Below are 72089 nucleotides of genomic sequence, written 5' to 3'. Positions count from 1 at the left end.
GACTATCTGCCTTATTACCAGGGACCACAATGAGTAACTGAAGCAAGTACCGGAGCAGCATTCTCACCAACCGGGGATGGTGAAGAATCAAGAAACTTCATTGGGTATCAAGCCAGGGACCCAGCCAGCAGAGTTGACGCTTGCAGAGCAGCCTTGTGTGCCAGGAGTGAAGCTTGAGAGGTATCTTGAGTGCCAAGCTAGGGACCCAGCAGAGAAGCGTGGGTGACGCTTGAGGAAGATATTACCGTGAAGAATGGAGGAGCTCAAGGGATTCAGTGGCAGTGAATCAGCAGGTCTAGTGAAAGACCGGGAGCTCAGTGGGCTGAAGAACTACAAGGAGTGATTGTAGTGGAAGTGAAGGAACTGTTATGTTTGTGTTAGGAATGGTTAAAGACTGTTGCCATAGGAGAAAGCATCCCTGCACATGCAGATATGGTCTTGCTGGATGCCTTTCCCTGCATGGCAGTCCTTCTGTTGATGGCTCGTAGTCTGCCAATAATCTTGCAACTACCTAAGGATGTCCTGGCCTTAACCCCCCCCCAAAAAAAAGTTTGTTAAGAGAAATAACGTTCTTTTGTATTCAATAAGTGTCTGGCGCCCACTAACTTTAAGTATTCTGCACCCACCATGCCTCACAACCCACTACATACAGAAGGATGTCAGCTCTCCCTGGCCCTGGAGGTTATAATCATTGGATCAAAGGAGGCCTGAGACCTTGCTACCTACATACACATGTGAAATACATAATGAACACATGTCATTATTACTGTCCAAAAATATTCCTTCATCAGTTGTCAGTCACCATCAGTATGCTTCACTGGAGTGTCATGATGAGTGCATATGATATTCTGTCAAAATATGGGAAATTTATTCTAAATGCTTGTTTTCAGAGCTGCTTGCCTTTGCACATTCTGGATTGTGAAATCCCATTTCTATTAGAAGTTTTAATGTTGAAATGTTGAAAAGTGATTCACCACTAGATGCCGCTCAAACATCACTAATAGCTCCAAGCAATTGAATTTTGTGTTTTAATAGTTATGGAAGGGAATAGCCAGCTGAAAAAATGTCAGACTAATTCAGACTATATAATAAGACACCAGCACGAACTGTCTGTTAATTTTGAAGAAGAGTTTTTATTCCTAAATGAGAAAGCAACATTGTTCCAGGCATGCTACATTCAGACTACCCGAATATTGCACATACAAAGGTTCTTGCAAGGAGTTTGCAAGACCCAGAATTGAGCACTTTTGTTGGACCTGCCAAACCATTCATCATACACCTCCATTATTACCACTGTCCAATAAGCTAAATTATTATTTTTTTATAATATTTATAAATTTTTTTAACAATTTCATACAACAGAAAGCACTGTATAAAACATATTAAATCTTCCAACTTTTGGCAATTACCCCAACCTCCTCAACATGCCTTCTTGAGCTTACATTTGTTCCTTCTTACTTGTTCAATTGGGCCCTAATCCTCCAACAACCAACATCTCTGTATACTACTTCTTCCTTTTAAACTCTGTCAAGCATTCCCACTCTCATCCCAATCACTAATTCAAAGCTGTTCCATTTTACATCTATATTCAACTTTCTTCAGCCATTCTCCTATTGTTGGATTCTCTATTTCCTGCCAATGTGTGGAGTGGAATTAAGCTTTTAGCAGTGTTTATTTTATCAAGTGCGGAATTAGACAATTTTTGTCACATTTTATTGCCATCTCCATTTCATGAAACAAACATACCCATGGGTCTTTGGGTAATTCTCAAGAGATATATACACCACTGCTCAAAGGCAGGTCCTGGGAACTCAGAGATAATTGCTCCAAGGTGAAGGGATCGGGGTGTGAGCCACAACATGCAGATAATGTGGATAATGACAGAACTCTGGATGGCCGCACTCCAATGCTAAAACAATGCTTTATTCAAATAATATTTAGGAAACAGCAAATGACATTGCAGCAAAAGATTCAACCAGCTATGAGTAAGCACTAGCCTTAGTGCAAAACCCGTCAGCTGTTAGCATCTTTTACTGTGATGTCATTTGCTGTGTCCTAAATATTATTTGAGTAAAGCATCGTTTTAGCTTTGGAGTGCGGCCATCCAGAGTTCTGTCATTATCCACATTATCTTTGGGTAGTTCTATCTTTGTAATCTCCTTGATCAGGGAAAGCACCTCCTTTCAAATTTTTTTTTATGTTAGGACAATCCCACCATATATGTGCTACATTCCCAGTTGAGTCACATCCCGCCAGCAGTTGGGAATTTTTTCTATATGGAATTCATGAGCTATATCTGGGGTTATATAACATCTAGATATACATTTATAGTTCATTTCTATAGTATTTGTGTATACGACTGAACAAAAGACTAATTTTATAATTCTTTTAATTTGCACGTCACTCACCCGTGTTCTCAATTGCTCTTGCAACAAAAATGGCACTAAAGTCAGATACTTCCAGTACACATCGTTCCTTATATACCAGACTATGGCCTAGGTCAGATGGAGAAAAAACAAAATCAGCGCCAAAGCACTGAAAACATTCCATTGGCAGGCAGGGATGTCTGTCTCCCCTGACATGCTGGGTGGGGAGGGGTGGTACCCGTGATGCGATCCACATCTGCTGTCCACGTTATGATCATATAGGAGCTTGGCTCCCCTGAATATTGTGTGTGGACTATCCCATCTACTCAGAAGGTGGTAGCAGCCAACTATGTGAAGACTATATATGACTCTTGATTTGACTTATATGTGTTTGCATAAACCTTAAGGTATGTGGGTTATTGAGCCACTATACTGAGTGACAAAATGTGTCTGTAACTGATATATATATATATATTGTTAATTTTAGTGTATGTATCACTGTGTGATACTTTCCTGAAGAAGCGGGCTATGTCCTGTGAAACGCAATCTGCATTGAGAAGCCACAGTGAGTCTCTCATCCCCCACTGCAGCGAGGTTGGTGAGAATCAACACTAAGAAGAACATATTTTTTTGCTTTCTTCTATGCCCTGGTTGTAGCACATGTGCAAATAATTTCATGCTTGTTCAATAATTTTACTCTGTATAATAAACATTTTTGATACCTTTTTACCCAATGATACCTTTATAGACCTTCAAGCTTAGTAGTTAGGGTTTTTTGTGTGAAGAAAAGAAGTGTTTGCTAATTTACTAAAGCGAAGTGGTGGAGATACCATATTGGACATCATGTGAGATGTGCAAGCACGATCCTTATCACAATGTCTTGGCCATAGTCAGGGATTCTGAGGTCACATGAATGTTCCTGTTCATGCAGAAGAGAAAGGAACAGATAAAGACTGGTAAATTATCAGTCACAAAGACATCTTACCACAGGGGAAACGGTAGCGATTGACCAATGTTTTCTAACCTCACAGTTTTCTTTCCCTTCTCATGGGTGAAAAGTTCTCTACCTTTCACATAGCAGGAGACTTCTCAGTTGAAATCTGGCTAAAACAACTTATTCAAGGTTAATGTCTTCCATGTCTTAATGTACCTTTAGACCAATATTATTTATGTTATTGGGATTATTCTTACTCTTGTGCTAAATCAATGTACAAACTAACTATTGAATGAAGGTTTAAAAACACTTATTGATAAGATTATTTGCAATCAAATCTGATCAAATCGACAAATATATCTAAAACTTTGTTGGAAGTGAAAGAGAGGAGGTTGTGAGAGGGCATTTAGGTGGAACGATTGTGTTACTGGGCAGCATTCCACCATCCCTCCACAATATTTATTTTATTTGGTTTGTATGTCTAATGGTTTTATCTTTTACAGTCTTAGCTGCAGTTGAGTTCTTGCCAGTAGGTAGGGTCTGGGACATCTGATGGGAAGGCAGCCACTTATAGCCATTAACTTGGTGTGTCATGTCTGCAACCTAGCCCTGGCATCCAATGATCGGGATGTGTTCATTCCAGGTCTGCTTTTTATTTACTGATCTAACATGACATTTGCTGGCAAGGAAATTTTTTGATTAAAGTGATTCAAAGGCTAAACCATTTTTTTTACATAAAAATGTTCTACAACTTTCTGTGCACCCCCCTCCCAAAAAAAAAAAAAAATACCTGAAGTCCTCTATCGATCCAATGCTGTATCAGGCTGCATCCATTCTTTCCATGCTCTTACAAGTCTGGCCGATATCAGCCATTGGGCTTCTGCTGCTGTCAGTCAAATCTCTTGAGGAGAAAGTGGGGCTGAGCCTATAGACCACGGATGGCGAACCTTGGCACCCCAGATGTTTTGGAACTACATTTCCCATGATGCTTAACTCTACTGCAGAGTGCATGAGCATCATGGGAAATGTAGTTCCAAAACATCTGGGGTGCCATGATTCGCCATTGCCAGACTCACACAGCTCGGCTCAGAAGCGAGCCTGCAGGTCTGCCCCATAGCAAGTGACTTACTATGGGGGCACTCAGAAAAGAAGAAGAGCCAAGAGTGCCTGTGGGGGACCCCAGAAGAGGAGGTTTGGGGTAACTCTGTGCAATACAGAGCAGGTACGTAGAACATAGTTATTATTTTAAGAAAAAAAAAGACTTTCCAAAGACCTTAATTGTTGGGCAGTTGTCTCCATATAGTTAATTTTTTGCTGCTTCTATTTAAAGAAGAGCTTCACCCAAAAAGAGCAGTTCCATTTTAAGGCCTCCGCTACTCCTCATTTGGCACTGTTGTGGGGGGGGGGGGGGGGTAGGTATCTGGTTTTCCTCCCCCCTCAGTCTTCAGGGACATGTCATGTATCCCAGAGGACTATGGGACCATTCACAATACTCAGCATGGCTCATGCATGTGCAGTGGCCACACGGCTTTGAATGCACAAGCTGTCACATCCAGATGCCCACAGTTGAGATGGGAATGTTTGGGACCGAAGACAGGTGGAGAAAATAACCCTGGTGAGCACAGAACTGGATCCTGGGACAAGTGAGTGTTTATTAAAAGTCAGCAGCTACAGTTTTTGCAGCGGTTGACTTTTAATTTTTACAAATACTGCAGCTCCTCTTTAAATACTTGTTTCCATTTACCTCCTATATTTACCTTCCCATTGCTGTAGCTCAGATTGTTGCCAGCACGCTATAATTCTTTTAGGTAGGTTTACAGAGTTAACATTTAATTAAAATGTTCACATTTTTATTTCAGCACCCAGTAATTTAAAATAGCAGTTGCATAATTATAGTGCATTTTTTTCATAATTAAATATAGTGAGCATATTTTGTCTGCGCAGCTCTTTTTAAATCAATGAACATCCTGAAATAGCAAAATGATACTGAGGAATACGGGTCAAGTGATTTTTCTGGTAAACCATATCTAAAGCAAAATCTCTATTTTTTAGTTTTGAAGAGTGTAGGGAAAGTATAAAACACCCCATCTCAGGTTTTTTTTTTTTTTTTTTTAACAGATGCATAAAAGTGGTTTCCCTTCATCTACTACCTGGTAGACACAACAGTAAGTGAGGGAAATAATATCTAAGGCAGTTGGCACTGCACTAAGAATTCCCATTGGAAGATTTCCCGGTTGTTCCAGTGACGACTTAAAATTTTGGATTTTCCTTCACTTTCCATTGGTCACCAGGACAAATAATGAGGGTAAAGCTCAGCAGGGAAACAGAACAATAGACATCTGTTAGGATTGCTAATCTTTTGCTACTTCATCCATGTTGCTTCAGTTACACTTAAATTGCTCCATACCCATACTGTAGAAAAAAAAGTAGTAATCCATAATAACGAATCCCCTGCTTAAACTCAAACAGGAAACAGAAGTGGATGCTGTGGGAAAAAGTGCAATTGTTTTTTTTTTATTGGCTCCTGCAGTCAACATAGAAGCATATAGACACCTCTGACGTACAGTTGCCCTTGTTCTACTAAAGCAAAATCATTAGTTGTTGAAGGTGAAATATTGTTTCTTTTTTTCAAAATTGTCGGTGGTTTTTTGATTTTATAGCGCTAAAAATAAAAATCGCAGAGGTGATCAAATACCACCAAAAGAAAGCCATATTTTGGTTAAAAAAAGGACATCAATTTTATTTGGGTACAGCATCGAACGACCGCGCAATTGTCAGTTAAACGCAGTGCCATATCACAAAAAATGTCCTGTTCAGGAAGTGGGGGGTGGGGAGTTAAATCTTCCAGAGGTGAAGTGAGTATACATAAAAAAGATCAAGGCCGGGTTCACATATGTGCGGCCACGAGTTTGTGCCTTGGGTCCAGTGCGTGTCTGTTCACCCGTTCAGGTGCAATTCAGGTCTGAATTTTTGCCTGAATTCGCACCTGAACCAAAACCAAACAGGCACAGGAACCTTTGCAATCTGCTCCGTGGCAGCCGGCTCCATTGAGAGACGGTCACACTCGCCTGTCATGCTAATTGGATGCGAGGGAAACCCTCATCAAATTCACATATATGTGAACCCGGCCTGAGAGCAGGTAGAAGCTTTAAAATGTCCATAAACATGTTGATCGTTAGTAATTGTTTCTGGTCTCATTTGCAATGAAAAGAAGTAGACACTCTCTAGCCAGCAGACAAATGTTTTAAATTTACCATTGTATGTTCCAAAGGGACTTAATTAATGTTCAGAACAACATCAATTAGTCCAAAGCAAATGAGAAGGTAACAAGCAATCCTATCTTCCGGCCCATGATCCCTTCCAGTCTCACTTATCCACTTTTCTTGACAATTTTCACTAACAGAAAGAAGGCTCACTTTTGGGCCAATGACTTCAATGTTAATATTTGGAGGTTCACTGCAATTTGTGTTTTGGGTAAAGTCCCGAATACATGTGTCCAGCTTCCAAAATCCAAACCTTTTTAGGTTTGCTAAAACATTCCAGAACAATTAGGCCTCATTCACACAAGCGTATCTAAGTGTACATTCATGTGAAGGGCTGAGTTTGCCCACATGGGATGCAAATGTGTTTAATGCCGCGTACACACGACCGGACTTTTCGACAGACTTTCGATGGAGTTCTGACAGAGTTCTGATGGACTTTCTGAATGAACGGACTTGGCCACACACAATCACACCAAAGTCCGACGGATTCGAACGTGATGACGTACGACCGGGGCTAGCTAGGGCTAGCTGCCCTAGCGTCGGTTTTTGTCCGTCGGACTAGCATACACACGAGCGGATTTCTCGGTAGGAACTGGGTCCGGCGGAGTTCCGGCAGAAAAATTTGAAACATGTTCCATTTCTAAAGTCTGTCAGACTTTTGCAAATCAAAAGTCCGCTGCAGCCCACACACGATCGAATGGTCTGCTGGAATCGTTCCGTCGGACCTTTGATGTTGAAAAGTCCGGTCGTGTGTACGCGGCATAAGGGGGATACAGTCGCTGGTCCCAATTTAACAGTTGGGCAGATTTGGGCAGACAGTGTTTGTTTAGGGACATGCACCCACACGGCTGTCAAATTGGGACCGCTGGCTGTTCCAACAGACCGAAATGGGACTTCCTGCATGTGGATTCACGGAAAACACTTGTGCATCCCATGTGGGCAAGCACAGCTCTTTGAGCAGATTGACGCTTAGATATGCCTGTATAAACAAGGTCTTAGAGTTATATATCTTTTAAAAAGGTCAGCACTGCTGACGCCTGCTTTTACGATACTGATAGTCACTATCTGCAATACTGTGTGTTCTTCTAAAAGTCAAACTTACAATCTGGCCTATTATGATCACCAATGCAAGGTATTCACTGCAATGTCTCTGACACAATCAGGGAAACATATGGCTGCATAGCATAATCTCTATATAACTTTGCAATAGAGAGTCATGCTTAGAATCTTTTTTTTTCTTTCATCAAACAATATAGAACACAGCTATTAGCAATTATCCACATAGACAATATTTTCTCGCAGTGAAGTCCAAAGTAGCTCTGGGGTAACAGAGATGAACAGCTGGAGAAACCAAAGGCCCAAGGATGAAGAAACACCACAGTGCAACAGCAGTACCCTGGTAGCAGTGGTGGTGGGGTGCCCCAGAGTAGTTGGGTCTTTTAGAGAAGCTGAGTATTACTGGGCTCTGAACTAGCTGACTGCATGTCAGTTCTGAAAGTGGAGGGTCTCTCACCTGGCAGCAGATCACCTGCCCACTACCTCTGCCTTATCAGATGTGGGCTCCATGAGCTACAGAGGGAAGGGTGTAGAGAAGTATATTACACATTGTCTCTGGGCATGTCCAGGAACCTAGTGAGTTGGGGGAAAAAGGGGTTAAAAGGAGCCTGCATCTGCCTTTGGGCATGGTGAGTAAACGGCACTCTGCTAAAGTTATGATTTTGTCAAAAAACTATTTATCATATTTATACAACGTATAAATACGGATACTTTTCCACGTCTATAATCACTGACTATCTCCAGTATGATGTTAAATTGGTAGTTTTAACAGTTACATTTTTTTGTGAAAGCAACATGGCGTAAGGAAGAATTTCTCTTTAAAACCACTGTGATTGCACACAAATCTGTCTGTCCTGTGGCGTCTTGTTTTAGTGTTGGTTTAAACCAGCCATTATCAACCAGGGTTCCTCTAGAGGTCACTAGGGAACCATCTGAGGGTTCCTGCAAAGATCCAGGTTTAATGCCACTTGGCAGAGCCAGCAACATGGCACCAATGATCTGTTTAGCTGTTGATAAGAGTGGCATTCTGAAAACCACTGTAAGGGCACTTTTCCTGCTGAATATCAATGTAAGGGTAGTTGGATTAGTCAGGCCATAAATGGGGCAAATTTTTTTCCTGCAGATGGAAAATAGTGCCGGACCTGCAAAGTTATCTTATTAAGATTGCTATCTCAAAGCCCAGGCATTGCATGTTTAGGTTTAGGCAATGGTAGCGAACATTGGCACCCCAGATGCTTTGGAACTAGATTGCCCATAATGCTCAACTACACTGCAGAGTGCACGAGATATCATGGGAAATGTAGTTCCAAAACATCTGGGTGCAAAGGTTCGCCATCACTGATCTAGGGGAACAATAAAAGAAAATGTGCTTACATGATCTTCTGCTCCTCCCTGCTGCTAGACCAATCCCTGCAATGTCTTCTCCCCCAAACTCCAGCAGCCTAGTGTCATGGAATTATCAACACCGATGCTGGGCTATCAACATGTTGACGTCAAGGGACAGTCCACCACCGGAGCATGAAGGAGCAGAGAGTCAGGTAAATAAAACTGTTTCTAGACAAAATGAGCATTACAAGGGATAATTTAAAATTTTCCTGGAGTTAGACTTTAAAATATTGAGGTTAGTAATTACATTACTATTGATACACACTATTAAACACTGCATTGCCACCTGCTGGTACAGATAGGTATAATGCATATGTATAGTTCACAGTATATAAATCTACTATGCTGCTGTTCTTCCAACACCCCATCTCAACAGAATGTGCTTTGTCAAATTATATTCAGCTTTTTCTGGAAATAACTATGACATTCCTTCGACAAAGTCTTGGTGGGTACATCAGCCATCATCTCCTCTGATGGGCAATATTGAATTTCAAAAACACCTTCGTCTTGATTGTCCCTCAGGAGGTGTTACTTGACATTAATGTGTTTGGTTCTAGGATTGATCCTTTCTGATTGGGTAAGCTTTATACATCCCTGGTTGTCTTCAAAAATGGGAATTGGTTTTGACATGTCTACCCCAATGTCCACAAAAAATCGATATTGCTTCTTGACATGCGTGTGCAGCTGCAATGTACTCTGCTTCAGTTGAAGATAGAGGAACAGTTGCTTGCTTTCGACTAGCCCAACTTATGGTTCCTTCCTCATACTGGAAGATGAATCCACTTGTGGATTTGTGGTCTGTGCAGTCCCTGGCCCAATCAGCATCCACATATCCAGCCATTGTTGGATTAGATGTTGCTGGTAACAGTAACTTCATCTGCATGGTTCCTTTGAGGTACTGCATCACTCATTTTACTGCGTTCCAGTCATGCTGACAAGGAGCTGAGACTCCTGCATAGCATGCCCACTGCTGCAGCTATGTCTGGTCTTATCACAGTGGCAACATATAGCAGCTTAGCGATTGCTCTGTGTTACATGTCATTGTTAGGTAGTAAGTTTTCTGCTTCATTGCTCGATAGCTAGCCTGGTTCAATAGGACTTTTCACTTCATTTGCATCTTGCATATGGAGTTGTTCCAAGGTTTCTGAGACTGGTTGAGAAGATAATGTTCATCTTCTTCTCTATTTGGGTTCCCAGATAGTAGCTAATGTTCCTTTGCTCTTTGATTTCAAAATTTTATTTTAGCTTGTGAACTGATTATAATCCCTTTCTTGTTCAAAACAAGTTATAATGTCATTAACAGAGATAAGGATGTATATCCATCTGTATTCTTGATTCGTGGAGTAGAGACAGGGTCTGCTTTACATCTTGAGAATCCCTCTCTGGTAAGTACTTTGTTCACTTTCTCATTCCATATCCTTGCACATTGTTTAACCACCTCGCGCCCGCCCTATAGCCGAATGACGGCCGTAGAGCAGGCGCGTTCGTCCGGGAGGCCGTCCCTGGACGTCCTTATGTTTACTTCCGCAATGCGCGCCGCCGCGGGCGCGCATCGAGGAAGTTCTGTGTTCGCCGTGTCCCCCGGGGACAGGCAAACACAGATCGCTGTAAACGGCCAATCACAGCGGCCGTTTACAGCGTGATCGGCGTGTCCAATGGGAAATGATCTCATATGTAAACATATGAGATCATCTCTCAGCGCCGCTCTCCCTCCTCACACAGACAGTGTGAGAGGGGAGAGATGAACTGCTGCAGCGGCAGTTGGAAAAAAAAAAGTAAAAAAAAAAAGTGCCATCCTCCCCCAGCAGTGCCATCCGCCCCAGTGCCATCTGCCCCAGTGCCATCCGCCCCAGTGCCTTCCACCCCAGTGCCATCCACCCCAGTGCCATCCACCCCAGTGCTACCTGCCCCCAGTGCCATCCACCCCAGTGCTACCTGCCCCCAGGGCCATCCACCCCAGTGCTACCTGCCCCCAGTGCCATCCACCCCAGTGCTACCTGCCCCCAGTGCTACCTGCCCCCAGTGCCACCTGCCCCAGTGCCACCTGTTGTCAGTGCCATTTGTCCCCAGTGCCATCTGTCATCAGTGCCACGTATAAGTGCCATCTGTCGTCAGTGCCATGTGTCATCAGTGCCACATAGTGCCATCTGTCATCAGTGCCACGTATTAGTGCCATCTGTCATCAGTGCCACGTATCAGTGCCATTTGTCATCAGTGCCACCTGTCAGTGTCATGTGCCATCTGTTGTCAGTGTCACGTGTCATCAATGCCACTTATCAGTGCCATCTGTCATCAGTGTCACGCGTCATCGGTGCCATGTATTAGTGCCATCTGTCATCGGTGGCACGTATTAGTGCCACGTATTAGTGCCATCTGTCATCAGTGCCACATATTAGTGCCACGTGTCTTCAGTGCCACGTGTCATCAGTGCCACGTGTCATCAGTGCCACATATTAGTGCCATCTGTCATCAGTGCCACATATTAGTGCCATCTGTCATCAGTGCCACATATTAGTGCCATCTGTCATCATTGCCACGTATCAGTGCCATCTGTCATCAGTGTCACGTGTCATTGTCCTGGTGCTTCAAAAGTGTAATAAATAGTCAACAAGTTAGATGTGTAATTTATGTTCCTAGAACATGTGATGGCGCTACCTGCATGTTGGACCTCTCTATGTGGCCAGGCTGTGAAAAAGTCCCACACATGTGGTATTGTAATACTCAGGAGGAGTAGCAGAATTTTTTGGGGGGTGTCATTTGTGGTATACACATGCCACGTGAGAGAAATAACCTATTACAATGACAATTTTGTGGAGAAAAAAAAAATGAAAAATCGTAATTTTACAAAGAATTGTGGGAAAAAAAATGACAACATCACAAAGCTCATTATGCCTCTTACTAAATACCTTGGAATGTCTACTTTCCAAAAAGGGGTCATTTGGGGGGTATTTGTACTTTCATGACTTGTTCGGGTTGCAAGAAGTGAAATAGGCCACCAGTACATCAGATGTGATCAATTTTGTGCGATTCGCACCAGAGCTTGTAGACTCTCTAACTTTCACAAAGACCAAATAATATCCACTAATTTGGGTTATTTTTACCAAAGATATGTAGCAGTATAAATTGTGGCCAAAATTTATAAAGAAAAATTAATAATTTGCATAATTCTGTCACAGAAACAAAGAAATATGCGTTTTAAAAAAAAAAATCGGTCTTTTTTCATTTATAGAGCAAAAAATAAAAACCCCAGAGGTGATCAAATACCACCAAAAGAAAGCTCTATTTGTGGGAAAAAAAGGACAAAAAATTCATTTGGGTACAGTGTTGCATGACTGAGTAATTGTCATTCAAAGTGTGAGAGCACCGAAAGCTGAAAATTGGTCTGGGCAGGAAGGGTGTTTAAGTGCCCAGTAAGCAAGTGGTTAAGACCGTAGATGCTCTTCTGAAGTTTACACACAAGGTTGTCTCCTTGCTCAAACTCTGGTGGTTTCTCCCTGTAGAGATCTTCCTTAATGTCTCCATATAGTAAAGCAGTTTTAACATTTAGATATTTTACTTTTTTCCCGGCTGCAACTCTAAGAAGGGGTATGATGGTGGAGTGTTCTAAGGCAGGAGCGAATGTTTCATTGTGATCTTCACCGAATTTATGGGAGTAACCCTTGGCAATTAATCTGGCTTTGTATTTATGGATACTCCCTTCTATGTCTGACTTAACTTTGAACGCCCACTTACTTCCTATAGTTTTGCGGTTAGGAAGGAGCTCTGTGTGTGTCAAGGTTTTATTTTCTTGAAAATGAATTTAGGCATTGTGAGTTCCACCTCTTGTTCTGACTCCTGCACAGGTTTGCTTTGGCGACCTTTCCTTCTGATTTGCTTGGCATATTCACTTCACAGCTTTCAGGGATCAGTGTTTCTGTTGATCCCATAAAAATAATAAAAATGGCTTATTGTCACTTTCTCAGTCATTGGGTGTAGGATTCTGTAATTCTGTAGTTTGCTCACTTTAGCCTACTAGAATACCCTATATTCTCCAGCTTAGATCGCTTTTTACTTGGAATATAGGTATATGCTTTACATCCAAACACCCCGATGTGCCCTATGCTAGGCTTTGATCAATGCCACATTTCAAATGGAGTACTTTTAATGGCTGACGGTAGTCTGCTCTGTAGGTAGGTTACAGTAATGACTACTTCTCCCCAGTATTTGTGAGTTAGGTTAGCACCGACAACATGCACCTGGCCATTTCTATAAGAGGGCGATTTTTCCTTTCTGCCACACAGTTTTATTAAGGAGTGTATGGTGTGGTTGTCTTGAGGTATGAGGACACTCCTTTGCTTATATATTCTTCCCCATTGTCGGTGTGTATTATTCCTGGTTTCAGTTGGAATCTGTTGCTAGACATGACATGAACTCTTAAAGTTTCTCTGATGTTTTATTCTTGTGTTTTGTCAGATAAGTAGTTGTGTACCTGGAATAATAATCAATGAAAATCAGTAGATATCTGTTCCCACCTAAAGTGGGAGTTTTCACTGGAACACATAAATCACTGTGTATGAGCTGCAGGAGGTTTTTCTTTGAGATGCCTGTAGAAGGGGAGCACATGTGGCTTTAGATTCAATACGGCATTTGCATTTCATGAGCTCTTTGCAAGGCATTATTGTCAAATCTTCTGATAAACCTCTCTTTATAATGTCCTGTATAGCTTTTGGACTTCTGTGCCCCAGCCGTGTGTGCCATACGTCAATACATTTGCTGTGTAGGTCATTAGAGACTAGAGTGGCTTGCTGGACTGTGGTGGCGAGCCTGTATAGGTGATCATTCGATTTTCCGTGTGCTAGGAATTGCTTATTATTGTGAATTGTGCATTCATCACCCTGGATCTTACCTGTGAGACTGTTACTTGCAAGACTTTTCACTGATAGAAGGCTGCCTTCTAGTTCTGGAACATACAGCATTGTCTTTACAATGATACTCTGCTTGCCTTGTGGTGTAATGCAGTTCAGGAAGCTCTGGCCTTTATCTTCTGATGTGATGCTTTTCCCATTTGCTTTGTCTTTTGCACTGTAATGAAACACATGTTTGTGAAAAAGGTCTCTTTGCTAGTCATGTGGCTTGTTGCCACTCTGTTTAACTTTAAAGGTGGCACTCCATGATGTGTCTGCATTTTCCTTTGTGGCTGATTTGACTCTTTCTTTTCTGGACAGGTTTAGCTTTCGCTGCTCGTCTTTCCAGATAGAACAGTTCTTTTTTAAGTGACCAATTATTTTACAGTGAAAACTGGCTCTGCTTTCTTTGTTGTGCTTTGTGCCTTTTTACATCTTAAAAAAAAATTAAAAGTCAGCAGCTGCAAACACTGCAGCTGCTGACTTAATAAGCACACTTACCTGTCCAGGACGCCCTCGATGTCGGCCGCCCGAGGCCGACCCGTCCCTCGGCTCTCGGGTCCCGGCGCCACCATTCTTTTTAAGGGAAACAGGCAGTGGAGCCTTGCGGCTTCACTGCCCGTTTCCTACTGCGCATGCGCGAGTCGCGCAGCGCTTTGTGAATGGGGCGCGCTGTGTTCTGGGACACACAGTTCCCAGAACACAGCGTGACCCATTACCCAGAAGACAACGCGACGAGGAGAGAAGAGAGCAGATCTCCGCGGAAGAGGAAGAGGCAGATTTGGATTATGTGCCTAGCAACAGGCATTTCTGGTAAGTAAAAAAAAAAAAATGTGTTCATTTTTTTTTTAGATTTTTTTCTAATTTTTTATGTATTTTTTTTTTCAGGGTGGCCCTCCACTTTAAGAGCTTTGTCATCATGGTGCGTATTTTCTTTCCTTCTGTCATATTCATAAATTAATTTTCCTTTGACATGTTCCAGTGTTAGGCCTGATTCGCACCTATGCTTTTTTAGTGCTTTTTGCATTTTGCAGATATGCACTACAGAACGTGTTCCATGGGAAACCATGTTAAATTGGCTGCAGTGCAAATCTGCAAAATGGGAAAAGTACTAAAAAAAGGTTTGGATCAGGCCTTAGCTCCTGCTCGGATCTGGTTTCTAAAGCTACATAGTTACATAGTTACATAGTTAGTCAGGTTGAAAAAAGACACAAGTCCATCCAGTTCAACCTTAAAAACAAATAAATACAATAAAAAATCTAAAGCGTTAATAAGAGAAGTATATGTCTCTGGAAGGCTGCAGAACAGCAGGGCAACAATATGGTTATCTTTGATGTCCTCTCCAATGGCACACAGCTGCTCTAGGATTTCTAGCACAGCATTCACATAGTCACACATTTGCTGGCCTTCTAGTCTCATATTATACAACTTCCTTAGTAAAAACAGCTTACTGTTGAGACTTGAACACTCATGCAATTTTTGTATTGAAGTCCACATACCTTTGGCCATTTTCTCTGTTCTTATGTGGATAAACTGGTAATTTTCCACTAGTAAGCTTATAGTTGCTTTTGCCTGTCTGTCTTTTCTGTCCCATTCATCTGTGTCTCCATTTGTGAGTCTGTCTGTATTCAGCACTTGTCACAAGTCATCCTTGCTGAGAAGCATTTCCAGTTTAAACTTCAACAGCTGGTAATTGGCATTCTTCAGCTTTGCTATTGCAAACATGACATCTGAACCACTTGCCATCTTTCAGTAGTTTGTATACAGTACTCACAGAGTTGCAGAGTTCTCTTTCCAGTGCCTGGATGCTGCTGGGTGCACTGGGCCCATAACCTGTTAGCAGGATATCCAAATAATGCGCTGAAAGCTTCTTGTTTGCAGAGAATACTTTTACTTTTCATGGAGTAATATCAGAGTATGTCTTACAGCATGAAGACAGGAACAACAAACAAGTGCACTGAACAGAGGAAAGATAATACTTCCTCTCAATACATTGCCATAGATTAGTGATGGTGAACCTTGGCACCCCAGATGTTTTGGAACTACATTTCCCATGATGCTCATGCCCTCTGCAGTGTAGTGGAGCATCATGGGAAATGCAGTTCCAAAACATCTGGGGTGCCAAGGTTCACCATCACTGCCATAGATACACACTACATAACACTACAGTGCCACCTGCTGGTATAGACAGATATAATGCATATATATATATATATATATATATATATATATATATATATATATACACTACCGTTCAAAAGTTTGGGGTCACATTGAAATGTCCTTATTTTTGAAGGAAAAGCACTGTACTTTTCAATGAAGATAACTTTAAACTAGTCCTAACTTTAAACAAATATACTCTATACATTGCTAATGTGGTAAATGACTATTCTAACTGCAAATGTCTAGTTTTTGGTGCAATATCTACATAGGTGTATAGAGGCCCATTTCCAGCAACTATCACTCCAGTGTTCTAATGGTACAATGTGTTTGCTCATTGGCTCAGAAGGCTAATTGATGATTAGCAAACCCTTGTGCAATCATGTTCACACATCTAAAAACAGTCTAGCTCCTTCCAGAAGCTACAAAACTGACCTTCCTGTGAGCAGATTGAGTTTCTGGAGCATCACATTTGTGGGGTCAATTAAACGCTCAAAATGGCCTGAAAAAGAGAACTTTCATCTGAAACTCGACAGTCTATTCTTGTTCTTAGAAATGAAGGCTATTCCATGCGAGAAATTGCAAAGAAATTGAAGATTTCCTACAACGGTGTGTACTACTCCCTTCAGAGGACAGCACAAACAGGCTCTAACCAGAGTAGAAAAAGAAGTGGGAGGCTGCGTTGCACAACTAAGCAAGAAGATAAGCACAGTAGAGTCTCTAGTTTGAGAAACAGACGCCTCACAGGTCCCCAACTGGCATCTTCATTAAATAGTACCCGCAAAACACCAGTGTCAACATCTACAGTGAAGAGGCGGCTGCGGGATTTTGGGCTTAAGGGCAGAGTGGCAAAGAAAAAGCCATATCTGAGACTGGCCAATAAGGACAATGACCCTAAACACACCTCCAAATTGTGCAAGAACTATTTACAGCAGAAGCAGGCAGCTGGTATTCTATCGGTAATGGAGTGGCCAGCACAGTCACCAGATCTGAACCCCATTGAGCTGTTGTGGGAGCAGCTTGACCGTATGGTACGCCAGAAGTGCCCATCCAACCAATCCAACTTGTGGGAGCTGCTTCTAGAAGCGTGGGGTGCAATTTCTCCAGCTTACCTCAATAAATTAACAGCTAGAATGCCAAAGGTGTCCAATGCTGTAATTGCTGCAAAAGGAGGATTCTTTGACGAAAGCAAAGTTTGATGTAAAAACAATGTTATTTCAAATACAAATCATTATTTCTAACCTTGTCAATGTCTTGACTCTATTTTCTATTCATTTCACAACGTATGGTGGTGAATAAGTGTGACTTTTCATGGAAAACACAAAATTGTTTGGGTGACCCCAAACTTTTGAACGGTAGTGTATATATATATATATATATATATATATATATATATATATATATATATATATAGTTCACAGTATATACAGGTACTATGCTGCTGTTCTTACTACGTTCCCCACAGTCTCCTTGGCTTGTAATGTAATGTAACACAAATGTAAATTGAAAAGCCACACCACTGCTAAAATATCCAGATACAACTTTGTTACAATATAAGTCAGGAGGACAATTCAAATAATATCAAATGCATTCAAGGGTTTAAAAATATACCCTTCATTAGGGCGTGAGAATGAAAACATTGTGAATAGAATTGAAGTAAACTAGACCTTTAGTGCTATTTCTTCCAGATATCATTAGAAACATAGGTCTTGTCAGCAACTGATTTGGCTGCCAAATCAGCTACTCTTTGGATTGTCCCTCTGACTTTTTGTGGAATAAATTTGCATCTGGGCCCAGGGCTGGGACAAGGGGCGGCCAGGAGGCGTGGCTGTGGTATCATGTGAGGTGGGGGGCACCATGAGGACATTGGGTGGAGGGGATTTCTGTTGGAAGGGGTAATTTGGGGGTGGCAAGGGGTAAGAAGTGTTCTAGGAGGGGACATTTGGGGAGTGGTAATTTGAGGTGATTTGTGTGGGGAGGGGGAAGAGGATGTGTGCTAGGTGGTTTGTGCTAGAAAAGGTAATATGGTGGAGAAGGAGGAGATTTGTGCTATGAGGGAAAATTCGTTTTTTGAGGGGGGAATTCTTGCTAGTATGGGGGATTGGCATTTGTGCTGGTAGGGGGATTTGGAGCGGGGGGAAGAGGATGTGTGCTTGGAGGGGAAATCTGAGCGGCAGAGGATTTGTGCTAGGAGGGGGATTTTTGTTTTAGGGGGCTTGCGATGGGGGCATATGGGGAGGGAGAGAATTTGAGCTGGGGGGTAAAGATTTGTGCTAGGAGGAGGGATTGCAGCAGGGGGTTGGATGGAGGGGGGAACTCGTGAATAGGGGGTAAGCATGCATATTAGTGCTGGATTTTTTTTGGGGGGTGGTGGGTTTGCTGACAAATAATGCTAATATGTCTTATTTTTTTCCTGCTCCACATCTTAAGGGGGCGCCATTTGACATGTTCGCCCTGAGATTTAGATTGTCTTATCCAGGCACTGTCTGGACCTTTTATCAGTGGTGAGGTGTTTCAATTTACATTTTTATCAATCTGGATTCTGTATATTGCCAATTCTGTATGACTATAGGCATTCTGACTACCACTTTAAAGGGGTGCATTGTAAAGGACATTGTTCCTAATGACTTCTAATGAATTGATTTAAGCAGGGGTTCCCTGAAATCAGAAATTGATTTAAATGGTTGCTCTGTTGAGAAAGGCTGGGCTAAACTATTTACCAAATCACTACATCAGCTTAATGGCACCAGAACCTGGACTGTCACTGTCCTCACATAGCCAGATTGATGTGTCAATACTGTGCAATCCTATTACAAAGCAATTATAATAAGACCACAGATCACATTGTAGATGGAAACCTGGCTTGTACATCGTCAACTGTTCGGTGAGGTCAATGACTGGACATGATATAAAACTGCTGATGGGTCTGCAGCTTAAAGACAAAGAAGGCATTGCAACTACAGAGTCAGGAATCATATATAAACAATATTTAAAGGGGTTGTAAAGTTTGTAATATTTAAAAGCGTTGTAAAATAGAATTTTTAAAGCAGCTTACCTGTAAAGTACTTTTCTTTGAAGTACATCACGGAACACAGAGCCATAGTAGTTACTATATGGGTTATAGGCCACCTTCAGGTGATGGACACTGGCACACCCTAAGACAAGAAGTTCACTCCCTATATAACCCCTCCCACTACTGGGAGTACCTTAGTTTTGTAGCAAAGCAATACACATGTATACCAAAAAGAAGGGAGGGACCTCTGTACCCCGTGATGCACTTCAAAGAAAAGGATTTTACAGCTAAGTTGTTTTAAAAATCCTATTTTCTTATACATCACAGGACACAGAGCCGTAGTAGTTACTATGTGGGATGTCCCATAGCGATGCCAACTGAAGTGAGGGAGACAACAAAAGTATGGCACCAAGAGACTAGAGGACTTATACTGCTGCATGCAGTAAACTGCACCCGAGGGCGATATCCTCATAACCTTTTACATCTATTTGATAGAACCTGGTATATGTATGGACTGAAGACCAAGTTGTGGCCTTGTAGATTTGAGCCATGGAGGCTTGGTGATGCACTGCCTAGGAAGTAATAACAGCCCTGGTGGAGTGCACTTTAATATGAAAATGTGGAATGTTCCTCTTTAATCCATAAGCTTGAACAATCACTTGACGAATCCATTTAGAAAGTAGATTTCTACGCTGCCTGTCCTCTCTTAGGGCCTTCTGGCAATACAAAGAAAAAGATCTGTTTTTTTAATCTGAGCGGTCACTTTCATATCGACCTTGACTGCTCTCACCACATCAAGAGAATGTAGTGACCTTTCTCCGCAGAACGAGGTTCTGGAAAAAATGAAGACAGAACAATATCCTGGTTTAAATGAAAACCTGACACTACCTTTAGTAGGAAATTAGGATGAGGACGCAATACAACCTTATCCTTATGAATAATCAAATATGGCTCTTTACAAGAAAGAGCAGCCAACTCTGATACTCTTCTGGCAGAGCATATGGCAAACAAAAAAAAATGAAATTTCCTTGTCAAAATGACCAAGGGAATATCTTGTATTGGCTCAAAAGGCTGTTTCTGTAATGCCGACAGCACTAAATTCAATTCCCAAGGGTTCAGGGGTGACCTAACTGGAGGATTAATCTGCGTTACCCCCTGAATAAAGCTACGAGAGTGTGAAACAAATGGTTGTTGAAAAAAAACACAGATAAGGCCAACACCTGGCCTTTGATAGTAATCAAGGCCAGCTTCATTTCTAATCCCATCTGTAGAAATTCAAGGATCCTACCTATGACATATTTCCTGGAGTGCCAACCCCTGGATTCACACCAGAAGACATATGCCTTCCAGACTCTATAATATATGACTCTGGAGGACGGCTTCCTAGCATTAACCAAAGTAGAAACCAGGGCTGTCTTTAATATTGATTGGACCCTGAGAAACCCCCCCATGCAGTTTTGCTCTCCACCTGCTCTGAGACATACAATAGATAGCAGCTAGACTCAAAATCAGTTTACTGAATCAGATCAGGCAGCTATTGAGATTCGTCAGAGGTTACAGTGTATCATTACAGCTCACCGATTGGTTGCTAGAGGTTACAGCACACATTACGGCTCGCTGATTTGTTACTAGAGGTTACAGCACATGATTTCTGCTTGTTGATTGGTTGCTAGAGATTACTGTGAATATAACCTCAGGGGGGCATGATATACATATCAATGCCGCCAGCCGCCGATATTTACATATGAATGCCACTGCTATTTACATATGAATGCAGCTGCTATTTATATGTTAACACAAGGTCTGCAGGAGAGTCATCTGTACTAATAGGGCAGAGCTGGGCAGCATTAGTCGCAGCACTTCACACTGAGCTATTGGGACACAGCACAGGACTAAAACCTCAAGGGACAAGGGAATTTAAACCAGGACAGTTGGCAAGTATGAGGCACCTGCTTTGGGTCCCACAACAATGACAGGGCCCAGGGCAGCTGCCCCTTTTGCCCTTCCTTAAAAACGGCCCTGGTAGAAACGACTGAACCTGACAGCCCATGGACTTTCAGAATGTGGGTCTCAACAGCCAAACCATTAAATTTAGCATTTGTAAGGTAGGATGGAATACCGGACCTTGTGACAGAAGGTCTGGCAGTGGTGGTAGGGTCCTGTGCCACAAGAATCACCTCCTTACCTTCCTGCTTGAACCTGCAAAGAAGGCATGGAAACAGCAGAACAGAAGGGAATGCATAGATCAGTGAAAACTGATCCCACAGAAAAATCAGACATATGTTCCACATTCCAGCGGCATAAGCCATGAGGCCTGGAGAATAGAATCTTTCATAGTGTCTACTGTAAAACATAACGCCTCTGATATCCAGGTTAAATCTTGGGTCTGCGATCAGGAATAATCTTGAGCACCTCTTTAACCACTTCAGGACCGCCGTATTGCCAATGTACGTCAACACAATGGCACAGGCAGGCACAATCACGTAGATGTACGTGATTGCCTTCCAGCGGGTGGGGGGTCCGATCGGACCCCCTCCCGCTGGTTACGGCGGTCCGGTTCGCTCCAGGAGCGCTCCGTGATGAGGGGATGGCCGTTCGTTTTCGGCCACCCCCTCTGGATCGCTCCTGGCCAATGAGAAGCTTCCTCCCACTGTGTATTGTTTACACAGGAAGGAGGAAGTGATGTCATTCTCCTCGGGGCGGTCTTTTTGACCGGACTACGAGGAGAAGACTAATAGTAAGTGTGCACCAACACTACACTGACATGTAGGTACACACAGGCACACAAACCCCCCCCGATCCCCCCCCCCGCCCCCCCTCCCCCCCAGTCACAGTGTCACTGATTGCATTGATCATTTCTTTACTGATCAATGCATTCAGTGTCAGTTGTGACAGTAAAAACTGTCAGGACAGTTAGTGTTAGGTCCAGGGTAGCCCCCTATCACCCCCCAATAAAGATTTAACCCCCTGATTGCCCCTAGAGTTAACCCTTTCACCCCCTTTTGCCAGTGTCACTAAGCGATCATTTTTCTGATCGCTGCATGTGTCGCTAGGTAGCTAGTTATTTTTTTAGGTTCACCGCCAGGTTTTTATATCGCTAGGTACCCCGATATACTACCCAATAATGGTTTTAACTCCCTGATTGCCGCTAGTTAACCCTTTCACCCCCTTTTGCCAGTGTCACTAAGCGATCGTTTTTCTGATCGCTGCATTAGTGTCGCTACAGTCGCTAGGTAGCTAGTTATTTTTTTAGGTTCACTGCCAGGTTTTTATAGCGCTAGGTACCCCGATATACTACCCAATAATGGTTTTAACCCCCTGATTGCCGCTAGTTAACCCTTTCACCCCCTTTTGCCAGTGTCACTAAGCGATCATTTTTCTGATCGCTGCATGTGTCGCTAGGTAGCTAGTTATTTTTTTAGGTTCACCGCCAAGTTTTTATATCGCTAGGTACCCCGATATACTACCCAATAATGGTTTTAACCCCCTGATTGCCGCTAGTTAACCCTTTCACCCCCTTTTGCCAGTGTCACTAAGCGATCGTTTTTCTGATCACTGCATTAGTGTCGCTACAGTCGCTAGGTAGCTAGTTATTTTTTTAGGTTCACCGCCAGGTTTTTATAGCGCTAGGTACCCCGATATACTACCCAATAATGGTTTTAACCCCCTGATTTCCGCTAGTTAACCCTTTCACCCCCTTTTGCCAGTGTCACTAAGCAATAATTTTTCTGAACGCTGCATCAGTGTCGCTAGTGTCGCTAGGTAGCTAGTTATTTTTTTAGGTTCACCGCCAGGTTTTTATAGCGCTAGGTACCCCGATATACTACCCAATAATGGTTTTAACCCCCTGATTGCTGCTAGTTAACCCTTTCACCCCCTTTCACCAGCGATCACAGTATAAGTGTCACTGGTGACGCTGGTTAGCCAGTTAGTTATTTAGGTTCCCCGTCAGGTTTTTATATAGTGCCAGGGACCCCCATATACTACCTAATAAAAATTTGAACCCCCTGATTGCCCCTAGTTAACCCTTTCACCACTGATCACCGTATAAGTGTTACGGGTGACTCTGGTTGGTTTGTTTTTTATAGCATCAGGGCACCCACCATTTATTACCCAATAAAGGTTTAACCCCCTGATCACCCGGCGGGTGATATCAATTAGGTTTTAGGGTCAGGGTCTGCGTCGCCCCAGGCAGCGCTAGGTTAGTGCCAGTACCGCTAACACCCACACGCAAAGCATACACCTCCCGTAGTGGTATAGAATCTGAACAGATCAATATCTGATCTGATCAGATCTATACTAGCGTCCCCAGCAGTTTAGGGTTCCAAAAAAACGCATTGTTAGCGGGATCAGCCCAAATACCTGCTAGCACCTGCGTTTTGCCCCTCTGCCCAGCCCACCCAAGTGCAGTATCGATCGATCACTGTCACTTACAAAACACTAAACACATAACTGCAGTGATCGCAGAGTCAGGCCTGATCCCTGCCATCGCTAACAGGTTTTTTGGTAGCATTTTATATTCAAATCCGGAAGGCAGTGCTTGGTTTTCGGGGTCCCGTACGTGGCTAGGCTCCCAAAAAGTCCCCCACATGTGGTATCCCCGTACTCGGGAGAAGCAGCAGAATTTATTTTGGGGTGTAATTTGACTTCTGCCCATAGCATGTGTGAGCAATATATCATTTAGTGACAACTTTGTGCAAAAAAAAAAAAGTTTGTAATATTCCCGCAACTTTTGGCAAAATATAAAATATTCCATGGACTCAACATGCCTCTCAGTAAATAGCTTGGGGTGTCTACTTTCCAAAATGGGGTCATTTGGGGGGGTTTTGTGCTATTTTGGCATTTTATGGCCTTCGAAACTGTGATAGGTAGTGAGGAGTTAAATCAAAAATTTGCACCCTTAGAAATCCTGAAGGTGGTGATTGGTTTTCGGGGTGCCGTGCGCGACTAGACTCCCAAAAAGTCCCACACATGTGGTATCCCCGTACTCAGGAGAAGCAGCAGAATGTATTTTGGGGTGTCATTTCACATATGCCCATAGCATGTGTGAGCAATATATCATTTAGTGACAACTTGGTGCAAAAAAAAAAAAGTTTGTAATATTCCCGCAACTTGTGGCAAAATATAAAATATTCCATGGACTCAACATGCCTCTCAGTAAATAGCTTGGGGTGTCTACTTTCCAAAATGGGGTCATTTTGGGGGGTTTTGTGCTATTTTGGCATTTTATGGCCTTCGAAACTGTGATAGGTAGTGAGGAGTTAAATCAAAAATTTGCACCCTTAGAAATCCTGAAGGTGGTGATTGGTTTTCGGGGTGCCGTGCGCGACTAGACTCCCAAAAAGTCCCACACATGTGGTATCCCCATACTCGGGAGAAGTAGCGGAATATATTTTGGGGTGCAATTCCACATATAACCATGGCATGTGTGAGCAATATATCATTTAGTGACAACTTTTTGTAAAAATTTTTTTTTTTTTTTTTTTGTCATTATTCAATCCCTTAGGACAAAAAAAATAAATATTCAATGGGCTCAACATACCCATCAGCAATTTCCTTGGGGTGTCTACTTTCCAAAATGGGGTCATTTGGGGGGGATTTGTACTGCCCTGCCATTTTAGCACCTCAAGAAATGAGATCGGCAGTCATAAATTAAAAGCTGTGTAAATTCCAGAAAATGTACTCTAGTTTGTAGACGCTATAACTTTTGCGCAAACCAAAAAATATACGCTTATTGACATTTTTTTTACTAAAGACATGTGGCTGAATAAATTTTGCCCTCAATGTATGACTAAAATTTAGTTTATTCGATTTTTCTTATAACAAAAAGAAGAAAATATCTTTTTTTTTCAAAATTTTCGCTCTTTTTCCATTTATATCGCAAAAAAAAAAAAATCGCAGAGGCAATCAAATACCATCAAAAGAAAGCTCTATTTGTGGGAAGAAAAGGACGCAAATTTCGTTTGGGTGCAATATTGCATGACCGCGCAATTACCAGTTAAAGCAGCGCAGTGCGAAATTGCAAAAAGACCTCTGGTCCTTAAGGTGTTTATTGGTCCGGAGCTGAAGTGGTTAAACTGGTCTTTTAAGGACTGACCCTGATTGCTGCCAGCACAGGCTGAACCACTGAACCTGCCAGAGAAATATTGTTTTTTAATAGGAATTCCAACTTCTTATCTGTTGGATCCTTCAGAATTTGAGCATTATCTACCAGACAAGTCAAGTTTTTCTTTACAGAGGATATAGCAGCGTCAATTGCTGGAATCCCCCATTTCTGATTAAACTCTTCCTCCATAGGTAAAGTGTTGAAAACTTTTTTGTAGGAAAAAACTGTTTATCTGGGTGCACTCACTCAGAATACCTAAGCTTTTTCAGTAATAAATGGATAGGAAAAGCATGAATAGGTTGGGGAGACTTTAGCGAACCCAAACAAGAAGTGGGCTCATCGACTGACTGAATGTGGAGCGGACCATTTCAGTGAGAGATTGTACCAACAACCTTTCTTGTGAATCCGATCCTTCCATATTAGACTCGTCAGAAGAGGAGTCATCAGACTCCTTCTGGTCCCCTGAGAGAAAAGCGTCATCTCTCGCACCCTGTTCCTCCGTTTGAGGGTCCTGGGTAATCGATGGGATGCGATTAAGGCATACATTTTTTGTTCCAAGCCTAAGGTGGTTGAGGAAAAAAACTCTTCAATAATATATACAGGGGCTGCAGTGTTAAGAGCAGCTGCAACACCCAACATCACTGATGGCTCACTCTGACTAGCCAAATTACTCTCAGGGGAAAATGCTATCTATTTTGAGATGGTTCTAGGCTTCCTAGTGGCTATTGAAGTCTTTCTAGAGCCCTTTTATGTGTTTTTACCCATCTTCCGACCATAGCCGATGCACAAAGCAGAGGTACTACCAGAAGGAACAAATCCACTGCTTGAGCAATAGTCCAGCCCTGCTCCTGCTATTAATGCTCAGCCTGATGCAATAGTAAATGTGTCAAAAAGGAATGCCTGTGTCACCAAACCACTTTCGTGACAACATTTACTAATTTAAAGGAGACATTCATAAGAAAATTCAAACATTTCTTAGAAAACTCCACTTACCATTCCCGCCGCAGGGTTTATGTGGTAAAACCAACAGACACAATCTTAACCCTTCACGGTAGGTTATGTTAACAAACCTCCAGGAGCCGGGGACCCTCAGGGAACCCACAATCCTGGACCTGTATTAGTACCTCTGCCAGTAAAACTTTATGGCCTCAACACCAAAAGTACTGGATCCCGGGATCCAGCTCTCTAAAAAGAGAAGCGTTTACAGGCAAAACCTCGTTTCTTTGGACATGAGGCCCGGGTACCATTCAATTTGGCCTAAAAGACACTTTGAATGGATCCGGCTGCTTAGCTAGCCCCAGCAAGGATTGCTCCAGTGGAGCTCAGCACAGAACATCTTCACTTGCGACCAACACCTTAGACACTGGCGAAAAAACTGAGGTACTCCCAGTAGTGGGAGGGGTTATATAGGAAGTGGAATTCTTGTCTTAGGGTGTGCCAGTGTCCATCACCTGAAGGTGGCCTATAACCCACATAGTAATCACTATGGCTCTGTGTCCCGTAATGTATGATAAGAAAGGTTTTAAAAAAACAAAAAAAACAAACAAACAAACGTGTCATACTTATCTCCCCTGTTCAAGTGTTTTGCACAGGGGGTCTGATCCTCCTCTTCTGGAGTCCCCCAGCAATGCTTCTGGCTCCTCCTGTTCTCACATGCTCCCACAGAGAGCTACTTTCCCTGGGGCCACTCATGCGGGCATGCTCCGGAGTCCTGCTGCTGCGTCCATTGACACAGACAGCAGGGCTCGACCCCGCCCACACCTCCCACATTTTTGAGATGGGAATGAGGGACACCTATCAAAAAAAGTACGCAGGCATAGGACACACCCCTTGCCATGTCCACTTAAAGGACAATTGTACAAAAAAACAAGATTGGTTAAACCCACAAGTGCTTTTGTTTACCACTACTATTCCTTTATATTGGCTTTTGGAATTTACAAATGCAGCAATTTAGAAATTGGATGAAAGGTTTAGCACTGGAAAACACTTTTTGAAAGATAAAAAGTGCATTTTATATACAACTATATAGATCAGACCAAAATGAGGGGGAAAGAGGGACAGAGGGACATTGCTCCAAATCAGGGACAGTCCCTCGAAAACAGGGACAGCTGGGAGCTATGCATTCACTGCCCCGTGCAGCTGAGGCTGCGGAGAAATAGATGGAAAAATGACTGAAGTTCAGCTTTAAGAGTCCCAAATGGCATGAACCGTGAAAATGCAAAACATTTAGTGAATTCTTCACAAGTTCCTTCTGGTGTACACCAAATACCCAAGTTTCTCTACCACCATAAGTACTAAATGAACTCACCAGGGCTCGATGCTGGTAAAGCTATAAACCAGCCACTGTGCATCACACTCTGGGAGAAATAATCTGTTAGAAAAGTTTTAAATGTTTATTGTGTGACTATTAGAAAAACAATAGTCCTGAGACTGATTTGTTAAAAAGCTTACTTCTGAGCACATTATTGTATTAACTCATTGTATTGTTTTGTCCTAATTAACTCCATAGTAAGTAGGATGATTAGATTTAACTAAATATGATAGCCTAAGAATGTACGGAACATGGATAGCTAATAAAGGTATCAGTTCGTACCATGACAACGTTATTTATGTTCCCTCAGCCAATAGAAGCATAGAGATGTTATTCTTGTGGGGTATGTGAAGGCGGGACACTTTCTTTTGTTGAGACTTTTTTCCTGCAGCTTGTCCTGTAAGCATGTCTCCCTGTTGTGGGCCACATCAGAAATAAATTGTTTGCTTCTCAGAACACCCGGAGTTTTACTGATCACAAGGGAAATTCCTAACATTTTTGGTCTTTCGAGCCGGAAGCAACACGCTGGTTTTCAGATCAGACGGCCCCGACAAACTTTGGTGAGTATTGGACTTTGAAGCTCACCGAATGCTTAAAAGTCCCCCCAATCAATGTTATTTGGTGAAAAAGGGGCGGGGTGCAAAAAGATCTGGATTCCACTGTCTGTTTCCGAACCTTGTGTGATCCAGTCCAGGTGTTTGAGAGGTAAGATAATTTAAATGATTCTTAATTCTTTCTGAGTCTTTTCTTCTCTTTCTCTTTGCTTCTGGTTTAATGTGTTGTAATTGCCGACATTGGTATTGATCGTATAATATCTAGATGATCCAGTGCTCGTAGACAGAGACACTTGGGGACGTTGTCTAAGGTAAAAAATTACGTCGCCCGCTGTCCGGACAGATAACAAAAAGATTTGAGGTATACCGAATGTCAGAGGTTGAATGCCTGACTATTTAAGCGCTGTTTAGTTAAGTGATCTACAAAGATCGCAAGGCTAACTTTCTTCTGTGTGTGTTTACTTTATCTTTGTTCATGTTTAACCCTTTTTGATTCTCTCGATAGTGTGGGGAGTGCTGATGTTTTTTCTCTTGTATTGCTTTGTTCGTTTACATGTTTTTTGTGCTGGTATTTCTCAGAAGATAAGAAGCCTAGGCACTGAACTCTCTCTCTCCCTCCCCCTCCCCTCATGTAAGGATTGCTCCTGCTCCTGCAAGAAGTTGTAAAAGTTAACCCTTGATTAGCTATGACAATACAGAAGGGTTATATTGTAAATATTGAAACTTAGCATAAAAGAAAAAGAAGGTAGATTGCACTTTGGAGTAAATAGAATGTTGTAGAATTATCAGGTGGCTTGATGAATGTGAAAAGAAAGAAAAAAAAAAAAGGCTAAGAATGTTTTCATTGCTATGATGGTCAAGAAGCTGTTTCTCGGAAACAAGAAAATGCAGATTGCCTGACAGAGGTTAATTTGTGCATCTGTGAAAATATTAGGACTTTTGGTGGGAAAGAGTCTGAAAAATAGTCTTAAAGTAAATATTTATATTGGATTGGAGTTGATGATGCAATGCTGTTTATATTTGGGTACATTTATAAAGTCAAAAGGCTAAGTTCAAAAAAGGTATGGGTTGGAAATGGCGGAGTATTGGCTTCAGCATGCTAGAATTAGGGTAGAAGGAAGAACAAAGGAAAAATGCCAAGCCCAATTGCCCCTAGTGGACAAAGAGGATGATCTCATCTGCTATACCCAGAGACCACCTCCCTATAATGGTCCTCCCCCTCAGGTGCAAGTAACTGCCCAGAGTAACACCTTCCCTGTGACATCCACCCCTGTCAAAGGAACCGCCTCTGAACAAAACCCCAACTCCACTTCCTCAATTTCTCCAGACAGTAGTTCAGTCCTGGAGATGAACAGATCGATCCTTGAAACATTAACTGATGCCATAACTCATGTACTAGGTGCCCCAGCAGGAGCCAAGAGACTAAGTAAACCTCCTATTAGGTATTGTGTGGAGGACGGTGAGGAATACCCCTGCGCCCCAGAAAATGCACAGGGACGGGGGGATCCATTGCCTCCAGAAAGCCCAGACTTAGGAAACAGGTTGACTGCCCTACTGAACAGATGCCAGCTTAGATGGGTACAACGGACTGATTGGCAAAAAAATAAATATGACATTACAAGAAGACAAAGAAAGTGTCAGTGACTACCTAAATAAATTACGAGAGATTTTTAGAGTGTTCTCCGGGCTCCCCGAAGCTGAGGATGTGTATAGTGCATATCAGCAACAGCTAAAGATTGCTTTTTTAAATGGATTGAAACAGGATCATAAGGATTACATTGTTAAAAACATGGTTACTTACCGAACTGCATCAGTTTTAGATGTTTTACAATATGCTAAGCATTCTGAGAAGTATTTGAAAGCAAAAGCAAAAAAGAATGTGAAAGTAAAGGTTCTTATGCAAGGTGATGAAGGAGAGGAGGATGCAGAAGAGTACACTGCTGAGGCAGAACCAGAGGGGTCTCATAGAGGAAGGATTACTCTACAGAAATAGACAGTGCAACGAGAGTACTTCCACCCTGTGTACAAGCACTGGTAGCATCAGCGGTGTAGTGGTTAGCACTCTCGCCTAGCAGTGAATCCCAATCATGACGCTGCCTGCCTGGAGTTTGCATGTACTCCCTGTGCCTGCGTGGATTTCCTCCGGGTGCTCTGGTTTCCTCCCGCACTCCGGGGACATGCAGGTGGGTTGATTGGCTTCTGTCCCGGTTTGGCCCTGGTATATGAATGGGGACGTTGGATCCTTGGGGGTGGAGAACGATGTGGGTGTACAGGGGTAGGGGCTAGACACTCACTCAGGCTGAACCGGATGGACTGGTGTCTTTATTCAACTTTACTAACTGAAAAGGTACCACATGCAGTGTTTGTTATCCTGTTACAACAAAAGATATCACATTTGAGCCCAGCACGACACCTTTCCTGTATGACAATACTCTTGACACAACCTCACTTAACAATACAGAGGTGTACTACATTAAACCCATCCACGCTACTACCACTTCCTACTGACGGGTATAAACATGACTGCACTGTTGCCATCGCTGAAAAGGTACTGCCACAAAGTGATCTGAAAGATATACCGTTATCTAACCCTGACATGATACTTTTTGTTGATGGTTCTAGTAAGAAAAATCCAGATGGCACAAATACAACAAGAGATGCAGTAGTGACACAGGATGAGATTTTGGAAGCGGGGCCACTACCAAAACATTATTCAGCACAAGTTGCAGAACTTGTAGAACTGACAAGAGCATGTATACTGTCAGAAGGAAAATCTGTAACCATATACACTGACAGTCAATATGCCTTTTCAACAGTGCATGTTTTCGCACAACAATGGAAAAACAGGGGGATGGTCACCTCCAGTGGTAAACCAATTTCACATACAGACTTCATTTTAGAACTCCTAGATGCAATACAGTTACCAAAAAAGCTTGCAATCTGTAAATGTCAAGCACACACAAAATATACGGACCCCATCTCAAAGGGAAATAAAAGGGCAGATGAAGCTGCACATAAAATAATGACGAGAAATCATAGTGATAGATCATACAGTCCTTACTGATATGCAGCAAAATGCCCCCCTGGGGAAAACAATATTGGAAAACAAAGGGTTGCACAATAATTGATGACATTTACACATCACCTGAAGGGAAACCGGTATTACCAAAATCTTTATTTAGGTATGCAGCAGTATTGACACATGGAGTAACGCATGTGTCAAACAGGGGGGTGACTGAGATGTTAAATAAAGTATGTACAGCCTATGGATTCACAAATTACTCAAAAAACTTTTTGCTCTCAATGTCTTATATGTGCAAGACACAATGCTCAGGGAGGTATAAGACCACAGAAAGGGAAGTTCCCTATACCACAATATCCATTCCAACACATTTGCATGGATTTTATTGAATTAGACAAATGTGAAAGGAAGAAATATTGTTTGGTACCCAGGCACCCTGACCAAATGGGTGGAGATATTCCCGACAGGAAGTGCAGATGCACAGACTGTAGCCAAAGCATTACTAAGAGATATTATTCCTAGATTTGGAATCCCTGAAAGGATTTACAGTGATAATGGACCCCATTTTGTAATTAACAAACATACAACATTTGACAGAAGTGATGAGAATTAAAGGGAAATACCATTGTGCCTATCATTCCCAATCAGCTGGATTGGTAGAAAGACATAATGGCATTCTAAAAAGCAAACTGAGAAAAGTTATGGAAGAAATAGGTAAAAATAATTGGATGTATTGCCTACTAGTAGCTGTGACCAGTATGTATATCACCCCCCCAAAAGAAGATGAAAAAGGTGCATGTGGGAGATTGGGTCTCAATAAAAAGTAATAAGAAAAAAGCAGTGGTACTCCCCAAGGTGGGATGGTCCTTTCAAAGTCCTTTTAACTACCCCTACTGTGATAAGGATTGCAGAGAGGTCTACCTGGATTCACCAGTCCCATTGTAAGAAGGTTTTACAGGCAGAGTAGGGCCAGATGGCTACAGGAGGTCCAGAAAATCCGGCTACAAAGGGAGGTCTCACACAAGGTGGGACTTGTCTCAAACCGGTGAAGTCTCCCTCCCCTTCCAACTCCCCTATCCTATCCGCTGGAACTCTGTAGCTGGTTAGGATGAAAGGGACAGTAATTATCCTTGGGTTACTGGTGACTCTAGGAGAGGCATCCAAAGGAGGGGGTAGGCGCTACGGAAGAGTAGAGGAACCTTTGAATTAGGAAAGAAAAGGAAAAGCATTAAATCCAAAACTTTATAGAGGGAATAACTAGCACTATACTGGTAGACTTCTGTCAGATTGCAGATTGTGGGGATACAACTGGGGCTAGAGGACTTCTATGGGCAGATAAATATATTTGCTGGCTCTGGAATAAGGCAGGATGTCAAGCATGGGATCAGGCCCTGTGGACTACAGCGCATCAAGATTGGGGGTATAATCAACCAGGGGCTAAAAAGAGTGGTATAAAGGAGAGACTCCTAATCACAAAAGCGCCAACTCCCCCTGCACAAATAGTAAGAACTGTAACCAACTATTAATAACATTAACGGAGCCGAGGAAGGAAGATCAGCGGTTGTATTGCATGGGAGCATGGGTGTCAGGAACTGATCCCTCAGGAACATTTTTCCTTGAGGTATTACCACCTAATAAAATTAAACAACAGGAAAAAGTAGACTCAGAAGGGAAAGAAGAAGGCCATACTAAAATAGAAGTTCTGAGTATAACTATAAGATTCACTAACGTAACAATAGAAGATGCCATAGCTTTGGAGACGGGCTACCAAGAAAAAAATGAGTGGTTAGAATGGTTGAGGTACACGGTTAGAACTCTGAAAAAGGAAAACTGTTTAGTTTGTGCCGGAGCCAGACCACATTTAGCAACAGTTCCTTTTCCTCTAGATCACAATACAGATCCAGAAGGTTTAAAATGCATGTTGCAATTGTATAATAAGAGCTATAAACCTGAAGCAAATTCTACTTGTCACACATTGAGTTTGTCGTTTCCCCCAGTACAGAGACCTCAGATACCTCCAGCGGTTACCGCTTATCCGGGCAACTTTACTTGTTTTGCACTCCCAGGGAACTGTAGCGCGGTGGATCTTGGGTCACTGCCTGATGACTACTGTGTGGAGAGGATTAACACGGACAACGGTGACTGGGTTGGACATGACATTCAGAGAGCTGATGTCTGGTGGATGTGTGGGGATAAGAAACTGCGAGCTAGACTACCGGCCAATGCCCAAGGGGATTGCGCTATGGTCCAGCTGGCTATGCCCCTGAGAATCCTGTCAGAATACCCGTGGACTAAGAGTCACCGACAGTATCGTAGGGACACCTCTCCCTTGGGGTCATTTGACTCTCAGATCTACATAGATGAGATTGGGGTTCCTCGCGGGGTGCCGGACGAGTTTAAAGCCAGGAATTAGGTGACAGCTGGGTTTGAGTCTCTTCTCTGGTGGGTGACTATAGATAAAAATGTTGACTGGATTAATTATATATATATATTATAACCAACAACGATTTGTAAACTATACTAGGGATGCTGTGAAGGGCCTAGCAGAATAGTTAGCCCCCACATCTCTAATGGCCTGGCAGAACCGAATGGCTTTAGATATGGTCTTAGCTGAAAGAGGAGGGGTATGCAAAATGTTTGGTAGCATGTGTTGTACCTTTATCCCCAACAATACAGCTCCTGGAGGGACAGTGACCAGAGCCTTGGAAGGACTGACTGCGCTATCGAATGAATTGGCGGAAAACTCAGGTATTAATGATCCATTCACAACTTGGCTTGAAGGATGGTTCGGTAAATGGACTGGATTTATCACATCATGTTTGATCTCAATCGCTGTGGCTTTGGCTGTTTTGGTCACTTGCGGATGCTGCTGCATTCCCTGTATTCGAGGACTTTCACAAAAACTCATTGAAACTGCAGTCTCAAGAACAATGTATCAAACCCTCTCTACCTCTGAGGATACCTATGTGGACATTGAAGCTCAACTTAATGACATACAGTCCGAAAGTGTATAACACAGGGACTATCATCGAAATGTGTTGAGATAAAATAGTCACACAAAGAGGAGGGAATGTTCGAAAAGTTTTAAATGTTTATTGTGTGACTATTAGAAAAACAATAGTACTGAGACTGATTTGTTAAAAAGCTTACTTCTGAGCACATTATTGTATTAACTCATTGTATTGTTTTGTCCTAATTAACTCCATAGTAAGTAGGATGATTAGATTTAACTAAATATGATAGCCTAAGAATGTACGGAACATGGATAGCTAATAAAGGTATCAGTTCGTACCATGACAACGTTATTTATGTTCCCTCAGCCAATAGAAGCATAGAGATGTTATTCTTGTGGGGTATGTGAAGGCGGGACACTTTCTTTTGTTGAGACTTTTTTCCTGCAGCTTGTCCTGTAAGCTGTTGTGGGCCACATCAGAAATAAATTGTTTGCTTCTCAGAACACCCGGAGTTTTACTGATCACAAGGGAAATTCCTAACATAATCTGCAGCTTTATTCGCTTTCCACTCAAAAGACACCTCATGATGATAATTTCATATGCACCGTATGGTCAAAAATATGGGGACGCCTGCCTTTACACACCCTTGAACTTTAATGGCTTCCCAGTCTTAGTCCGTAGGGTTCAATATTTAGTTGGCCCACCCTTTGCTGTTATAACAGCTTCAATTCCTCTGGGAAGGCTGTCTGCAAGGTTTAGGAGTGTGTCTATGGGAATGTTTGACACATTTTTGAGGTCAGACACTGATGTGTATGAGAAGTCCTGGCTCGCAGTCTCCACTCTAAATTATCCCAAAGGTGTTCTATTGGGTTGAGGTCAGGACTCCGTGTGGGCCAGTAAAGTTCCTTCACCCCAAACTCACTCATCTATGTCTTTATGGACCTTGCTTTGTGCACTGGTGCACAGTCATGTTGAAACAGCTGATGGGTAATTAACAGACTGAGCTGATGGGCAATGGACAGACTGAGCTGATAGACACTGAACAGGCTGCATTGATGGGCACTGAACAGGATGCATTGATGCACACTGAAAAGGATGCATTGATAGGCACTGAACAGACTGAGCTGATGCACACTGAACAGAATGCATTGATGGGCACTGAACAGACTGAGTTGATGGGCACTGAACAGTCTTGCATTGATGGGCACTGAACAGACTGAGCTGATGGGGACTGAACAGACTGGGCTGGTGGGCACTGAACAGACTGGGCTGGTGGGCACTGAACAGGCTGCATTGATGCACACTGAACAGTATGCATTGATAGGCACTGAACAGACTGAACTGATGGGCACTGGACACTGCATTGATGGGCACTAATCAGACTGAGCTGATAGGCACTGAACAAACTGTGCTGATGGGCACTGAACAGGCTGCATTGATGGGCACTGAACAGGCTGAATTGATGGGCACTGAACAAACTGAGCTGATGGGCACTGAACATGCTGCATTGATGGGCACTGAACAGACTGGGCTGTTGGGCACTAAACAAGCTGCATTGATGCACACTGAACAGGATTCATTGATGGGCACTGAACAGACTGAGCTGATAGGCACCGAACACTCTGCATTGGGCACTGAAAAGACTGAGCTGATGGGCAATGAACAGGCTGCATTGATGGGCACTGAACAGGCTTAATTTATGGGCAATGAACTGACTGGGCTGGTGGGCACTGAACAGTCTGCATTCATGGGTACTGATCCGGCTGCATTGATGGACACTGGTGAGGCTGCACTGATCAGCACTGAACAGGCTGCATTAATTGGCACTGGTGAGGCTGCATTGATTGGCACTGGTGAGGCTGAGCTGATGGACACTGGTGAAGCTAAGCTGATGGGCACTGGTGAGTATAATACTCTCTTCAAATGTGCTTTAAAATGCATGGCTTTTCCTTTTATGAACAAGAAAATAATGACCTTATGATGCTGGGCTGGTATAATAATGTTATGGGGCTGGTATGAATGATTTCCAGAAATAATGTATATATCATACAATCATTACATACACACATATCACATACAATGCATATATAATGAGTAAAAATATGCTTATAAAATAGTTAACTATTTGCCCAATATTCTTTTTTTTTTTTAAATGTCCCTGAATTTCATTAAAAAAATCTAATCACCTTTTCTACCATCGAGATGGGAAGTTTACATGAAGACATCGACTGTGACCTAAAACATGAAATCAATGGACTAAGGTTAAGATTGATAAAATCAGCAATATTAAAGTGGAAGTAAACTCCCATACATGAATTGTACCTGTGATAGGTACAGTAAATATCTCTTAAATGTGCACCGGAGTCCGCAAACCCGGGAGGAAGACGGGTGAAGATGGAAGCCCTATCAGCGGTGACAGCACACTTCTGGAACGACTTCGTTCTAAGGTACATTAAGTATGCGATGCATACTAGCACATTATAACTTTGCCTTGCAGGTTAAAAAAAGGAAAACAAAATCGCCGGCAGCTTACTACCGCTTTTACAGGATAAGTTTAGTTTAGATCTGTTTTTATTGTTTGAAAGAATGGGGAAACTTCTAGCGAAAAATTGTAACTTTTTTATTGACATATTAAGTCTTTCAATAAATATATGGAATAAACCATTTAGATACAAACAAGGTCTGGGAAAAAAGAATGTGTTTTATTTTGGTATGGGGGGGTATTATTTACTCACCTTCTGTTTCCTCCTCCTTTTCAAACGTATCACAAGTTTCACATGGTTTTAAAAGGAAATATATCAGGTAGAACAAAGGCAAACATACGGGTGATGGGCAGGTCACTGATGTAACAGGAAAAAAACTATTTTGGATCAGTTTATAAAGTACATAATCTAGATGTAGTGGTACCCCCGTAGGGGCCGCTGAATATTCTGGTCCCACCTGTCACCTCCGCCCAGACCGGCATTCACTTCCCATTCACCTTAGAGACAATGAACAATCCCTATGTATGTTTGGTATTTTATTGAGGGATTTTGAACTTGGATAGGGTAAGGGAAATTATGGGATACAGAGAATCAATAGTAGAATCAATTGAATGATCAATTGGAACCTCTATTTACTGTTCTAGAGCTGAAGCCTCCATCAGCACAATGCTCACTGGTAGACTGTTTGTCTCTCTGTCCTGTACAATACTTGGTTCCAGGCACAGCTAGCACATGGTAGGCACAACTCTGACAGGCCTTAGCAACTGCCATTTACAGGCAGGGACCGCATGCCCCTTTAATGTAGCAACAAATAGTAAAGAAAAGTCTGTTGATGCTAGTTGTCCTATGGTGAACTACTGCTCCCAGTCAGTCCTCTTCAGGCCCTGCAATCTCTCCTGACTGCAGCTGCCCGACTCCACTGCCCATGGCATCACAGGCTCTCCTGCTGGCTCTACATCCATCTCAGACTACACACTCCCAGTCTGCTCCGGCATGACTACCCAGCTTTCCCAACTCTGCCTGTCACTCACCAGCCCTCCTGGCTGCACTCCGGTGGATCCTTCCTTGCCTGGCAACACTAGCTCCCATTGTACTTCTGGGTCCCTCTCTGTGCCTCCTGTCCAAATCTGTCTTTGTTTCTCAGAAAGACTGCTGAAGACATATTATGGGTGCTTTCTTAGATGCCAAGGAACGAAAAGCTTTAGTTCATTTTTGTGAAATGTTAAGATCCTGTACATTAGGGGTGAGCACATTTAAGGGTGTGATGGTAGTGTTAAAAAATAAATGTGTGCACTAAATGTCTTCAAGAGCTGTAGTTGCACACGCAAACACTGTAGTTGCACACACCCCGGGGAGGAGTAAAGGTACACAAGAAAGAAAGGAAGGAGTAGTAAGAAAAGGGGAAATAATTAAAAATCATATGAAATATCAAAATATATCAGTCGGTAAAAAAAGAGGTGTGCTGGGTGCATGCTAAATATGAAGCCGGAGGCCAAATGGCTGTCCAAGAAGGCCCTCCAAATAACAAAAGGAGGAGGGGTATCCGAGGATAGAAAAAAAAGAAATAATTCATATTCTAACTTGTGTTCAATATTTATAAATCAAACTATGGAATTAGTAATTGAGTACAATAACTGCATAAATACTTGAGGCTCATTTGAGTCGATTATGTTACTATTAGAGGATACAGTTCTCAAGTACCATTAGTAACAAGTGTGTGTATATCTTCCGATAAGAGCGACTAGAGAGAGAGAGAGAGAGAGAGAGAGAGAGAGAGAGAGAGAGAGAGAGAAAACAACAACAACCCCCCCCTAATGGACTTGAAGTCAAATAGGTCTGTAGGACATATGAGTCAAATCAGCCTTTTGTATTAGTGTAGATAACATCAAATTTTTTTTTTTTTTTTTTTTTTTTTTTGACCTTTTTAAGAAAAAATATAGATGACGTGTTTAAAGTATCACTAAACCCAGAACCCAACATCCAGAATATCTGATCTCCTTTAGCACCCATAAATATAAACACAATAATTTAAGTAAACATAAAATTGCTGAATATAAGAGGAACCCTCTGACTGACCTATGGGACCAAAAGACCCCTGACTTTCTCTTTGTACAGCATCAATTGGGCCCGTGTAGATAATATGTACAAAACAAAAAAAGGGAAAAATTATATGCATCTCTCTCCAGCAACACCGATCAAACTGAGCATGTGCAACATGACTCCATAAATTTTGCATCACTGGGAGATCTTTAGGAGTCAGTGAAAAGGGGGGGGAGTTCAGAGATGAAGAAACCACAAACCTTTACAAACCACTTTGACCTACAGGTAAACCTAGATTAAGGCTTACCTGTAGGTCCAGGAAATATCTCCTAAACCTATACGGTTTAGGAGATATTTGCCCGAAGACAGGCACCGCTGTCTACGGTGCATGCGCCGTAGACAGCGGCGCGCAGGCGCACTGAGCGCAGCATCGTCAATGACTAAGATGCCGCGCAATGCGCGTGTCGGCTCCCGTGCGCATGCGCGGGAGTGACATCATCGCGGCTTCGCCGAATGACAGCAGCGGAGCTGCGAGACCCCACTGAGAAGATGGATGCGCCGGACTACAGGTGACAGCGGTGACTTCGCTGGCTCCTGTGTCAGGTAAGTGACACATAATGGGCTACTATGCGATGCATAGTAGTTCATTATGCTTTGCCTTTGCAGGGAATGAAAAAGGAAGTAAACCCATCAGGGTTTACTTCCTCTTTAATTGTTGTATGCTCAGTAATATTTAAATTTTCATGGATAATAACTGGTAAACATATTTATATTAAGCTAAATATACTATAACACTTAACCAGCTTACTGAAACACAAATGAGTAATCATGAGATACATATGATAAAGAGAAAAAGGAGACTATGTAGATTTAAAGGCAGGAGCGAAATTAGATAAGGAAGGATAAGGCCTAGGGACAAGCCTTATGAGTTTTAGCGGTAGTTCAGCTAAGGACTAGTAGAGGGTAACAGTATTACCATTTACCCAGTGTCCAATTAGAGTCTGGGCGTTCAAGGAAGAGATATCTCAATGTGGAAAGGATGAAGATCATCAGTTCATAGCATCCACAGGATCAGTAGTAGGAGAGACGAAACGGCTTTGTTTAGAAGAACCTTGTCGACCTCTGTTACTCTTATTGGTGGAGGATTCTTGTGTAGTTAGTGCTCCCAAAACACCCTGCCCATTAGAAGGAATAGAACATTCTAAACTGGACTTTTACCCTTTTTTTTGGGCCGAACATGTGGCATAAATTACCTAGGGACCTAGTCTGGAGTCATGGGAGAGAGATGTAGTGGGGCCTATGGAGAAGTAAGCTTCCTTTGTCCAACAGGAACATACAGGATGGAATGACTTGGAATGAGGTGACAGGAGTGCTGTGTTGGTGGAGACTGGTACATGTTCCATAGTATCAACTCAGAAATACTGCATACCTGGGGAATGGTGTTCTCTAAGGCCGCGTACACACGGGCGGACTGTTCGCCCAACCTTGTCCGCTGAACAGTGTTTGGGCGGACAGTCCGCTCGTGTGTGGGGCTTCAGCGGACAGTTTCAGCGGACAGTTGGCCGAACAAGGTCTTACGGAAATTCCGAAAAACTGTCCGCTGAAACAAGGTTTCAGCGGACTGTTCGCTCGTGTGTAGGCTTGTTCGGCCAACTAAGTCTCGCGCATGCTCAGAAAGGATTTCCACGTCGGAAGGTTGCATTGCAGTGTATTGGACGTCGAAATTTTCGATCCGTCGTGCGTGCCGAAACGTCATCGCGCACGGTTTCAGCAAACTGTTCGTCCGTCGTGTGTGGCCATGTCCGTCCATGCTAAGTTTGAGCGGACTGTTTGCCGAAACTGTTGGACGGACAAAGTTGGGCGAACAGTCCGCGCGTGTGTACGCGGCCTAACAGAGTAGTGTCCAGAGTGCTTAGTGTCAACATTGTAAGATGTATGGACACAGATTACAAAGTGTTAACTGGCAAGATGCCTTAATGTTGACTTACACGTGACCGCGGCTCCCAGCTAGGGTTGAGTAGTACTCATTAGCGAGTGCTGTTCACAGTGTCCCTACTAGGGCACCTTAAGCCCCACCCACAAATGGGTTGAATGAAAAAAAACTGATAGATCCCCATATCAACACAACTTATGTTTATGCAGGGATCTCTCTTGCTGTGCTCTTGTATTCTGACAGGGGGCTCTCCCATCTCCACTCCCCCCACCTTTGCTAGAACACACATGTAGCACTAACCCCCGAAGGAGCTGCTGAATTTTTCTGGGCTTACGGATTACCTCCACCAACTTGTACTCGTTGTTCTTGTCTAGGGGTTCCCAGGGTTGGGAATAGAGGGTATCAGCGTAAAGTTTAGCTCAGGTACTGGGAACTGCTGACTTCAATAAAAGTCTCTCTCTGTACACAATCCAGGGAATAGCCACTCGCAACTGGATTCTTTAGATGTTGGATACATCCTTAAGTTTGGGTTTAGCAGCCAACAGGTAATTCTAGCTTTTCAAAGTCTCTCACACAGACTTGGTTGTAAACTTAGTTACAACTGGAAGGGTAGAAGCAGGAACTTTTTTTACTGTACTAGAATCTTTCAGCCGGTCAGGCGATACTGTAAGAAGTGTGAATTCATTCAATGTCCATGGCAGCTCAGTTTCCAGGCTCTTACTGAGCAGCCAGGCTTGTGCGTGGCTCTCTTACTGAAGAATCCTCTCCTGTAGAGTTGCTGGGCCTCTCCAAACCGGAGATGGCACCGGAACACCTTAGAATCCTCCTTCCAGTTACTGCGCCTTGAACGGATGGATCTGCACCCCAGGCCATGAGGGCCCCTGGGGGCTGGTCAGGAGGACCAGGACCATGGAGTCAGCAACAACTTCTGGACCGGAAACCCAGAACCACGTGACTTTGACACCTTAAGTACCCTCTCCCAGATTACGCAGTGAGACAAACGCGCCTACTGATTGGCTCCGAGATAGAGATTGGTACCCAATGCGTCCAACCAGACTGCGTTCTAAAGCCTTCCACAGGTGTACAACCCCACCTATGACCAGGCAGAACTTCTATACAGCCCAGCCAAACTGATGCCAAAGAACAATTTAGCACAATAAGCCCCAAAACTTACCACAGTTTTTTTTTTTTTTTTCCATAAAGATTTTATTGAAGAGTGTAAAAAATTGACAGGAACAGGTTATCACAAATGAACAGGTACACATCAAGAGGTCCATCATACAAAAGAAATAAAGCACGGTGGGGGAGAAGCCAACAGGGACCTCCCAACAGTACTAGGCAGAAGAATAGGCTTAAAGACTGTTCCAACCACTATATCAGTACTACATCAAGTCTAACTATGATGGCTTCATAGCTGCGGGAGGGGAACAGCTCGGGTGGCTACCTGCGCCCGCCCGAGATACCCCAGGGTAAACAAACGGGCATAAGGCTAGGGCAAAACTAAGCGTCAAAAAAAAACCGGGTAGAGGACGCGCCAACAAGGGAGGGGTCCTGGGGTAGGGAGAGGGGGGGGGAGGGGGCAAGGATGGGAGGGAGAAAGACAAAAAAAAGGGGGGGGGAGAGGAGAAGAGGGAAGAAGAGGGGGGGGGGAACGAGGGAGAAGGGAAGGAGAGAGGAAGAGAGTGTGTGGAGTGTGTGGCCCCCTGCCCCAGGGGGGGGCCCAGGGGGAGTAATGGACGGTTGGCAGGGATTCAGGTGGGGGTCAGCCCTCAGCCAGGAGGAACGTGTTGTTTATACTCAGGAGTAGTTGTGAAATGGGACCAACAGGCCCACGTACAGGAGTATTTCTCGAATCTCTCTTGGGAGATGTGGATCAACTCTTCCATGCCAGCAATCCTGGAGATGGTCGCAAACCATTCGGCCAAAGAAGGGGCACGAGCAGTCCGCCAATGTCTGGGAACACACAACCTTGCAGCATTGACCATATGCATGGCCAGGGATTTCAAATAGGCTCTCCGAGAAAGGGAGGTGTGGTGGAGGAGAAATTGTGCCGGAGTGTAATCAAGGTCAAGAGTAGTAACGGCTAGGATGAGTCTGTGGACTTCCTTCCAGAAGGGTTGGATGATCGGACACGCCCACCAGATGTGGAGCATTGTCCCAATATCAGCGTTGCATCTCCAGCAGACATTCGGAGTAGAGGGGGAGAACTTATGAAGGCGGGAGGGGGTCCTATACCATCTGGTTAGAATTTTGTAACCGTTCTCCTGGATGGCAACATTCAGCGAGCCTCCATGAGTGTATTCATGGACTCTAGTCCATTCCGTCGGTGTTAGAGGAGTCGGCAGATCCCTGTGCCAGGAGGATTGAGAAGGGGAAAGGGTCGGGACACCCGGGTCCGCGATGAGGGCATACAGGAGGGAGACGAGGTGTTTTTGGGGTGTCTTACGGTTGCATAAGTCTTCAAACGGGGTGAGTGGCCGTATCCAGTCCTCCAAAGGGGCCCGGGTGGAAAGAAAATGGTGAACCTGGCGGTACGTCCAAAACGAGAAGGAGGAGGCACTCGGGAAGCTACGAAGAGTGTCTAAAGAGAGAATTTTGCCCCCCTGGAAAAAGTGAAGGGCCAGGACATCCTCAAAGGGCCAGTCCTGTCGGAGAAAGTTAGGTGAGTTACCAGGAGGGAAGTCAGGGTTGGATCGCAGTGTGGTTAAGGGGCCCGGGGACGGCGCAATAGGAACGGAGGCAGATATTTTTCTGCATAGCATCAAGGAAGTGTGGATAAATGGGTGCGCGGCAAGGGAGTGGGGCCATTGTTTCGGGAGCAACCAGGGGAGGAGATGAATGGGAACGGTTGAGAAGGCGTCTTCTAGAGATACCCACAGTTTGTCCAGAGAGTGGATGTTCCAGTCCGCTACCCTGGTAAGGTGGCAGGCGACGTACTACTTGTATAGGTCCGGGAGGGCAATCCCCCCTTTGGATTTGGGAAGCGTGAGCCTGGAATACTTGATCCTCGGGGGGGAGTCTCTCCACAAAAAGGACGAGCAGACCTTCCGATAGGAGGAAAAGAAACTATAGGGCAGGGCCATAGGGATGGTCTGGATCAGGTATAAGAAGCGAGGCAAGACGATCATTTTAATTAAGGCCGCTCGTCCGAACCAAGACACGTTAAGGTGGTTCCAGTCTTTAAGATAGGTTTGGGTGTGGGTCAGGGCCGCGTGGAAGTTAAGGGGGTAAAGGTCAGAAAGGAGGCGAGGGATTTTGATGCCCAGGTACGAGATAGCGGTGTGCTCCCAATGGAAGGGAAACGCTTCCTGGCAATGGGACACTTCCTGGGGGGGTAGGGTAACATTTAGGGCTTGGGATTTGGAGTAGTTGATCTTAAGGTTGGAAATCTTACCAAAAGCTTCCAAGTCTTGAAGTAGTGATGGGAGAGAAGTGTGCGGCGCGGTCAGAGAGAGCAAGATGTCGTCCGCAAAGGCCGAAACCTTGAGCTCCCTCTCCTTAATCGAGATCCCCCTAATGTCCGGGTTCGTTCTGATTTTATTCAAGAGGGGCTCCAGAGTGAGGATGTATATCAGTGGGGAGAGGGGGCAGCCCTGGCGAGTGCCGTTGCTAATAGGGAAGGCGTCCGATAGGTGGCCGTTGACTCTCACCGCCGCAGTAGGGCCAGCATACAAGGTCATTATAGAAGCTAGCATGCGATCACCTAGGCCCACCGCTGTTAAGACTGCGCGCATGTAGTCCCAGGCCACTCTATCGAACGCCTTCTCGGCGTCGAGGGAGAGGAAGAAACCAGGAATTTTGGAAGAAGTGAGCCAATGGTGAAGGTTCAAGGCGCGGATAGTGTTGTCCCGGGCCTCCCTGCCCGGGACAAATCCCACCTGGTCATTGGGGATTAGACTGGGGATCAAGGGGAGCAATCTGTTGGCTAAGATTTTGTCATAAATTTTGATGTCGACATTCAACAGTGAGATTGGCCTATAGTTCGCTGGCAAGAGGGGATCCTTGCCCTCCTTGGGTATTACAGTTATGTGAGCCTTTAACATTTGGTCTGACCTCACCTGGGGGTCCGCGAGGGCATTGAAGGTGAGTAGGAGGTGAGGGGAGAGGGTGTCCAGGAAGGATTTGTAGTATTGGAGGGAGAAACCATCCGGCCCCGGGCTTTTACCAACCTTCATCTGCTTCAGCGCAGTATCCAGTTCAAGGGGGGAAAACCGTGCCTCCAGAGATTGAGCACACAGGGGAGAGATAGGGCTGGGGCTATGTGACGAAAGAAAATCTGCGATAAGGGCGTCCCGGGTCGCTCGCGCGGTCTGAGAATGGGGAGAAGGGTGGAGGTTATAAAGTTTGGTGTAGAAGTTTTCGAATTCCTTCGCAATATCTTCATTTTTAGTAAGTAAGGATCCCGAGGGATGCCGCAGGCTATGAACAGAGGGAGATAATTTAGCTGATTGGACCGAACGAGCCAGGAGACGGCCACACTTGTTGCCGTGTTCGTAGAAGACCCTTTGGCCTAAGACATAACGTCTTTTAGTACGTTTGCCCAGCTCATCTGTGAGCAAAGTGCGGGTGTGTATCAGCTCATTGAGGGTAGCTTGGGCCTGAGATAGTTTGTGAGACGTTTCTAACGTCTTCAGCCTTGTCAGAAGGGAAGACACGCGCTCCTGGTGTAGTTTTTTGGCTTGGGAAGATAGGGCCATCAGCTCCCCCCTAATTACGCACTTATGGGCCTCCCAGAGAGAAACCGGGGAAGCAACGGACCCCGAATTCTCCTGGAAGAACAGTCGGATACTCGAGCGAATACGCTCCAGGGCGAGGGAGTCTTTGAGCAAGGACGGGTTAAAGCGCCAGGTTTTAGTTTTGGGACAGGAATCGGGGAAGGAGAGCGTGACGGTGATAGGGTGATGGTCAGAGAGGAACATGGGCTCAATGGATGAGTGCTGAAGGAGAGGGAGGTCCCTCTGGGACAAAAAGAAAAAATCTATTCTGGAATATTTTTGGTGGGGGGCCGAGTAGAAGGTGTAGTCTTTGGAGGAGGGATGAAGAGTACGCCAGGCGTCGTGAAGTGATAAAGCTTGGAGTTGTGCTTTAATCTGGCGGAGGGCTCTGTAAGTCAGCGAGGATGTCCCAGTGGACGTATCAAGTAGAGGGTTCAGAGGGACATTGAAGTCCCCAGCTAAAAGAAGCAGCCCGCTCTGAAAGGAGGACAAGAGGGCACAGGTCGTGCGGAAAAAGGTTACCTGATGTTCGTTAGGGCAATAAATGTTGGCCAACGTGATCGGTGTAGAAGCGTAGGTGCCCTTAAGGAAGACATACCTGCCCTCCGGGTCTATCAGGGAGTCGGAGAGATGGAAGTTAGCGTGCCTGGAGACAAGGACGGACACACCCTTTGTTTTTGCTGCAGGATTGGTGGCATGGAAGGCCGTCTTGTAGACGTGGTTCGAGAGTTTAGGGATAGCGTCAGAACGGAAGTGCGTCTCCTGCAAGAAAACAAAATGTGCTTTAAACTTGGTCAATGAGGATAGTACTTGAGATCTTTTTTCTGGCAGATTGAGTCCCTTAACGTTAAGGGAGACACATTTCAGTTGCAGGGGAGCGCTATTCGAGGAAGTAGGCTGCATCATGAGGGGTTGGGCAGGTGGAAAAAGTTTGTACCGGGAACACCGGTGTAGAGGCCTATAAAGGGGGATGTGAGGCAGGGGGCCACAAACCCAGGGGCAAGGGAAGAAGAGAAAGGGGAGAGGGGCGGAACAGCAGAGAGGAAGAGAAAGAATACACGGAGGTAGGGAAAGGCGGGAAAGGGAAGGGCAGGGGATCAGGGGGCAAAAAAAAGACCAGAGGTAGAATTAGGCCAGCTATCTACCTAGAGGGACGGGTGGTGAAATCTGGTGTGTCAGCCTAGTCTCGGAGAGACTGCTGTGTGGGAACAGTGGGGTAGACGAGAGATACATGACGTCTGCGAACCAGGGAATCTAGGTGAGTATATGAGGGGTCCCTCCCATTTGTATTGGGGAGGGGCCAAGCGTATAGGGGAGCCTACCAATAATGAAGGGGATCTGGAAGAAAAGGAAAGGAAGGCATAATGTTAGGTAATGACAACTAAACAGAAAATAATGAAACATGATAGAGCCGCGGCTGGAGGTGAAAAAGACAAGCCACGGGTCTCAAATCCTACAAAATGGAGAAAGGATGCATAAATAACATAACAACTTAACATATATAAAAGAAACCGTATCAACATCAGGAAAGTGGCCTAAGACTGATAGGCCTGAGAGAAGTCTCGGTCGAGCACCTACCCCTCATGGGGGGGGGGACCGGGGGGGGGGGTGAGGGGAGGGGGAGGGGGGAGGACGGGGAGGACGGGGGGGGAGGGCGGGGGGGGAGGGCGGGAGGGGGGTTGGGGGAGGGAGGGGTTGGAGGGGGGGAAGTTGGGAGGGGAGAGGGGGGAGAGGTGGGGGAAGGGAGGGGGAGGAGAGGGGGGGGGATGGGAGGGGAGGGAGGGGAGCAAATACAAAGCAGAGAAATCCAAAAAAAAGGTCCAAAATCCTCTCCCCCCCTCCCCCCCCCCCACACATCCAAATAATGATATATAATACCAGATATAGGCAGGGCAAGCGTAGCAAGCCTAAGTCCGTGTCAATCTCTCACCCTTCCAAATGAGAAAGGGGTCTTCAGTTAGGGAATTCGGAGCCAGGAGGGTAACAATCACCGGGGGTTAGAGGCAAAGACAGTCTATACATTAAGGAAATGGGTACGGGGCAGCGGTGTAGTAAAGAAAAAAAAAAGGGGGAAAAAAAAGAAAATAAAAAGAGTCTCACAAGCATAGGTGTCTTCCCGAAGTGCAAAATTATTTCACAGAGGAAAGTCGGTGAATTCCAGGCGTCCGGACGGCAGCAGGGGAAGAGGGATCCTTGTCAGGGCGAGAGTCCCCCACTTCGGGAGTGAGGAGTGTTGAGGCCGTGAGGCGAGAGGAGGCCAAGGAAACACATGCGGGCCATGAAGAGCACGATAGAGCGTGGTGGATGGAAGTCAAAGGTAATCGGTTAAGGAAGCACGGGGAAGGAAGGAGAGGGGGCGAGGTGGGCAAAGGAAAGTCTCGGGGAGGGGGCAGGAGGGAAGCGGGGCAGGGTACTCACTCAGAGCAGGAGTCAAACGGCTACAATCTCTCTCAGTCCTCCGGGGCCTCGCCTCGTGCTAACGAAGGTGAGGGGCTTCGTTGGCGCAGTTCCCGGCGGAATGGACGATCGTTAGGAGACCTCGGATCAGGGCGACGATGTCGCGAACGTTGACGAGCGGCTTTCGGTGATGGATTGAGAGACACAGGACGCCAGGGTTCCGTCGGAAAGAAGGTCGTATACCAGTCCGGGAGTTCGATAAGTGGCAGATCAAGTTGGTCGCAGAAGGCTGGGAGATCCTCTGGGGTGCGAAGAAGGGCAGAGCGCCCTCTGGCGGAGGCTGATAGGCCAAAAGGGAACCTCCAGCGGTACTGGATGTTTCTGGAGCGTAGGGCCTCCAATAACGGACGGAGCGCCTTCCTGTTCTGGAGAGTGATCTGTGAAAGATCCTGGAAGAGCTTCACATCTGCCCCGTTATACACAATACGGCCCTTCATGCGTGCTTTTCGAAGAATTTCTTCTTTCAAAGGGTAGTTGACAATAGCACAGATGATGTCCCTGGGTGGCTCAGAGTCTCTGGGTGGGGGGCGGAGGGCCCGATGAGCCCTTTCCATGTCAATGGGGGAATCCGCAGGGCGCTCCATGAGATCATTAAATATGGCGCACAGGGTCGGCTGGATGGCGTCTGGCTCGATGGTTTCGGGGACACCCCGGACCCGTATGTTGTGCCGCCGACCGCGGTTGTCCAGGTCCTCGACGTGTCTATGCAGTTCGAAGACTTGAGAAAGCTGGGAGTCATATGCGGATTGCACTTGGCGGATGGCCGCCGCGTGGGTCTGGGTAGTCTGCTCCACATTGTCCATGCGGCGGGCAACCGCCAACAGGTCCGTCTTGAGGTCCGCGATTTCTGCAGTCACCGTGCATTTAATGTCCTGGGCAACTTTTTCCAGGTCAAGGAGGCTCGGGGGTTGGGAACCCCCAGATCCAGGCGTGGACGCCCCGGGCATGTGGGCAGGCGAGGATCCGTCAGGCGAGGCCGGGGATTGGGCCTGCGAAGGCTCGAGGGCCTGGTATCGCTGCGACCGGAATATGTCCGGAATGTGCCTCCCCTGTACGGTCTTGGACTCCTTAGGGGTGCGGGAGGTGGACGAGCTCCTGGTAGACCTGTGCATAGCAGGGAAAGGAGGTAGGCTCCCGTATGAGCAGGCAAAGTATCCCCGGATCGCAGGAGCTCACCAGTTAGGCGTCCATCACGGTCTCCGTCCAGGCCACGCCCCCCCTTACCACAGTTTTGATCAAAAACTAAATTTAAATACATAGCACGTACTCGTTAGGAGTACCGACACTACACACAGATTAGCACTTACAGCCATCGGCTGCAATCGCTGATTGAATGCTGGTTTGCCAGCATGACTGTTTTACATTAGTGTGCACACATACCTAAAGTCATACGGTTCCTGCTGAACTCTAATACAGGAGGTGTGCTACTGGTTGGATCACCAGGTGAAAACAGAGTGGAAAAAAAGCACAGATAAAAGAAAAACGAATGCAGCCATCACATCTAAAGATTGGTAAGCTGCAATACATTACATTTTTGGATTTGGGTTTAAAATATTAACATTACCAAGAAAAATACATTGCTTAAGTAATACTGGACAATTTCTCAATTTGCAGCTTTGAACATCCCCGTTGTTTGCTTATGAAATAGTCTGACCTGAGGATTCAAAGAGCATATTTGTTATCTCTATAGCCTTCAGTCAATGCAAACACAGCTATTTTGTCTTTTGAAAAAAAGTTGTATCTCTTTAGTGCACCGCATTTTTTTTGCATTTCCAGTTTTTCATTTGAGAAACCCCCACTATGTTTGTTATGTGTTCCCATTCACATAGCATGCCTAAAAAGCAATTTTCAAAAATATGTCTTACTTATTCAGGTTTCGTGCACACTGGTATAGCGCAGGGATTTTGCTACGCAAGTTATGTTAAATAATGTATTGTTCCTTAAGTAAGAGTTTGGCTCCCTCTAGTGTCCTCTTAATACTATGAAGACTTTTGTTTAGTTTCTGTGAAGCAGCGTTGCAAAGCATTGTGGGAGATGTAATTTAATGAGCAAGTGACTCTTGTGCTTAAATCAATCTGGGAACTACTGACCCACAATGCCCAGTTCACCTACCCACAATGCCAAGTCACAGAACAGCCTGCTGGGTAAGCAGATAAAAAGGACAGGCATGTTTTCGGGCTCCTCGGACGCCATTCAACACACAGCAGGAGGCCTATGTGTGCCCAGTGCTGGGAGCACGTACGGCCTACAGTGGAAAGCGGATTGCCCACCCCAGAGGGATCCTTGTGAATGGCCCTGCTGATCGAGCAGGAGGATCGGTCTGCACTTCAGAGCATTTGAAGTCATCTGCACCTCAGCTATCCGGAGGAGCGATGCAACGTGGCGGAGCCATCTTTCATCAGACTGAGACACCAGGAGGATAGTCTGGATGGAGCCTCACATCCTCTGGGTCTGCTTGGTGAAAAGGGCATTTGCCCAGTTCAGTAAAGTGTATGGTTGACTAAGTGTGTCATCTATAGACTGCTGGTGAGACTTGTTGTCCCACAGGAGTGATCTCACTTATCCATAGGTTTGTGTTGAGGTTTCAGTGGGAACGTGGTTGATATAGATCTTTGAGGATACCAGACATGTGTCCCACCATACTAATATACTCTATACGTTGATTATTGAATTTACAGTGCTCACATCCATGTTGATGGTCATCCATTGTCAGCTACTGTTTATATTTGACCACATCGTTCCATATGTTTATTGGCCATTTCAGTAAACTTTCTAAATGGTTAATTGATATCCTGTGCGAGTCTCTATCTATTATCACAGCAGGTGAAGTGGAGGGTACCAAGGTTACAGTAAATATACTGTATAGTGTATCATTGCTGTGTTTCTCTCTATTGCTGGGTCCCACACTCATATTACCATACAGGTGTGCCAGAGAGGTCGAGACTGTTCTTGGGGTTGAGCGGCAGGGTGCAGAATTTAACATTTATCAGCAGCGCCTTCGGGGGTAGAGCTACACTGGGCTTCAGTGCTAGGGTGACATGCTGACCACTGATGTAAGGGGGCACTTTCCCACTGGCCAATAATATACGGATAGTTGAGGAAAGTGGAAAAATACTTCTGGACCCACAAAGTTATCTAATTAGCATTGCTGTCCTAAAATGTTTATATAAGTGATCTGGTTCCCGGCAGTTTCTACACCCCAGAGCAGTGATTCTCAACCAGGGTTCCTCCAAAGGTTGATAGGGGTTCCTTCAGCATTGGGCAATTTCTGCCTCTCAGATAAGTTCCCACTCACAGCATTGGTCTTTTTAGCTATTTGTAAATAGGTTATTCTTCCCAATGACCACAAGTGTAAGGACCATTCTTCCCACTGATCATCACACTATTGTATCATGAGTTGTAGACTTCTAATGGGGTTCCCCGAGACCGGAGAACTATTTCAATGGTTCCTCTGTGTTGAGAAGGTTGAGAAAGGCTGCCCCAGAGGATCTCCACAGTCTCCTTGGCTTATAGGGTAATGTGATAAATGTAAATTTTAGAGCCGCACCACTGCTAAGAGGTCCAGAAATTACTTTATTCCAATAAAAGTCAAAGGGATAATCCAAAACATTTCAGAGGTCCAGAGACACCCCCCTCAGTAGGGCTTGAGGTTGAAAACAATGTGAATAGACTAGAAGTGGACTGGACCTTTAGTGATATTTCCTCCAGTGTAATTTTAAGCACAGGACATGCCAGCAGCTGGTTTGTTAGTCAAATCGGCTACTATTTGGATTGTCCCTGAGTTGTTTTTTTTTTTTGGAATAAGACCACCATTAAACCTTTAAGCAGTGGCGTAGTGCAATGTAAGGATGGCATTTCTACTACTGACCACCAATGTAATACACATCGGATTTTCTGACAACAAATGTTGGATGTGAGCTTGTTGGCTAAAAGTCCGTGTGCGTATGCTCCATCGAACATTTGTTGTTGGACTTTCCGCCAACAAATGTTGGGTAGCAGGCTCTCAAATTTTCCGCCAACAAGACTTTCCGATCATGTGTACACAAGTCCGTCGCACAAAAGTTGATGCATGCTCGAAATCAAGTACGAGCCAGAAGCGCTTGGTCTTGTAAAACTAGCATTCGTAATGGAGATATCACGTATATCAGGGCAGCACAGTGGTGTATTGGGTAGCACTCTCAACTAGCAACAATAGGGTTGCTGGTTCAAATCCTGACAACTTCACCATCTGTCTGTAGTTTGCATGTTCTCCCTGGGCCTGCGTGGGTTTGCTCTGGGTGTTCTGGTTTCCTCCCACTCTCCAAAGACATGCTGTACTGTTAGGTTAATCAGATCCTGTCTATAAATTGGCCCTAATGTATGTGTTTGTAAGCGCGTCGGGACCCTATGGAGTAAGACTGCTATGTCAAGACTCAACCCAAAGTATGTCTTGTACGTCACTACATTTATAATTGTTGGCCAACATTTGTGTGACCGTGTGTATGCAAGACAAGTTGGAGCCAACAACCTTCGAACAAAAATCCACATTTTTGTTGTCGGAAAGTCCGATCATGTGTACGGGTCATAAGGGTAATTTTTCCCACTGACCACCAATGTAAGGAGCATTTTTCCCACTGGTCACTAATGTAAGGGGCATTCTTCCCACTGACCACCAATGTAAGATGCATTCTTCTCACTGACCACTAATATAAGAGGCATCCCCCCCTCCACCACTAATGTAGGCACAGTGTTCCCATTGACTCCTGATAAATTGATTTGAAACTCCTGAATTTTTTTTTTCATTATTTCTCTTGGGGAGAACGATTGAGAAAGCCTGGTTTAAACTATTTACTAAATCACTACATGAGCCTATTGGTGCCAGAACCTGGACTCTCATGCTGCATACACACGATCGGAATTTTGGCCAGCAAAAGACCGATGAGAGGATTTCATCGGAAAATGCGACCGTATGTATGCTCCATCGGAATTTAGCTGGCCGAATTCCCACTAACAAAAATCTGAGAGCATGTTCTCAATTTTTCCGACGGAAAAACTTTCTATCGGAAATTCTGATCGTGTGTATGCAATTCTGATGCGCAAAAACTCACGCATGCTCAGATTCAATTACCAGATGGAAGCTATTGGCTACTGGGTATTGAACTTCCTCTTTCTAGTCCCGTCGTACGTGTTGTACGTCACCGCATTCTTGACGGTCGGAATTTGGTGTGACCGTGTGTATGCAAGACAGCTTGAGCGAAATCCCGTCAGAATTCCGTCAGGAAAACCATCAGAGCTTTTTCCTACCAAAATTCCGATGTGTACGCGGCATCACTGTCCTCACATAGCCAGATTGATGTGTCAATACTGTGAAATCCTCAACAAAGCAATTATAATAAGACCACAGCTCACACTGTAGACGTAAACCTGGCTTGTACAACCTCATCCATTTGTCAGAGAGGTCAATGACTGGACATTGATATGAAACTGCTGACGGGTCTGCAGTTTAAAGACAAAAAAGGCATTGCAACTTCGTGGAGACAGAGGAGGACTGGGAAGGAACGACAGGTACAGTAAAAAAAATTAACTTTTTGAGAGTCAGGAATCATATAAAAAATACTTAATGCATTGAAACTACCTAAAACTTTTTTTTTTTAAATTTATGTATGGATGTGGTTAGCTTACTAAAGGTGGTCTGTCATTTTTTTAAATTCATTTCTCAGTTTAAAATTCTTTTGTCAGTGGTAAATGCCTAATGATTCTGCGGTTCCTTTTTAAAATAATCGTGCCAAAAAAAAAGCAGATCTTGGGCTGTTCTAATTTCACATCTACCTTAAAGCCTCATACATGCGATCAGATTTTCCGACGGGAATTGTGTGATGACTGTTGGTAAAATCCGACCGTTTGTACGCTCCATCAGAATATTGTTGTTATTTTCCATTTACAAATGTTGGATGGCAAGCTTTAAAATTTTCCACGGACATTTAAATGTCTGTTGTTGGATTTTCCGAGCGTGTACACAAGTCCGTCAGACAAAAGTCCAAAGTACAAAAGCATGCTCGGAAGCAAGGATGAGCTGGAAGCAGTCAGCCTTGTAAACTAACGCTCGTAATGGAGAATTAACATTTGTGACGTGGCAATTTATGAAATCTCAAAATGCAGCGTGCTTCTCTTCTGCTTTATTTAATGGGATAATAATGAAGCTGCTTTGCTGGTGGTACTGATGGAGTTATGGCAAACGTATTTTAACCAATTAAGGAGCCTCTTTTGGAGATGTGTTGTTTACAAGTTAAAAACAGTTTTTTTTTTTTTTTTTGCTGGGAAAATTACTTAGAAAAGAAATGTATAATGTTTGGGGGTTCGAACACCCTAGAGAATAAAATGGCAATACTTTCTGTCACACCGTGGTCTTAGCCCTTGTACACACGGTCGGCGATTCCAACGAAATGTGTCCGATCGGACCGTTTTGTCGGATATTCCGACTGTGTGTGGTCTACATCGGACTGTTTCCGTCGGAGTATCCGACGGACCAAGTTTTCCAACTTGTTGGTAAAATTTTCAGACAAAATGCTCCGATCGGACATACTCCGATCATGTGTAGAGAATTCCGATCGGACAAAGTGCCATGCATGCTCATATCAAATTCCTACACCAAAGCTATTGGCTACAAGCCTGAACGTAGTCCCGTCGTAACGAAATAACGTCATCACGTCGGATTTTCTGACAACTTTGTCCGACCGTGTGTATGCAACAGTTTCGGACAAAATACGACGGACAAAATCCGATGGATTTGGTTGTCGGAATCTCCGACCGTGTGTACAAGGGCTTACAAGAGCACTTTTTTGGGGAAAAAAATCACGTTTTTGAATTAAAAAATAAGACAACAGTAAAGTTAGCCCACATTTTTTTTTATATTGTGAAAGATGATGTTACACAGAGTAAATTGATACCCAACATGTCACGCTTGAAAATTGAAATGGCGACAACCTTTTACCCTTAAAAATCTCCATAGGCAATGTTTAAAAAATTCTACAGGTTGCATGTTTTGAGTTAGAGAGGTCTCAGGCTAGAATTATTGCTCTCACTCTACCGATCGTGGCAATACCTCACATATGTGGTTTGAACATTGTTTACATATGCGTTCGCTTCTTCATGCCAGCTCGGGGGGATGGGGTACGTTTAAAAAAAAAATGTCACTTTTATTCCTATTATAAGGAATGTAAACGTCCCTTGTAATAGAAGAAAAGCATGGCAGGTCCTCTGCAATATGAGATCTGGGGTCAAAAAGACCCCAGATACCATATTTAAACTAAAATGCAATAAAAAAAAAGTCATAAAAAAAAATGGCCCTTGAAGAGCTATGCAGTGGTATGGAGACAGGTGGGGGCCATCTTTCCCTCCCTCAGCTCCATGTCAGGCTAGGGAGAGGATCCCAATTGCCTCCGCCCCTACGATGGTGCCGGTAAGCGGCAGAGGGCACTGGAGCATGGCAGGAGTGGGGAGGGCCCTTAATGCCACTGATAAAAGTTATCTTGTGTTGAATCCGCTACAGAGACCACTTTTATCTTGAAGTTGACCACCTGCTGAAGAAGAGCACACCGGGGTTTCATAACAACGATATTCTTCTTCAAAATACCGACGTATATAGTCGGTGGGTCGGTCTGGAAGTGGTCAAAAACTATCAATAAATGGTGTATTACATGCTCTTCATACTCACTCAGTCACTATGGGATGCGTTTTCTGTATTCTGCAAAAAAAACTGTCTGATCTCTTTCTCCCCCTTTTGTCCATGTCCCCACTGCAGTTGGGGATTTTGCAGAGCAGTGCATGCTCAGTTTTCAGTGAGTTTCTTTGCTATCCCCATCACATCTGAGCAGCCCATATAACTATGGAGTCACACATGTGGGTGTATACACAGTGATACATGACAGCCTACTCCCATCCTCCTCCATGCGCACTAACCAGCTAAACACAATGGGGATGAGATATTACATGTAGATTAATAGTGGCTTCACCTTCCTGTTATTCTAAGACACAGGTTGGAGGGGCATGACTGTAATTGGCAGAAATCTGGCCACATCATGTTATTGGCAAAAAATAAGAAACATTTAAGTTCAAATATATACCTGCATGACAATTTAAAACAGTTTATAGATATTAATTATGTATTTTTACTCTGCATTCCAAAGGCTGTTTGTTTTTATTTATTTTTTATTTTGAACGTGACCAGCAACAGAGGACTAGAAGCTGCTCCTGCTTATGTTTCCCTGCAGACAGGCTAGGAAAGAACTGGGTCATACGACAGCTGTTTATCAATTAGGAAAGAAGATACTTGGATTTTTTTAATTAAAATAATTACAATGCCATCATCCACATACAGAAATAGAAGGGAGAATGTGCAAAATCTGGTGCAGCTGTGACTGGTAGCCAAGCAGTTTCTAACTCCATCTTGTTCAGTTAAAGCGGACCTTCAGTAATTTTTTTCAACTCTACATCTATTAAATCTTCTGGTCATGTTGTTTTAACTTTAACCACTTCAGCCCCGGAAGGATTTGCCCCCTTCCTGACCAGAGCAGTTTTTGCTATTTGGCACTGCGTCGCCTTAACTGACAATTTCGCAGTCGTGCGATGCTGTACCCAAACAAAATTGACGTCCTATTTTTCCCACAAATACACCTTTCTTTGGGTGGTATTTGATCACTGCATTATTTTTTTTTTACTCACCTCTAAACAAAAAAAGAGCGTCAATTTAAAAAAAATAACGCAATATTTTTTACGTTTTGCTATAATAAATATATAAAAACATTTTTTTTCCTCAGTTTAGGCCGATAGGTATTCTTCTACATATTTTTGGTGAACAAAAAAAAAATTGCAATAAGTGTATATTGATTGGTTTGCACAAAATTTATAGCGTCTACAAAATAGGGTATAGTTTTATGTAATTTTTAGCATTCATTTTTTTATTTTATTTTATTATTAATGACGGCGATCTGCAATTTTTATGGTAACTGCGACATTATGGCAGACACATTTTACACTATTTTGGGACCATTGTCATTTATATAGCGATCAGTGCTATAAAAATGCACTGATTACTGTGTAAATGACAATGGCGGTGAAGGGGTTAACCACTAGGGGGCGATGAAGGGGTTACGTGTGTCCTAGGGAGTGATTCTAACTGGGGGGGGGTGGGCTTCATTACATATGACAGCGATCACTGCTCTCGATGACAGAGCGCAGTGATCTCTGTCATGTCACTAGGCAGAACGGAGAAATGCCTTGTTTACAAAGGCATCTCCCCATTCTACCTCTCTGTGACATGATCGTGAGAACCCGGTGGACATCGAGTCCACGGGACCCGCGGTCACGGAAAACACGGCGGGTCCACACGTGCCCCCAGCCCCGCTTCTTAAAGGGGAAATACCTGTACACCCTTTTGCCCACTCGTGCCATTCTGCCGACATATATCATCGTGCAGCAGTTGGGAAGCGGTTAAATAGTAAACCTATTTTTTAAATAGGTAAATACCTTATACAACCACTTCCTGTTTGTAAGGCTGGGTTCACACTGCTGCGGTTTATGAGATCGGATGTGATTCGCACCGCACTGCAGTGCAAATCACATGTGATCTCTGTGCGATGCGATTTCAGCCATACAGATAGTATGGCTGAATTTGCATCACATCCGGCCCAAACTCGCACAGGACCCTTTTTTGGTCCGCAGCAAAATCGGATCGCATGGGTGTTCACACCATGCGATCCGATTCCTGTCCGAGTTTGCAGATCGCACTGTGATATGCAAACTGATTTGGAGGTGTCATTAACTTTTCACTGACACTCCCAGCAGTTCACATAGGGCAGTGTGAACTGCCGCTGGGAGGCATGCGATGTGAGTGTGAACCCAGCCTTAAAGTGGTTGTAAACCCACAAAAAAAAAAAAACTGTAAGACAAAGGCATAATGAGCTAGTATGCATAGCATACTAGCTCATTATGAAATACTCACCTTAGATCCAAGCCCCTGTAGCAGTTTAATAATACACCGCTCCAGCCGACAACATCGCTCCCGGAGTTACTTCCGGGTATCGTAGGCTCCGGATTGGCTGGAGCAACGATGACTTCACTCCCGCTCATGTGCGCACAAGCCACCGGTAATGGCACACTAGCTGAAGAAACGCCACGTATGTGCCATTGCTTCAGTGCACATCTGTCAATGACGTTGGCACATGCTGATACAGGGGATATCTCCTAAACTATGCAGGTTTAGAAGATATCCGGGGTAGCTACAGGTAAGCCCAATTATAGGCTTACCTGTAACAAAAAGTGGTTGTAAAGGGTTTAACCACTTCAGCCCCGGAAGGATTTACCCCCTTCCTGATCAGAGCGCTTTTGCCATTAGGCACTGCGTTGCTTTAACTGACAATTGCTTTCTTTTGGTGGTATTTGATCACCTCTGCGGTTTTTATTTTTTACGCTATAAACAAAAAAAGAGTGACAATTTCGAAAAATAAAACGCATTTTTTTTTACTTTTTGCTATAATAAATAGCCCCAAAAAATATATACAATACAATTTTTTTTCCCCTCAGTTTAGGCTGATACGTATTCTTCTACATATTTTTGGTAAAAAAATAAAATCGCAATAAGCGTTTATTGATTGGTTTGCGCAAAAGTTATAGCGTCTACAAAATAGGGGATAGTTTATGGCATTTTTAATAATACTTTTTTTTTTACTAGTAATGGCGGCGATCAGCGATTTTTTATCGAGACTGCGACATTATGGCGGACACATCGGACAATTTTGACACATTTTTGGGGCCATTGTCATTAATACAGCGATCAATGCTATAAAATTGCATTGATTACTGTAAAAATGTCACTGGCAGCGAAGGGGTTAACCACTAGGGGGCGGGGAGGGGTTAAGTGTATCCTAGGGGCGTGTTACTGTCTGGGGGCGTGGCTGTGTGTGACAACACACTGATCATTGCTCCCGATGACAGGGAGCGGGTATCCCCGTGGCGATCGAGTCCACGGGATCCGCGGGCACGGTCATGGAGCGAGCGTCAGGCGAGCGCTTGGGGACACACCGGGAAATTCAAAGTAACGTACGGGTACGTTACTTTGCCCAGCCGTGCCATTCTGCCAACGTATAAGTACAGGAACAGGTCGGGAACCAGTTAATAAGCCTAGGCTTATGACGTCATGCACGTTCGTGAGAGTTTGCCAGGAAGGGAGGGGGGATGAGTCATAAGCAGGCCAATGAGAGATGCAGAGCTGGAGGTGTGCTTGTGTGTGTCTGTGTAAATCCAGGAAATGAACATGCAGCAGTTAAAATGGCTGCAGCCAGACTCAGTGGAGGGCAGGGGCGGACTGACCCATTGGTCATTCAGTCCGTGGCTGTCCCAACGAGAGGCTGTAATAATACTGTTAACAGCGCGCTGCTCTCCGCCGGCTCCTCCTTCCTTCCCGCCCGTCGCTGGTGCTTGCACTGTACACTACATCACCTAGGACGGACGAGAAGGGAGGAGGGGTCGGCGGGGAGCAGCGCGCTGTTAGCGGTATTGATTACAGGCATGACCGGGGTGAGTAAAACATTTTTTACTGGAGGCCCGCCATTGGAGGGAGGGGGTGACTGCAGTACAGATGTATGGGCCCCGGGCCAGTCTTCAGTGTGCTCTCCACACTAACCCCCTGTATGCTCTCCCCCCACAGTGTTCCCCTGTGTGTCCCCCTCCCCAGTGTCCCAATGTGCGTCTCCCCCAATGTCCCCCTGTTTGTCCTCCCCGTGTCCCCCTGTGTGTGTCCCCCCCAGTGTGTGTCCCCCCCAGTGTCCCTCTGTGTGTGTCCCCCTGTGTGTCCCCCCCGTGCCCCCTTGTGTGTCCCCTCCCCAGTGTCCCCCTGTGTGTCCCCTCCCCAGTGTCCCCCTGTGTGTCTCCTCCTCAGTGCCCCCCTGTGTGCCCCCCTGTGTGTCCCCCCAGTGTCCTCTTGTGTGTCCCCTCCCCAGTGTCCCCCTTGTGTCCCCCACCAGTGCTCCCCTGTGTCCCCCAGTGTCCCCACCAGTGTTCCCCGTGTCCCCCCGCAGTGTTCCTCTGTGTGTCCCCCCAGTGTTCCCCTGTGTGCCCCATGCCCCCCCAGTGTCCCCCTGTGTACTCCCCCCCTGTGTCCCCGTGTGTTCACCCCCCACCCAGTGTTCCCCTGTGTGCTCCCCCCACAGGGTCCCCCTGTGTGCTCCCCCCAGTGTTCCCCTGTGTGCCCCCCACAGTGTCCCCCTGTGTGCTCTCCCCCAGTGCCTCCCTGTGTGTGCCCCCCTCCAGTGTCCCCCTGAGTGCTCCCCACCCCCACAGTGTCCACCCTGTGTGCCCCCCCTCCCCAGTGTCCCCCTGTGCCCTCTCCCCTCCCAGAGTCCCCCTGTGTGTTCCCCACCCCCCCACAGTGTCTTCCTGTGTACTCCCACCCCCCACAGTGTCTTCCTGTGTGCTCTCCACCCCCCACAGTGTCCCCCTGTGTGCTCCCCACCCCCCACAGTGTCCCCCTGTGTGCTCCCCACCCCCTCAGTGTCCCCCTGTGTGCTTCCCCCTCCCAGGGTCTCCCTGTATGCTCCCCCCAGTGTCCCCCTGTGTGCTTTCTCCCTCCCCAGTGTCCCCCGGTGCCCTCTCCCCCCTACAGTGTCCCCCTGTGTGCTCCCCCCAGTGTGTCTTCCTGTGTGTTCCCCACCCCCCACAGTGTCCCCCTGTGTGTTCCCCACCCCCCACAGTGTCTTCATGTGTGTTCCCCACCCCCCACAGTGTCTTCCTGTGTGTTCCCCACCCCCCACAGTGTCTTCCTGTGTGTTCCCCACCCCCCACAGTGTCTTCCTGTGTGTTCCCCACCCCCCACAGTGTCTTCCTGTGTGTTCCCCACCCCCCACAGTGTCTTCCTGTGTGCTCCCCATCCCCCACAGTGTCTTCCTGTGTGCTCCCCACCCCCCACAGTGTCTTCCTGTGTGCTCCCCACCCCCCACAGTGTCTTCCTGTGTGCTCCCCACCCCCTAAGTATCCCCCTGTGTGCTTCCCCCTCCCAGGGTCTCCCCTGTGCTCCCCCAAGTGTCCCCCTGTGTGCTTCCCCCCTCCCCAGTGTCCCCCTGTGCCCTTTTCCCCCCTACAGTGTCCCCCTATGTGCTCCCCACCCCCCACAGTGTCCCCCTGTGTGCTCTCCACCCCCTCAGTGTCCCCCTGTGTGCTCTCCACCCCCTCAGTGTCCCCCTGTGTGCTCCCCACCCCCTCAGTGTCCCCCTGTGTGCTCCCCACCCCCTCAGTGTCCCCCTATGTGCTCCCCACCCCCTCAGGGTCTTCCTGTGTGATCCCCCAGTGTCCCCTTGTGTGATTTCCCCCCCTCCCCAGTGTCCCCCTGTGCCCTCTCCCCCTCCCCAGGGTCTCCCTGTATGCTTCCCCCCCACAGTGTCCCTCTGTGTGCTCTCCCCCCAGTGACCCCCTGTTTGGTCCCCCCAGTGTGCTCTCCAACCCCACAGTGTCCCCCATGTGCTTTCCCCCTCCCCCAGTGCCCCCCTGTGCCCTCTCCCCTTCCCAGGGTCTCCCTGTGTGCTCCCCCCAGTGTCCCCCTGTGTGCTTCCCCCCCTCCCCAGTGTCCCTCTATGTGCTCTCCAACCCCAGTTTCCCCCTCCCAGGGTCTCCCTGTGTGCTGTGCTCCCCCCAAATGTCCCCCTGTCCAGGTGTGGCTTGGGACGCAGGGGGCCCCATGATCTTCTATTGCCCGGGGGCCCCATCAGTTGTCAGTCCGCCCCTGGTGGAGGGAGATTTATGCAGCATATTTGGCAAGTACAGAATCAAAGTATATATAAAATAATATGCAAAGTGGTTGGAGGGAAGCTTCAGAATGGCAAAGATGTTTTTATTACAAATTATGTGAGCAGACTGCAGTTCTTAAACTTTGACAAAAAAACTGAAAGTTGATTGGTTTCTATGTAGAGCTGCACCAGACTTTGCACACTATAGTTTTAGTAAACCAACCCCTCCGTGTTTAGTATCACTTTAAGCGTGTCTAAACCCAAAAGCAAAATGTAATATATTGCATCTTTCCAATCCTTAAATGTGGCGGCTGCATTCGTTTAACCACTTACAGACCGGACCATTTTGCTGGTCAAAGACCAGGCCACTTTTTGCGATTCAGCACTGCGTCGCTTTAACTGACAATTGCCCGGTTGTGCGACGTGGCTCCCAAACAAAATTGACGTCCTTTTTTTCCCCACAAATAGAGCTTTCTTTTGGTGCTATTTGATCACCCCTGCGGTTTTTATTTTTTGCGCTATAAACAAAAATAGAGCGACAATTTTGAAAAAAACGCATTATTTTTTACTTTTTGTTATAATAAATATCCCCCAAAAATATATAAAAAAACATTTTTTTCCCTCAATTTAGGCCGATACGTATTCTTCTACATATTTTTGGTAAAAAAAATCGCAATAAGCGATTATTGATTGGTTTGCGCAAAAGTTATAGCGTTTACAAAATAGGGATAGTTTTATAGCATTTTTATTAATAATTTTTTATTATTTTTTTTTTTTACTAGTAATGGCTGCGATCAGCGATTTTTATTGTGACTGCGACATTGTGGGGGACCCATCGGACATTTTGGACGCATTTTTGGGACCATTGTCATTTATACAGTAATCACTGCTATATAAATGCAGTGATTCCTGTGTAAATGACGCTGGCAGTGAAGGGGTTAACCAGTGGGTGGCAGTGTAGGGATTAAGTGTTCCTAGGGGTGTGTTACTAACTGTGGGGGGGTTGGGCTTTCATTTAGTGAACACTGATCTCTGCTCCAATCACATGGAGCAGAGATCAGCGTCACTAGTTGCTAGGCAAAATGGAGAAATGCTGTTTACACGGCATTTCCTCCATTCAGCCGTCCCGTGAGACGATCGCGGGTATGCCCGCGGCGATCGAGTTCGCGGGTCCCGCGACCGGACTCACGGGGGTCCCGACCAGCGCGGAAGCGCACCACCGGCGGCGCGCTCCCGATGGCAGGGCGGCATTGAAGATTGGACGTACCTGTACGCCAATATGCCTGCCCGTGCCATTCTGTCGACGTACATCGTCGTGCGCTGGTCGGGAACCGGTTAAAGAAAAAAAAAAGTATTATTTTTTCTCCTGATTCAGCTAGTGCCAAACTTCCTATTTTAGGGTGTCTCCACTCTGGATGGAGGAGCAGTGGAGACACCTTTGGACAGCAGCATTGTCAGTCTGGGGAGAGGGGAGCGTCAGACAAGCAGATTCAGATGGACTTGGGTAACAAAGCTGAAGTTCAGATAACACTTTATAAGTGACTGCAACAATAGTCATGTTCCTTTTGGGATAAAAGTTTTAAATAAAATCTGACCATTGTAAGCTCCGCTATCAGTGGTAAGGGTTGTCTCAACCCTCTAACTTCTACTTTTGCTGGACAGCTTGGTCTGTTAGAGGAAGTTGAAAAATAACAAGACTTACTGGCTGGATCTCCAGGAGAAAATACAAGGAAAAAAGGCCTAAAAAAAAATAAAACAAATGCAGCCACCACATCTAAGGACTGGTAATCTGCAACATATTGCTTCTGTGCAGTTTAGATATGCTTTAATATGTATTCAGTGTGTTTAAGAAATGTAACTGTCATGGGAAATACAAAGACTGAAACTGCTGAGCTCACTTTAAAAAAATGTCATGCTGGCCCTCCGGCTTTACTTATTTAAAATGTATGCAGAGAATGCCCAACTCGGCTAATGGGTCAGCATAACAGTCAGGCAATTAGCATTTAAAAAATATGTTTGCTATATGAATTTCAGTGCCTGCTTATGATGACAGAACACAATATGCCCCCCTCTCCAGAAATGATGCTTAACCACTACAATACAGGGCACTTTCACCCCCTTCCTTCCCAGCCCAATTTTCAGCTTTCAGCGCTCTCGCTCTTTCAGTGACAATTGCGTGGTCATGCTACACTGTACCCAAATGAAATTGTTATCATTTTTTTCGCACAAATAGAGCTTTATTTTGGTGTTATTTATTCACGACTCCGTTTTTTTTTTTTTGCGATATAAGCGCAAAAATAGCGGAAATTTGGAAAAAAAACTATATTTTCTTTTTTCTATTTGAAAAGAAATCCAATAAAATCAAATTTTGTCATAAATTTAAGCCAAAATGTATTCTGCTACATGTTTTTGGTAAAAAAAATTCCGTTAAGTGTATAATAATTGGTTTGTGTGATCACGGACATATGTACGCAAATGATCATGTACATATGTGTGCAGGTGATCACGTACATATGTGTGCAGATAATCATTGGGACATGTGATTTTAGTGGGACATATGTGGGGGACATGTTTTTATTATTAGGGACATGTGTTTTTATTATTTGGGGACATGTATGTTTTGGGGACATGTGTGTTTTGGGGACATATGTGGGGACTGTGTTTGTACTGTGTGGTGTGTTGTGTGTGTACACTACACTGATGATCAGTGAGTAAAAAGCTGTAAAAAGCAGCCCATACTCACTGATCATCAGCCGGCTGCAGCGATCTGCTCTCTTCTCCTCAGCGGTGACTTCCGTGTGAGGAGAGGAGAGCCGATTGCCTAGCAACCGGCTGTTTGTTTACATCACATGACGGCCGTGATTGGACACGGCCGTCATGTGATCAGGAGGGCCAATCACAGAGCCCTCCTGCCGATCTGAGATGTGCCGTGTCCGGGTGACACGAGCACATCGGGATCGCGCCGCTGCGCGGGCGCGCGCGCGCGCGATCCCGCTGCTCCTGAATGACGTTCCCAAACGTCCTATCAGGAGCAGGCGGCTCCCACCCGGCCGTATATACGCATTGGCCGGGTGGGAAGTGGTTAAATATACATAACATGTAATAATAGTTTTTCCCATTTTGCACATTAGGACATCTCTACACAATGCAGATCACAGTCCGTGTTTGGAATGTGGCACTCGTATGTCTGCTAGGTAAGTGATTTGCATGTGTCCTTTTAGAACTTAAATCAAACTTTTTCTGTCTGTGTATCATTGGTGGGGAGATCCCTTCCTTCCTGTCCCAGAGACACAACAGGAAGTAAGAAGGAATCTCTACAAAGCTCTCAAAACTGTGGACCTTGCCTTTATCTGGCACTATTTCTTCCACTGACACCAATGATAGGATACGCCGCACACCTGAACTCTGTATTTTCTTTGCAGTGCACTTGAACTCTGCACTCTCTAGGTAGCCCATACCTGAACTCTGCACTCTCTAGGTAGCCCATACCTGAACTCTGCACTCTCTAGGTAGCCCATACCTGAACTCTGCACTCTCTAGGTAGCCCATACCTGAACTCTGCACTCTCTAGGTAGCCCATACCTGAACTCTGCACTCTCTAGGTAGCCCATACCTGAACTCTGCACTCTCTAGGTAGCCCATACCTGAACTCTGCACTCTATAGGTAGCCCATACCTGAACTCTGCACTCTCTAGGTAGCCCATACCTGAACTCTGCACTCTCTAGGTAGCCCATACCTGAACTCTGCACTCTATAGGTAGCCCATACCTGAACTCTGCACTCTCTAGGTAGCCCATACCTGAACTCTGCACTCTCTAGGTAGCCCATACCTGAACTCTGCACTCTCTAGGTAGCCCATACCTGAACTCTGCACTCTCTAGGTAGCGCATACCTGAACTCTGCACTCTATAGGTAGCCCATACCTGAACTCTGCACTCTATAGGTAGCCCATACCTGAACTCTGCACTTGCATGTGTGTTTGAGCTGTGTTTACTAAAAAGCGCGTGACCTGTTTGGACCCCAATGCAACATAAGCATGCCTCCATCCCTATAATGATAAAAGAAAAGTGAAAGTGGATTGTGGGACTTTAAATGAGGCATGGATATGTATTTGAAATGGTCTGGGATACCTGAAATATTATTCATTGTCACTGTCCCTGCGGGAAAATCTGCATACCCATAAAGAATTGCTAATCAATCCAATAAATTAAATACAAATACTGAATAGTAGGTATATATAATGTATCATAATATATAATACATGGATCATGCAACAAGAAGCATAATTAATTGTAGTAATAATCATATTGACATATTTAATGTATATAATGGATAGACATAATTGGTACAAGCAATCACAATTAAAAAATTCAATGGACATACAGAACAGGTGAACATGGTTATCCTAATAAATATAACAATAAATTAATAAAAGAAATTCATGATTGTAGCAAACTTGGCTTGGCATCCCTGAGTATGGACTCTACGCGTTTCATGGCGATGACGGTTCATTCAGTGTCACCATCCTATTCCTTTTTGGGTCTGCTGGGTGACTTATCTGAACGTGGCCAAAGGTAATGCATTCACATTCAACACCTGCTCTCTTTTAGAAAGCAATAATTTTTCATTTGAGACTGTGACCGACCAATTTACTCATTTATTTCATCTCTCTATTTAGCGATTTTTTGATGCATCCCACTCCTGATGATTGGCTGAAATCGCCATGAAACACGTAGAGTCCATACTCAGGGATGCCAAGCCAAGTTTGCTACAATCATGAATTTCTTTTATTAATTTATTGTTATATTTATTAGGATAACCATGTTCACCTGTTCTGTATGTCCATTCAATTTTTTAATTGTGATTGCTTGTACCAATTATGTCTATCCATTATATACATTAAATATGTCAATACGATTATTACTACAATTAATTATGCTTCTTGTTGCATGATCCATGTATTATATATTATGATACATTATATATACCTACTATTCAGTATTTGTATTTAATTTATTGGATTGATTAGCAATTCTTTATGGGTATACAGATTTTCCCGCAGGGACAGTGACAATGAATAATATTTCAGGTATCCCAGACCATTTCAAATACATATCCATGCCTCATTTAAAGTCCCACAATCCACTTTCACTTTTCTTTGAGCTGTGTTTAGCTGCACATACCCATGACCCAAAGGTTAAGAAGAGAGCTCAACCCAGGTCCTCATATACTACTAATGTGTTGTGCTTGAATATAAAACTAATAAATGAAAAATGCAAATCAGTCCATGTGTCTTCAAAACAGCCTGAAAAAAAGCAGCTCCATTCACTCCAGCATGAAAGGCGGAGGGCTTTCACACTGGAGCAGTGCACTGGCAGGGCATCAGAAAAAGCCCTGCCAGCAGCTTCTTTGCAGCGGCGAAGGAGTAGTGAACTCACCGCTTCCTCCACCGCTCCTGATATACCACCAGCAAAACGCCTCTGCGGCGGCATTTTGCGGGTGGATTTAACCCCTTTTCGGCCACTAGCGGGGGGTTAAAACCACCCCACTAGTGGCCGAATAGCGCTGCTAAAACGACAGTAAAGTGGCGCTAAAAATAGTGCTGCTTTATTGCTGACGTAAAAGAGCTGAATTGTACAAAAAAAACAAGAGCAGCCTCCTTTATATTGGCTTTTGGAATTTACAAATGCAACAATTTAGAAATCAGATGAAAGGTTTAGCGCTGGAAAACACTTTTTGCTAGATAAAAAGTGCATTTTATATACATCTGTATATATCAGATCAAAATAAGGGACAAATGAGGAGGAATGAGGGACAGAGGAACAAATCAGGGACAGTTGGGAGCTATGCAAATGATATAAGGAACTGCTGACTGACTTAGCGAATGACAGTCCAGAGCACTGTGTTTACTAACAACACAGGTATACAAGAGCAAGGTTTGGGACTTTATATGAAACATGCAGCCAGGGAGGCAACACAGCACAATGATAAACAAGATATTTATGGGGCACACCCTACAAAATGCATAAAGATGGTGCTGCCATCATATATATTGCATAGTGACAAATACATGCAATGTAATACTTAAAGCGGAGGTCCACCCTAAAGTGGACCTTCCGCTCATCGGAACCCTCCCCCCCTCCGGCGCCACAATTGGCACCTTTCAGGGGGGAGGGGGGTGCAGGTACCTGTACAGTACAGGTATCTGCACCCACTTCCGGGATAGCTCTCTGCGGAAAGGGGCGTAGATTACGCCCCTTTCCGAAAGTCCCCCGCTGCCTGCTTGGACACACACAGATCCCAGAGGCAGTGGGGACCGTTCTTATTGCGCAGCGCGACTCGCGCATGCGCAGTAGGGAACCGGGAAATGAAGCCGAAAGGCTCCACTTCCTGATTCCCATACCCAAGATGGTGGCGGCAGCACCCGAGAGACGATCGAGAAATCGGCTTCGGGTGCCGACATGGCAGGCGCGCTGGACAGGTAAGTGTCACTATTTTAAAAGTCAGCAGCTGCAGTATTTGTAGCTGCTGGCTTTTAAAGAAAAATAAAGTCCCGGACCCATTTTCTCTTCTTCTCATACTAACAACACAGGGCTTTGTACACGGAGCAGTGATGTGGCAGTAGCAGCCACATCGATTAATAAAAGCAGCACATATTACACAAGTTACACCCAGTTAACCCTTTGGTTGCCGCTAGATGTTAACCCCTTCCCAGCCAGTGAAATTAGTACAGTGACGTTGTATAGCATTAGCACTGATCACCGTATTGGTTTCACTGGTGATGTCAGTGTCAGTCAGTTCCCAGCCTGTGTCAGATTGGACTCTGCACTATCACAGTCCCACTATAAGTTGCTGATCACTGCCATTAGTAATATTAAAAACAAATCCAGTATATACGCCATAGTTTGTAGATGCTATAACTGTCACGCAAACCAATCAACCAATATACACTTATTGGGATTTTTTTTTTTACCAAAGCAAAGACATGTAGCAAAATACATTTTGGCCTAAATTTTTTATTATTAAATATGTTTTACAGAAAAAAATAAAAATAGTTTTTATCAAAATGTTTGGTCTTTTTTCATTTATATATATAAAAAAAAAAGGTGGTGATTAAATACCACCAAAATAAAGCTGTGTGAAAAAAAATGATATAAATTTAATTTGGGTACAGCGTGTAGTTACCAGTTAAAATAGCGCAGTGCCGAATAGCAAAAAAAGCTCTCGTCATGAAGGGTGTAAAACCTTATTGAGCTTAAGATGTTTTTGAGGTTTTAAAGTGCATAAATATAAAGTGTAAAAAAAGTGCAAAAATGTGCAGGATGACATAACCACCTAGATAGAAGTCTATGTGGTTCTGTCTTCTTGGAACCTCAACTTGCAACCTGAGGTGCTGGCTTTGCTTGTGCATGAACTCTAATAAATAGTTGGCTGTGCACTTCCCAAGTGGGGGCGAAGGATGGATTGGACTGAGGTTATTTAATCATTCAACACTCTATCCAAAAGTAAAATGTTTTTGGCTTGACATACACTTAAATGGTTTACAATCTTTAAAGTGGGACTTTAGTCATAAAATGAAGTCCTGCTAGATCACTTCAGGTTGGCCCCTTTTAAAACATTAAAAATAAATAAATTATACTTTTTTTAAAATCCAGGCTCAACCTACTCAGCAAATGCTCAGTTGATCTCTATTTTTTCGCACTGTGCCAAAAATGTAGAGGCTGATGTGTTGACAGTGTTACCGGTTCTCGACCGGTGCACGTCAATGTACGTCAGCAGAATGGCACGGACAGGCAAATGGGCGTACCTGTACGGCCCTTTTTAGATTTGTCACCATGCCATTGCGTGCACGCCACCTGGCCCGGGACCTCCGTGAGTCGGGTCGCGGGTCCTGTGGACTCGATCGCTGCGGGGATACACGCGATCGTCTCACGGGGAGATGCTAATGTAAACAAGCATCTCCCCGTTCTGCTTAGTGACAGTGTCACTGATCTCTGCTCCCTGTGATCAGGAGCAGAGATCAGTGATGTGTTACACGTAGCCACGCCCCCCACAGTTAGAAACACTCCCCAGGACAAATTTAACCCTTACCCTGCCCCCTAGTGGTTAACCCCTTCACTGCCAGTGGCATTTGTATAGCACTGATTGCTGTATAAATGACAATGGTCCCAAAAATGTGTAAAAAATGTCTGACGTGTCTGCCATAATGTCGTAGTCATGATAAAAAATGCAGATTGCCGCCATTACTAGTAAAAAAAAATATATATATAAAAAAAATGCTATAAAACTATCCCCTATTTTGTAAACACTAACCTTTGCGCAAACCAATCAATAAACGCTTATTGCAATTTTTTTTTACCAAAAATATGTAAAAGAATACATTTTGGCCTAAACTGAGGGAAAAAAATTTTTATATATATTTTTGAGGGATATTTATTATAGCAAAATGTAAAAAATAATGCGTTTTCAAAATTGACACTTTTTTTATAGCGCAAAAACGTTAAAGCGACGCAGTGCCGAATCACAAAAAGTGCTCTGGTCGGGAAGGGGGTAAAATCTTCTGGGGCTGAAGCGGTTAAAGATTTACTGCTGCTCAAGGGTTCTGGGCTTCAGCAAAATGGCAGCCTTCAGCAAGAAGAGATAACAATTCTGAAGACAATTTACATCACACATTTATTTTGGTAGGATAATTATTCCTGTGTAATATATGTTCCTTCCTAAAGAACATTATTTTTTATCGGGTTGTTATGGATAAAGTTCCACTTTAAGATCCCCAAGACCCTTTCTTCAGGCTTATAAACAAAATATACTTATGTATTATTTCTGTGTAACCAATATATTCATTTTTTACATATTGGCCCAGCAGTATGTTCAATCTACCATGTTTCTGGACTTCCCACCGATATGCAGTCTGATGACTGGAGAGCCTCCACCATCCTGACAAGCGTAGTGAGTGATTATGTCACACCATTCACAAAACCAGTGGTAGAGAGGGTCACCAACTCCACTGCCTGGAATTTGTTCGGGTAAGTGACTGCCTTGAAGGTCTCACTGTTAGGTGCAATTGCATTAAATGTAATATTGAACCCTCAGAGTTTTTTTTTTTTAGCTTAGCACAATAAAATAAACATTCTCCAGTATAATATTTGTTACATTTCTTACCCCAGCATTTGGAGTGTAAAGCTCACAATACTGCTGGCTCCTGCTCGCACAGGAAAGAGTTTACAGTGGACAATAACAACAAACAACCCTCAGCATGTGGGGGCATCATGTTCCCATGATCTCCATGTGCTGAAGGTTGTTTGTGTTTTGTTGTTGTTTTTGTTCTCTTAACAATTTTTCTAGTGGGATCTTTATAGCAGCAGGACTTTGCTTAAACCCCTGAGGAAGGAAGGGAATACTGTTACCCCCATTTCCCCCCTTTTTTCCGAAACATGTTGGGATTTTGTACAATCACATCAAGTATATTTCCCCTTTTGGAGTCTATGAGTAATTCAACAAACAAAGCAAATGTAAAAGCAAGTGTATTTGTAATGTATACCCTATGTCTGTAATTTGTATAACATGATGTTGTAATAATAATAATAACAAAAAAAATTACTTTTACATACTCTTGATACTTTTTTCCCTCAAATATAACTTTACCCGTACAATCCCCCGCAGGGAACTCTTTTCTTTACGAAGGAAGGAGCAGAGAGGAGAATAGGAATGCCTTGACATTCTTTGGTGCTCTGTGTTTCTATTGATGCACACAGTGTATGGAGACACCACTCTAGTCCCTGCATGATAGAGTGGCTCCATAAGGCCACTGAAAGAGAAAGTAGCCACCCTCAAACAGGAAATCTGGAGCAGCGGTCATGGCATTAGCTTAAACTGGAACATAGGCTAGGGTACTTTGACATCCTGGAAAATCTAGTTCTACATTATTTCAAATGTTATGTTTCCCATTTTCAGAAGAGCAGCCAATCGGGTACAAGGAGCCATTAACCTGACTGGAGGATTCTTGAACACCTACTATGAAGACCATTTACAGAAGCCGGTGGAGCAGACTAGGGAATGGGTTGAGTATAAAACCAAAACCATACTGGAGAGAATAAGGGAGACATTTCAAAAAGAGGAACATAAAGAACAATCTCAGTACAAATAAACACTACATAATATAAATAAAACTCTGCTTTGTAATGTTGTACATTAAACATTTCAATAAAAAAAAAAAAAAAAAAAAAAAGAAGACATTTTCAAACAACCAATGCAATGAGGTTATTCTGATTCTAAGACCATGCAATTATAACTCTATTGCCTAACAAATAAACTCGATAAATTATTGTTGAAGCGATTTTCGTAGCCTTTGATAATACTTTTAGGCTCAGTTTACACCATACATGTGCAACTGAGAACAGGAGCGTTTCTGTGCATTTCATGAAGGGCAGCCAATTCCTTTCCGTGGTCATCCCTACACACAAGAAATGCTGAAAAGAAGTCCCTGACTCTTTTCAAACAATGTTCTGCACCAGACCGCATGGGTCAATAAATGGCACCACCACTCCTCTGCTAAATGGTAACATGCTTCTATGCATGCTGAGAAAGTGAAAAATGTTGTGTGCATTCCTAAACACAGTACTATGAACCTAGCCTTCGCCTTTTTTACTTACTGTCAAACTTACTCCAAATGCAGGTGGCCAGACACAATAGCTGGCTA

The 72089-nt window shown here is 44.4% G+C and overlaps 1 protein-coding gene across 2 annotated transcripts; it reads left to right on the top strand.

Annotated features, from left to right (window-relative positions):
- The first annotated feature begins 53045 nt into the window (after nucleotides 1-53045).
- LOC143933995 (uncharacterized) lies at nucleotides 53046-71726 on the top strand. Of its 2 annotated transcripts, none has more exons than XM_077457220.1 (4): nucleotides 53046-53180; nucleotides 64522-64584; nucleotides 70254-70416; nucleotides 71345-71726. In XM_077457220.1, exons 2-4 carry the CDS (start codon nucleotides 64536-64538, stop codon nucleotides 71535-71537), a joined length of 405 nt encoding a protein of 134 aa, XP_077313346.1. In that variant the 5' UTR covers nucleotides 53046-53180; nucleotides 64522-64535; the 3' UTR covers nucleotides 71538-71726. The 2 variants fall into 2 exon arrangements, with proteins under 2 accessions (XP_077313346.1, XP_077313347.1); XM_077457221.1 differs by having other exon boundaries at nucleotides 53053-53180; nucleotides 70257-70416.
- Nucleotides 71727-72089: the final 363 nt, after the last annotated feature.

The sequence above is a fragment of the Lithobates pipiens genome, unplaced genomic scaffold (genome assembly GCF_037356315.1).
Source record: "Lithobates pipiens isolate NorthernLeopardFrog02 unplaced genomic scaffold, aLitPip1_a1.2 Scaffold_27, whole genome shotgun sequence".
NCBI lineage: Eukaryota > Metazoa > Chordata > Amphibia > Anura > Ranidae > Lithobates > Lithobates pipiens.
The sequence above is the reverse complement of the archived record's forward strand: the minus strand, read 5'-3'. Positions and strand labels throughout refer to the sequence as shown.

Bases quoted from the DNA above. Each gene is read 5' to 3' on its own strand.
- LOC143933995 (XM_077457220.1), top strand. From the start codon at position 64,536: ATGCAGATCACAGTCCGTGTTTGGAATGTGGCACTCGTATGTCTGCTA. The intron at 64,585-70,253 runs GTAAGTGATTTG...ATATTGGCCCAG, and splicing joins GGCACTCGTATGTCTGCTAG to CAGTATGTTCAATCTACCAT. The intron at 70,417-71,344 runs GTAAGTGACTGC...TCCCATTTTCAG, and splicing joins ACTGCCTGGAATTTGTTCGG to AAGAGCAGCCAATCGGGTAC.